The sequence below is a fragment of the Amia ocellicauda genome, chromosome 7 (genome assembly GCF_036373705.1).
Source record: "Amia ocellicauda isolate fAmiCal2 chromosome 7, fAmiCal2.hap1, whole genome shotgun sequence".
NCBI classification, from domain to species: Eukaryota; Metazoa; Chordata; class Actinopteri; order Amiiformes; family Amiidae; genus Amia; species Amia ocellicauda.
In genome coordinates, this window is record NC_089856.1 from 29,944,490 (window position 1) to 30,016,578 (window position 72,089).

Sequence of the window (72,089 nt, forward strand, 5' to 3'; positions counted from 1 at the left end):
AAGCTCCATCCCTGTGCGTTCTTCTCTAGGAAATTATCACCTGCGGAGAGGAATTATGACATCGGTAACAGGGAACTCTTGGCAGTAAAGTTGGCCTTTGAGGAGTGGAGGCATTGGCTGGAAGGATCCAAACACCCATTTCTGGTACTTACGGATCATTGAAATCTGGAATACATTCGAGCAGCAAAACGTCTCAACCCCCATCAAGCGCGCTGGGCATTATTTTTCACTCGTTTCCAATTCACCATGACTTATCGCCCAGGATCGAAAAACATCAAAGCAGACGCTCTCTCTCGTCAGTTTGACTCGGTTCATGAACCCCTATCTGATGATCCAATTCTACCCTCTACCTGTATTGTCGCCCCAATCAAATGGGATTTCTTGGATCAACTTCAAAGGGAACTTTCCTCTAATCCTGCCCCTTCCACATGTCCTTCCAATAAGATCTATGTACCTACATCCAAACGTCCTACACTTCTTCAATGGATTCATTCTAATCCTGCTTCTGGACATCCAGGAATCCATCGCACCATTGCCTTGATCAAACAGAAATTCTGGTGGCCCACTCTGGCACAAGATACTACCCAGTTTGTTAATGCCTGCTCCATCTGTGCCCAGTCTAAATCTTCACGACATCCCCTCTCTGGTCTCCTGGAACCTCTTCCAATTCCATGGCGTCCCTGGTCTCATATTTCTATTGATTTTGTTACTGACCTTCCCAGCTCTCAGAGTTATACTACCATTCTAGTAGCAATAGATCATTTTTCTAAATCATGTCGGCTTTTACCCTTACAGAAGCTTCCCACTGCTCTTGAAACTGCAGAAGTTCTGTTCCATCACGTGTTCCGCATTTATGGGATTCCTGAAGACATTGTTTCCGACCGAGGCCCTCAATTCACCTCCCGCGTCTGGACTGCTTTCTTCAAGGCTCTGAATATTAAGGTCAGTCTCACCTCCGGTTACCATCCACAATCTAATGGTCAAACAGAACGTCTTAATCAAGAGATCATATGCTTTCTTCGTTCATACTGTAGTACCTCCCAAGATGATTGGAGTCATTTTTTGCCATGGGCTGAGTACGCCCAGAATTCCCTGACCAGTACTTCCACAGGCCTCACCCCCTTTCAGTGTGTCTTAGGATACCAACTGCCTCTGTTTCCTTGGAATGAGGAGTCTACCGACATCCCAGCAGTCGATGATTGGTTCCGTCGCAGTGCAGATGTCTGGAATGCTACACATGTCCGTCTCCAAAGAGCTATCCGCCGTCAAAAGACCTTGGCTGACCGACATCGACAACTTGCTCCGCAATACCACCCAGGACAGTTGGTTTGGCTATCTACTAAAGATATTAAACTTAAACTCCCATCCAAGAAATTGAGCCCTCGCTTTATCGGTCCCTTTCCTAGCCTCTGCCAAATCAATCCAGTTACCTATCGTCTCCAGTTACCTCCTCACTACAAGATAGCTTCATCATTTCATGTTTCTTTGTTAAAACCTGTATGCCCCGATCCCTCCTCTCCTTCTGATTCTCCTCAGGACTCCTTCTTCTTCTTCTTCTTCTTCTTCTGCTTCTTCTTCTCCTCTGCCTCCTCCTCCCTTGGATCTAGACGACGGTCCGGCATATGCTGTCAGAACCCTGTTACGGTCTCGTCGCCACAGAGGACGCCTGCAGTACTTGGTCGACTGGGAGGAGTATGGTCCAGAGGAACGTTCTTGGGTTCTAGCCTCGGATATCCTGGATCCGTCTCTCATTGCGGACTTTCACAGGGCTCATCCCACTGCTCCTGCTCCTCGGCCTCGTGGCCGTCCTCGCCGCCGTCTTCAGTGCCCTGGTCCGGCCGAGGCTGATTCTGGGCAGGGGGGTACTGTCACGGTCTCCCCTGTTTCCACCTTAGTTCACAACCAAAGGTCTCCCTCTCCCGAATACTAGTCTAGTGCTTCTCCTTTCCTTTGTCCAGTCAAACCAGTCTTTCCACATTCTTTCCTATCAGGTGCACCTGTTCTGTCCTCCTCTCCTATCATTGGTCAATCTTTCATTCACCTCATTCAAACCCTCTCTCCTTCACAGTACTTAAACCCCTCTGTTTCATAGATTCATCGCAAAGTCTTGCTTTCTTACTAGAATCAATTCTGAGCCTTGTTTCGTGTTTGCTTCTCTGTGTTTTTTTACCTCTTGCTATCGTCTCTCGTTTACCCCTTCTGGATCTCCCCACTAGCCTGTTCGCCTGATCGATCGACCTTGGACTGTCTCTGTTTTCTCTCTCTCATTTTGCCCTTATTGGATTATCTGTTTCAACTTCTAGCCTGCACTTGGATCCCTTCCTTTGGTCCTTGTGGATGTGACACACATACTTAATGAATGATACATATTTAATATGTCTAAAGTTACTTTAGTATTTTTTAATGTATTTTATTTAATTTATTTTTAACATCATGGGGTGCATTCTTTATTTCTGTAAGAAAGTTACTACTATAAGGCTTCTGTTTGACCTTGGAGAGTTATCTAACTAGCAAAGAGAGCTGTGCTCAGTTAAATGTCAGTTATATACTGTATTTCTTAAGTTAAATAAGTGTGGTTTAGTTTCATTTACTTACTGTCGTTATTAAAATTGTGTTTTCATTCTTTATGTCTGTAAGAATGTTACTAGTTAGTTCTACTGAAGGCTGTTCAAATGTCTTACTGTCAGTACAACCAAGACCATTAAGGTCTTCAGACTGCACCTCCAAGCTATTGTATTGTATGTGTACATTTTATAAATATACATACACACATAGGTTTGTGCTTAGATTGTATTGAGTGTATTTACTTAATCTTAATGCATGAATGGATTATATTACATATTTATTTAAAATAATTTGATGTTTTGTTACTAATATTATTACAAATGCTGATTTTATTGAGTTTTAATGAAATGTCCCAGTTTCTATATATATAGTGTATGCGTCTTATATAATATATATTCTATAATTCTTCTATATTTAAGGATTTCTTAACTTAGTAACGTTACATTTCATTTACATCGCACGGTGTTGTGAATACACACACACACACACCTTTAAAACTTAATAATTGTATTTATTCGATCTTTATCTGTATCTGTACTTTAAATAATAAGTTTGGTATATTCTGAAATGCAAGAAAATATTGGTATTGGGTAGGTGTAGTATTTTCTGTATTATATTTATTTTAATTTTGCGCATATTCAGGATTTTCTAAAGAACAGTCCATCTTGTGCCTCTCAAACTACCCACAGCCCCACCGCTTCTACAGAATGCTATCTCTCGCCACATTCCGTTATCCGGGTATTAGGGGGGCTGGTCACATCGCCTCAAATGTAAACAGAGCCTGTTCTCAAATTGTAAACAGACCCCCCTGTCTTCAGTGCCCTGTCAACTCTGCCCACAAATATACTAATTCTTCAAACCAAACTCTAACCTGATGGGCTATTTCTTCTTCAGTGCCCTGTCAACTCCGCCCACAAATATACTAATTCTTCACTGATCCGAGGTTACTAAAGATGTAGACATCTCCTCGCCACCCCCACTAGCTCAAAAAGCTCCAGACCGATATAACCCTTGTCCATTTGAAAGAGGAAAATATCTGTGTTTACTAAATAATCGGGAGGGCTTAAATACAGCTCTTTTGGAGGGTTTGAAAAAGAGTTGAAGACCCCCACCACCCTGTACATTCCTTCGGTGCCCTGTCAACTCCACCCATAAATATGGTAATTATTCAGTGATGCGGTACATGAACCCCCCGCCCCCCCTAGGAAGGGGCCCGAGTTCAACTCAAGTTCAGGTCAAAGGTCAAATCCCCTGCAGCCTCCATTCCAAAAAAGTGCCCTATATAACTACTTCCAATGCATGTCTGTATTCATTCAAACTGATCTTAGAGCTTTAGGTGGATAAAGTTGCATCAGCCTCTTGTGTAATAGTTTTTTCTCGGTTCTTGTCCTCTGAATCACCATCTATGTAAAACTACCTGATGGGGAGAGAGAAAGTGACAGTATTTAGATTTTTATATATGGCAGCCACACCTGTATCTGTGATTGAGGCCTTTATAAAGGACAGTTAAAAATCCAATAAAGATTATGTTTATAGAGGCTATAGAAAGAAAATGTAGTCAAGCGCAGCGATTAGACATTCATTTCTGCGTTTAATGATGGTGTTTGACAGTACTGAAGGCTTTACTGCTCAGCCTTCAGGATTGATGAGAGGAGTGGGAGGCCAGAGGCAAAGGGTGGCCAGGCTCTGTCGATACAGCTTGGTTATTGGTGACAAAGCAAACAGTCAGCAGGGCTTGTAAACCTCTAAAATAGGTTAGTAAAAGACTTCTGCTTTTCCTGCTCTTGCCCCTCCACACCAATCAATTGTATGTATGGGCAGGCATGCTTTGAAGATGAAAGTCCTGGTAACGGGATACAATTGTAAAAATGAACAGTCCTGTTTGTCTGTACCTGAAACACAGCCTAGCCAAATTAAACTCCCTATTTAAAGGCCCAGGTAAACCTGGTCAAACTCTCATCTAAGAAAATAAGTGAGTGATCAAAAAAGGAGAACACATTTTCAAAAATGAATGTTTTTGTTTTGTAGGAGTGGGTGTGCACTGGTCATCCATGCAGATAACAATGCTGCAGAGAGGCAGGGTGGCTGTTGGGGAGAATTAGAGATATGATTAAGTGACACAATCGCAGAAGATCTGGAATACTCACCTCACAGGCAGGTCTTACACTGTTGTGTTAACGATTATGTGTTTTGTGCCACTGGCACTGTGTGTCCTGACTATAAATGCTCCCTTTTAGTGTTGCTTTTTGATATAGCTATTCTTGTTGTTGTGGTGGTTCTTGTTCCCCTTCCTCTCGTATCTCTGAGGGCTTGAGTTGAGCTAGGCCGAGGACGCTGTATGGAGCGCCCCAATGTTCGCTCCAGCCCTACTGCTTTACAACCTAGTCTGTGCACCAGTTAAAGAGCGAGTACGCCATAAATCTCAATTACACACTAACTGCTCTCTGCTGGAGCACTGGCTCTGTGGATCCCCAAGCGATAACTGGGCGAGTACTGTGGGTGAAACATGGATGGGGAAGTCTATTAGCCTAAAATCTAAATTTCACAGCGATTTACTGAAGTTGAATGGTTACGAGAATTGCTTGTGAATAATTCTCATTATTGTATTCAGGCTTGTTCAGACTCCCCTCTTGTGACAGTGATGGTGTTCATCTCATACAAGCTAGGAGTCTGACCTCCCACAGCATACGAGAATGATAAAGCCTAATCTGGTTTTGCTATAGGTGATATTGAACATGTTCTGCTTATGTGAAGTGGACATGTTCCCTGTTAAGAAAAGGATATGCGGTGCTGCCTATGAGGACTTGGTCTTGTTGTAGAATCTCTTTTCTCTTATATTGTGGTGGACCATGTGTCAGTGTTAGCCATTTAAGAACAAGAGGAGCAATTGTCAAAAAAACATTTATTGGAACTCAGGAACAAAAATGGTGATAATTTAAGTGCCAGCACTCAAAACAAAAGAACCAAAATCATGAAATAACCTAATCCTCGTAGCAGGATCAAAAAGTTGAGGGTTTCCAGCCTTCAACCCAGCTCTCTCTACTGACCTCCTTGATTTTTTTTAATTATATTTTTCTTACCTTGAAAACCCTTTTGTCGTTCTTGTCCCTCCCCTTAGGCCCAACCATTATCCCATAGGAGCAACAGAAAATAACATTCAAAACATACACCAAAATCCCCAAACATATTTACTCCCAAAATATAGTCTTTACATGGAAATAACAAATCTATAATCCTATATCACCTCTACATGAAAAGATCCAAACTATAAATAACAATAAATAAACCACCCCCTAACATTGTAATACAGAAACCCTTCTTCATAGCAGGCTTAAGGTCTATAAAACCCCTCCATAAGATGGCCTCTGTAACTGCCTTACCTTCACCAATATGGCTGCTCTTCAACCACACCCAAAGTAAGTCACCGTTGTTGTTTTTTTCCTTATTAACCTACTTAACCCCTTCTGAAAAATGCATTGTAATAAATCTCAATAAGGTTTGCCTTCCATGCTTATAGTCTACAATTGCAGTATTATAATACCTAGAATGATGATATCAAACATGTTAAACAAACAAACAAACAAACAAACATGTCTAGGGATGTGATATGTCTAGACATACATAGTATTTATTTTATCCTGCAAACCCGAAAATAATATTTATTTTGAAAAATTTCAAAAGTATTTTTTTACAACACCCATGCCTGTTTGCCATTGTGAAGAAGTCTGTGTTGAGCTCTTCTCAACCAGAGATAAATGCAATCTTCCTGTTTTGGCGTCTCTCCCTCCTGGACTGCTATTCTAATTTTAAGCACCAATAATTTGTACAAAATAATAAAAACAAAAAAGATAAAAAACTGAATATATACACTACTGATAAGCAAGGAGCTTTAACTGCTAAAGCCAAGCAGAAATTGTGAATTTTGTTGCTAGGAGATTGCATGAAGCTGCAGGTGGGTGAGATGGCCTGCTCACAGAGAGTTAATCCTTAGGTTCTGAATTTAATGGGAAATCTACCACTTATCCCTCCAAACCACATTCCTCTACCCCCTCCAAAATCAAATGCACATTTAAGAAATAAACAGCAGGATTCTGAAAGAGGTAGCATTACAAAATACATCCATTACCACATATTGCTATAGCTGTTGTAGTAATGTGCCTGTCTGTTTTCCTTTTCATTGTTCAAGTCTGGGCAGATTTAAAAGCTGAGAGTTATAAATCCATGACATATGCTTCTTGAGTTTGCATTTTGGTGTTTCTCTCAAAACTGCCTTGGAAAATCCTTTCTCCAAAGCACATCGTGTGATGGCCTTCCAACAGTGACTTTGTCCCTGGGATAGAGTACTGATCTCTATAGTGAGTACAGTTGGATATCTGACTCAATGATGAAGTTATAAACTTGTGACAAGAGCAATGAAAGCAGTAGCAAAGCTTGGTGATGTAAGAGTTACAGCTATATTGTCTGGCTCCTTAAGAAGTTTTTGTTTTCAGCCACTGTTGTGAAAGTAAATCAGGGTCCAGAGTGCCTGTGGCACAGAGTGGATTCACACCTCTGTGGGGTGACTTTAAGAGCAGACACTGGAAATCTGCTCTAACAGCTTTGGAGGGGAGATCAGGACAGCAGACTTTATTGTTTTTGGCTCTGCTGCTCAGAAGTGGAGGTGGTTCTTGGCTCCCCTGTCTACAGATAAAGATTAGTGGCAACCTATGCAAAACATCAACAGTAAATGAGGAACTGCATTGCCTGTCAGTGGGTTAGAATGTGTACTTTAAACAGTGAGCAAGAAATGGTTGTGAAAAAACCCTTGGAGTAACTGGAAAGCTTTAGTATCTGATTACTTTGACCTAAACTTTGGCCTCCGAAGTCTAGCTGCTTATCACCCTTGAGAAGTTCTTAACCCTGTGTTTATTAGAGGGCCTGTCTTGTGCAGGAGAAGGTATTTAAAGTCTGAGTCTGACAAGAGGGAGGGCAGAGCGAGCATATCTGATTGTGTAGTCCTGTTAGTCACACCTGCAGTGCAATCAGCCCCTGCATAAATATACACACAAACCCACGCAAGCAAATACACACAGACATGATTATGCACTTATTGCCACTGCTGTAGCCGCTGTGCAGCTTGATTGTCAGCTCAGTGCTGTTCCGCGCACCAGAATTGATTTTTTAAAACTCTTCTCTGCATCTGACTGCATTATAAGTCCCATTATAGTTGAATTGCTGATTTTCCAAATATGGTACTGCATACCATGTACTTCAGTGCACTCTCTCTGTTCAGCACATGGATTTCTTGCATTGGGTGAGGCTGGACTCACATTTACTCCAGTCACTTCAATCTAAACCAGTCCACTGCTCCCTCTGCTCTCTATTTCCCTTAAAGGCATTTTGGCACTCTTTCAATTATTATATATAATTGCCAGTGCCAGGATAGTGCCAGGAGAGAGCAGTACTTGACATTGAATAAAGGCATAATAAGGTGGTGTGCCCTACATGTTTAGAACTTTAAGTATACAAATACTGTATACCTTCCACAGAGAAATGAAATCTCATTGTAGTAAAGCATCACAATAACTACAGTAAAAGCAATGTCCTTATTCAGCAATGCATTGACCTTATTGTTCCACTACATTTTCTCTAGGGTTTTGCTTATTATTATTATTATTATTATTTCTATTTCTTGGCAGATACCCTTATCCAGGGCAACTTACAACTTATTCACATTAGTGTACAGTAAGAAAGATTGTACTCAAAACAGTGTGATAATTCTCCTCGAAGAAAGTCAGAACTAAAAATCTCCATCTTCCACCTGCTGTAGTAGGTTGTGCTTTAGTGCCACCTTCTGATGAGACTGTGCCTTGCCTCAGCAATTTACTGTTTGATCTCCTAATATGAGCTCATTTCTCTGATTGTTGTGCATAACTGAACTTAACAGCCCCCCTTTTTTATTCAGTGTGCTTTCATAATACCATGAAATGTTTGTCTCATAGTTAACACTTGAATGCAAAATTTGACTGCATTCCAGTGATTCAGAGTCTTGTTGTCTGGAATCTGCTTGCAATTTCTTAGCTGTATCTGTCAGTTCCTGAATTCCTGGCTGGGTCTGTAGAGAGAGACAGAGAGAGATAGCAGAATGTAAATCATGATGCATACATTCCTCATGCATAAATGTAAATGCTAAGCAAAGGTTCATGTTAATGATTCCATGAAATCTCTACTGAGATAAAAGCCACGACGTACAGGATAATACATGAATAATACATTTTACAAAGAATTAAAACTGGGGTCTATTTATAACAGCAGCATTTGACAGAAAATGTGCGAAAAGTGTCACTCAGACCATGTATAATTCAGTTGATCGAAGTGGATCTGGTAACCAGAACTGTTATTTTGCATATTATTATTATTATTATTATTATTATTATTATTATTATTATTATTAATGAACCATTGAGTGGTTGCTGTCCCTCACACCTACAACAGGGAATTAATTGTTGGAAGCCAAGTTCATGCCTGTATGATATCAAGGGACTGAGACATGTTTTTGTATGCTGCATTTCTTGTATTTAATAATATAAAAGAGAAGCATAAGTTAAGAGAAAGTATTTCTTATATACACTAGGTGGCACTACCTTTACACTAAACCTGCATCTATGCTTTCCACAGAGCAAGTGTGTGTGGCATGTGTGTCGAGTAGCCTCAAGATAAACAGGCAGTGACCTCTGCAGAAATTGGGAAATTGGATTATTCCCTGTCCTTGTTTTGTGAGTGCAGGTGAATGGTGTGTGTCTGTTGGCCGCATGGACAGCAGCTGCAAAAGAAAGAAAGAGAACTGTGTCTAATTGTCAGCCATTTCAAACAGCATCTATATTTGTATTAGTTCCTTGCTGGTTTTGTGAAGCACTTTGATGTATATTACAGTACAAATGTGAATTACAGTACATAAATGCAAGTAGCGACGCTTGATGAATGACAAAGAAGAACGAATGGAAGGAAGATAAACAAAGAAGGAACAAAATGCAAATGTGGACCATGCACATTTTTTGCATAGCTGACAGGAACGATTGAGGCGAGAGTGCAGTAGAGAGATGATCGAGGCTCATTTCCATTCTCCCTGTCCCTGGATTTGACAGGGCGTGAGGGTGGCTTCTCTTGCTGACTTTTTAAATCAGTCTGCTGTGTGCTTTTCTTTTTCTTTTTTTTTTTCTGCACCAGCTCCAGCAAAGGTTAAAGCTCTTAACATTGACATCCCATTGTTTTCTGTGTGCACTGGGGCTGCGGAGACCAGGCCCAACACAAGATGGCACTGTGAACTCGCAAAGTGCGGCAGGCAGGGCGGCTACATTTCAAAAGGGCGCTCCTGTCATTTTATTCTGATATATTTCAAAAGAAGAAGAAGAAAAGAAAACAAACATCAGTTGAGCATGTCTTAAACTTTTACCCTGTGAGCTGCATCCTTGATCAGAAGATACCGAATCAGTCAAAGCAACTTCACAGCGCCAGCCTTCGTGTTCAGAGGAGCAGCTGTGTTTCTGAATTGTATGTGTTTCTAAATTGGATACCCAAGACCCACAATGCAGCTGATGAGATGGAGATGTTACTCGCTTACCCAATTAATCTGCAGGAGACATTTCAGGTGCACCACGTTTAGAAAGCCTGAATAATCACAGTAAAGACTTCAGGATTAGGATGGCATAGTGCCACACGATCTTTAGTGACCACAATCACCCTGGACCTTAATTTAATACCTCATCTACAACAAAAAAACACTGAACCCAGTGACAGACCCTGGGATCCCAGTACAGCGAGCAGGCGCCTCTGGAGCCCAAGTTCACTCTCTCTGCCCTTCACGGCCCCTGTGGCATACTGACATCTCTACCATCTGCCCCTGCCCCCTGGCACCCTGTTGTCATGGTGATACAGGGAACATGAAGTTTTTTCTGCGTGAACGGACTGTGTCACAGGAACATCCAGTCTCCCCAAGTTAAAGCAAACGTGGACAGATGCACCTCTGTGTGTGTTTTTGTGTACAATAGAGATGGTCTTCAATCTGTTTAGGATGCAGTACTCAGCTAACAATGTTCCAACTAATTTCTCCCAGCTCAGATTTATTTTTATGCTCCCTGCACCCCATCATACAAAAAAAACAATACATTGAAAATGTGTTTTTCTATTTCTTAATAGCAAGTCGCAAAAACTGTGCACAGTGCTTTCAAGGTCTGCACTCCCCACTGTATACTTTCCAATAATCACTTTTTAATTTTAGTGTACAGATCCTTGCAATTGATTACACATAAATTAACTGACTGCAACATTTAATGTGAACTCCAAAGATATGAAATCAAAGCCGCGCATCATGAAAAGGGCACATGAGCCGTTTGTTTTTCAGTGCTACACCAGTCCACAGCAGTACCTACATAAGAGACAGAGATGGAGATGGAGAGAAAGTAACAGAGAGAGAGTGAGAGTGAAAGGCAGATATCTGTAATAATAAAAGAAGGTAAAGGATTCTATCTGCAGGCCAAGTTTCATCTGTGCTCATAGTAGAGAGTAACAATATAGAAAATACTCCACAAGGCGCAGGCCACATCTCACTGCCAACAGTAACCACAGATAACTCACCGACCAAAACGGTAGTATGGCATCCGTTGCCCACAAGTGGATATGTAACAAAAAATGTATCAGATGTATAGAACTCCAAAATTGGAACATGCATTTACAATAGAGTGTGTGGTTAGTTTTGTTGTGTATACATTTCAGCATAAATTACATTGTGGTTAAGGTCAGTAGCAAGTTGTGTTATATGGGTGAAAATGTTATACATGGGGGGGAAAGGTTGTATAAAGCATTCTGATGTCAGAACCATGTATTAGAGACATCGGATTTGAAAGCCCCTAATGCTCTCCAGACACAGGCTGACACTCACACTGACTGATCGGATCTCCCCACAGAAAGATAAAACCCAACTAACGCAAGCCCTCTGAATACCAAAGACGCTGCGAAAAAAAACCTGTCTAATTAAAATGCTTAAATGGGAAACCGCTTTGTGTTTTGCGTCACATTGTTGGTTTAGGATTCTGTTTATTGTATATTGCCTTAACATATTAAAGATGGCATCCCAAAGAGTAGCTGAGGCACCATCTAAAGACGTGGAGCCAGAAGACCTATGTTTAGCTCTCTGTTTCTCTCTCCTGGCCTCTATAGATGGAATAGAAAATCATTATGGATTTTTACCTATCACATTTTGTATGCATTTAATAACCTATAACATTTATGTACTTATAGTCTGCAATGAAAAGAGATGTGGATATAACTGTAGAGCTGCAGGAACAGTGTAGTGCTGTGCCGACAGCAGTGACAGACTATTGTGCCCAGATTCGGAGAGAAATATCTGCCAGGGACACCGAGTCCTCATGCAAGAAGCAATTATGTTGTACGGCTGTGAGCAGCCCCTGAATGGAACTTTTCAGAGACAATAGGACAGCAACTTTGAAATGCATGTGTTAAAGAAGGAATTCCTCCAGCGTATAGTGACTTATCAGAGTCTAGGGAAAGGCGTTTGTAAGTTTAATGTTAAACTCATAATTTGAAACTGATAGGCATGTTGTTGTCTTGGCATCTCAGTAATAAAGTGAGGATTTTTCAAATAACTTGTAACCATTTATTTTTCATTTTAATTAGTCAGGAATTCATGTTTAATGCATCCTTGGTAGTCTGTTATCGGCAAGTTATTTTGTTGCTGAATTCTAATGAGCGGTTGACCCTGATGCATACTTTTCATGGAATGCAACACTCTGATAGGCTAAGGATGACGGGAGAATAAATTAATGTTCACGCCGTCCTCACTAATCAGGGAAAACCATACCCTTTTCCTGGCTTACCTTTTTTTCTTTGAAATCCTCCTAGATTATGCCTGGTGTCTGTCATTAACAGGTGGATAAAGTACTGGAGTTTATCTTCTATTAGCAGTACCGCTAGCTGTAGCCCTGCTCAGCACATTTCGCGGCACCAGAGACTTAAAGGGAACAGGAGGAATTTTGTGGGACAGTCTGAGTCCTGCTATCTCAGCTCTCACATTCATCTCTCCCTTGGCTCTCCAGACATGTCCACCTAATCTTGCTTTCCTGACACCCATGCTAAATTCGTGATTGAAATGAGCTCTGTGCCAATCGTAACTGTCCAGGTATAGGGCATGGCGAGTGAAGAAGACTCTGCTGATCAGATTACAGACCTCATTCCAGGCTTCCTTACCGGGAGGAGGTTCCTGCACTCACGGAGATCAAACACGGCCACACTGCAGCGAATGGAAATATTTCTTGAAAAATCTGATTGTTGATGAATACAACAAAAAGAAGCAGATTGGTTCTTTAGTATTATAAAGGGGGTGCAGGTAGGCATATAATTTTGAAATCCATTTCTAATTAGTAACTCCTCAAAAACTCTTTGCCTTACCCCTGAGCCCTTTGAGATGAGAGAATCAAGTTAATCCTGATCTTGCCAGTTTCTGAGAACTTTCATCAGTTCTTCAAAACTCAAGCGAATAAGGAATGAGCAGTGTGTTAATTTGCGCTATCGGTCCAACCAGGCAATCTTTTATGAATGTAGTAATTTAAGCATGAAAGTGATGTTTTAGTAATAGACAAGTTTTTTCTTTTATTCCCCAAAAGATTTAAAATGATATGCCAGCGCGTAATATAAGTATTTGCTAATGATGTTTCCTCAAAAGGAACCTGTGATGCTTTGGCCTGTTTCTTTCATTACTTGTGGGTGTGCACCGTTTCCTGGTGCATCGATTTCCATTGATCTCTGTGGTTTCTTTCTGATTCACCCCACTAGTCAGTCCCAGAGGTGCCCTATGAGACTCAGGTCAGGACTAGGAGCAGACCATGAAATGGTTGGATCTCTTTGAACCACTGTGTTGCCCTCCCAGCTCTGTAAAAAGTTGCATGATCATGTTAGCAGAGGTACTGTCTTTCCCTGTAAAAGTCTCTCAATGCTGCTAGTACACTGTTATGTGAAATATCTCGGTATGTCCCAGTGGTCATGATTTGCATAGAAAAAAAAATACAAACACAAACAAAAACTACCTTGCACATGGCCTCTGGTGTAATTGATTGCTGGTGGAGGGAGCCTTATTAAATTACGTCTGGTAACATATTGTAAATTCTCAGCTTGAAGTGTCTGTTCATTTCGACAGCAGAATATTTCTCACCCTAGACTGTATGTGTCAGTGTGTGTTGCCCCAGGCTGTAGGAATCTGTCCTGGGACTGGGCAGAGCAGCAGGAGTAAGGGCGAAGGATTCGGATGCCTTTAACTGTTGCAGTGAATAGACATAATACATTGTTAATAAACCATTAGACACAGATAAGCCCTGCTGTTCTGGGGGAAATCACGCTGTTTACATCTCTAAATCTCTCTATCTTCTGTTAAACCTACTTCAGGACACTGCCTTTGACATGGAGGGCTGTGCTGTAAAAGAGCTGGGAGATTTAAACTGTTTTATTTTTTCCTTTTTATTTTTTATATGGTTATATAAAACAAGCTGTAAAATGAATCAAGGTTCTAAGGCAAGAAAGAGAAACATTCCTATTCAATTAAAATATTTGAAATAAGTGCTTAAAAGAAAGGAAAGAGGGATGTAAAGATTGTTTAATTGGCTTCAAAAAACAACAAACACACAAGCTGCTGCAGTTTCGTCGCTGGTGGGGGAGGAAATGAGGCTGCAGAAGCAGTGAAGCTGGAGACATTTAAACCTACAAGGTGCGAGAAGGAAAGTGATGACAGGAAGGGAAACTTTTCTTGTTTAGACATTGATTTAACTGAAAATCTCAAAACTGATCTTTTGCACAAATGTCCCGTGGTCTCAGTGTGCAGAGGGGAAAGTCGATGCAGTTTATTGCCCGTACTGCTCCTGCTGCACGCTTCATAAACCAAGGGCAGCCGGAGTCTGCGAAAAGCATGTGGAACTGGAAAGTCTGTGGCAGCCCTATCACGGCAAAATACAAACCTTTCTGGATTTTGATTTATTTCATCCTTCATTGACTGTCAGCTCTCCTACTTCCCACCCATAGACCTCTCACCCTGATGATGACATCAGGCAACCAGCTGAGCCAAGATCATTGTCAGCCCTCTCTGGAGCCCGTTGATGGGAGAGGGTGAGCCCATGTGATCAGGACGGATATTTCTATGGTTGGACAGGTGCCTGTTTTTAACACCATTGCCTGCCAGACAGACAGGCCTGAGCGCTTGGCAGAAGGGAGCTGTGTAATAGAGAAGAAGAAATAAAACTATTGCAGAGTTTTTCCTTTTTTTCCAATTAGCCCCTATAAGGGTTGCCTGGGGAAGGAGACGGAGGCTCACATCTTTAGTGAGTGCCCCTCCGCCCACAGGGTCTGGCTCCTGTTTTCTCCGTTCCTCCACAGGTTCGCCGTTCCTGCGCGGGCGACCGCCCAGCAGATCCTATACGGTCCAGCCAAGGGAATCTCTTCATCTACCTTGAGGTGCTGGTGGCGTGTCGTCTGCGCAGTGAAGCAGGCACTGTGGGAGGGACGGAACATCTGTTTGTTCAATAAGCAGGAGCTGGACCCGATCGTCATCGCGCGGAGGGGCATGGTGTTTGTAAAAGACTACGTCAATCTGGAGGTCCATCAGAGGGGCAAGGAGGAAGCCTATAAGAACTGGCGCATACAAGATCTGGGGGAGCTCAGGATCCCATGATGGGACCCACCTCCGGGGACGGTTAGTTCCCCCTGCTGGAGCCCGAGTCCAAGATCTTTTAAAGATTTTACGGATGACTGTTTTAAAAAGATTAAAAAAAAAACGAATCTTAATTGTTTTTAAAGATTTAGTTGATTTTAAATCACATTGTTTAGGGCTTTTTTGGTATAGTTTTGTTATATTTTGTTGTCAAATACATTGACCGTTTTGGGTTTAATTTAAAATGCATTAGACTTTTTTTGTTTGTTTTTTATTTTTACTTTTTAATTATTTCTTTAATTTGTTTAATACATTTTCAGTTATTTTCAATGTATTTGACTCTTTTTTTGGTGTGCAGTTTTTGCTTTTATCACGTTTGTTTTGTTGATTTGAGCACATTTATTTTAAAAGTTAATTGTTTTAGTTTTGTTAAAATCACAAAGATTTTAAAATTTTTAAGTGATTTTAAGCATTGGTATTTTAATGTTTTTAATCATAAGTATTAAAAATTGAATTGTTTTTATTCATGCAATGTAAAATACTCAACCCAATAAACAGTATTTTTTTCCAATTATTTTTTGAAAACGTGAATTTCGGTTCCAAGAGTGGGATAGTATGTTTATTTCTCCCATTTAATAAATGAGAGCTATTTAAGAAAGAAAGTTAAAAAAGAAAAGAAAAGTGAAATCACAAAGGGTTGTACAAGAAGCAGGCTGCTGCCAACTTTTCATTTCTTCATTTCTGTAATTCCAAAGATTTAGTTTCAGACTTTGATTTGAAAATTTGAGATGATGGGGGGGAGTCTTGGCCTTTCCTTGATGATTCACATAAATAAGAATAAAGACCATTGTCAGCATTTTCATTTGGCTCTGATTAAACCATTCCACAGATTATTTCCAGTCCTCCACTCCTGTGACGGTGACGGGGACTTCCCTGTGGTAGTGCGTGATAGTCTTCCAATAGAAAATTCTGGCCTGAATACTCCACACATGTAAAAAAAAAAAAAATTGTTACATTATTCTTGAAACAAATCCATCCGGAATCATGCCGAAATCCTGAAGGATTTTGGAGTACAAACCCTCAGGAATTCAGAAATCTCTCATTTTAAGTGTAAATAAGGAGAGCTGCAGGATATTTGCAGAAATACCCAAGGATTATGGTCCTGCAGTTCTGGAGAAATATCTATAGGTATATATATATATATATATATATATATATATATATATATATATATATATATATATATATATATATTTTTTTCCATAAGTTGTTCCTTCTTCCCTGTCTCCCTTGTTTTCTGACAAATATGCCTTGTTCAGTGTTTGGGCTGTGAGTTAGCAGGAAGGTGCTGATGTGAAGGGAGACAGTAACATTTTGAGCATTGCATAAATGTCTAATAAATCAACATTTGTGAATGAAAAGTAAAGCCTAACAAGTAAGTATCAAGACTCACCTCACCATCTGCCGTTGAAGGTTATTGAGGAAGGTTTATGTAGCTATTGACCTATTAGGCTTTCATTTATGATTCCAAATGAAGCATTTCTAAATCTTCTTTGGAAGGATGAAAGAATATATTGTAGCACAAATCAGACAGATGTTGCTTTTTGTATGTGAATCCACTGCAGTGCTTTACATGCAATGTGTGCTGTCATTTTATATGCAGGCAAGAGAGGCCCTCTCACACATGAAGTGCACAGTGACAGGATGCTAGTTAGCAGACAGCATCACCTGTTCAAGGGAAGCAACACTGTAAAGGAGGAGATGGGTAAGTATTGTAATTGACTACACAACTGTAGGGACATTGAATATCAATATGATATGAATTTTATGCTTCTCATTTATAGAAAAGCAACCATCTAAATTGTTAGCAGAAGACACTAACATTGCTTAGTTAGGGAATGGCAGTGCAACAAATATAGACTGTGTTCTTGTGCCAAAGTCATATATGCTCTCAGTTTCCTGTTAACATGGAAAACTCTTAAATCAAGGGCAGCGTTGAGTGAACACAACCTCGTCTACATGTCAAAAATTGGGAAGCCAAAAATGGACCTGGCTGGGCTCTCCACTGTTTGACAGCGGTAGTGTTGGGCCAATGCAGGCTGGTCTTTTGACCCAGGGAGTGGTGCTGAGGTGCTCTCACAGTGGTTGTGCTTCAGGGGCCGGCGGGGTCCACGGGGGCCTAGATAGATGCTGATAGGGTTGCTTTCCATCCTTTTGAATTACACTCCTTCCTCCCTCCTTGGAAAGAACAACATGTGCCCCCCTGGGTGGACCGCCCAACATGGACAAAGCGCCCTCTCCTCCTGACACCGTCCCCCTATCACAAGCTGCAGCTTGATCCCAGCTGACCCCAGGAAGCACTCTTTCTTCTGCAACTTTCCACCATCTCGTAAAACATCATCATTCGGTGTCCAGGACAAGAGTTGTCAACTTTACACCATCTCCAGTTTCATTTTGGTCGCTCTCTGTGTCTCATTCTTCTCCACCAGAGAGAATGAAGCTCTGACTTATGAGAGGCCATATTTAACAAGGAGAAGGCTCATTTATGCACCACAGTTTAAAATCAGTAGGAATTCAAGCTTACATTTAGCAGAACCTGTATTTGTTATATACATATATATATGTAAATTTTCAAAAACATTAATACAATACTTTATATGTATTAAATGTTAATTGGAAAATATGGAATTGTAGTTTAATTGAATAATGTCTTGTTTAATTATCACAATATTGCCATTAATTTACTCTCCATGAAAAGTGTTTTTTCCCCCAAAAAAGTTTATATATACAGTGTATGGAACATTCAATATGCGTCCCAATGAAACTTCAGCCCTGATCTATTTATGACCGGAACACTGGCTTAATTACACACTGACCGAGGATTCTTTCAGAATGGAATATTCCACATGAGCGCGAATGGAAAATCCAGGATGCGTATAAATAAAATACAGATAATCTGAGGGACCCTGCATTGAGAATGTGAATGGTTGTGATAACTGTTTGAGAAACATATAATTTGAGCACAGTAAAGATGCGAGTCAGTAAGCATCACCTTAATGGATTTCAGTTTTTCATATTCCTAGTGGTTTTTGTTCTGACAGTGCGCGCAGCAGCATATTTTACTGTTCAATTGGAGAACTCAATAAATCCGATACATGAAAGGCAGTGTTAGTAATTGTTAAGTTAAGGGTTTTGACAGGGTTCTCCCAAGCCAAAGTACATCTCTTCCTTTTCCTAACCTCTTCCACATTTAATTTACAATCTGGTGAGTGTGCTGTGATTCCATTCACCGTGGCCAAACCCACCTCCTCTGTCTGCTTTCCAGCACTGCTAGCAAAAAATCTTTATTTGGAGAATGTCAAGACTTACATATCTTTGTTGTGTGTGTGTGTGCATCTCTCCCTTTGTGTGTGTTTGTGTTTAGCTGCCATGTAAAAACAGTTCCTTCTGATGTGATCTAGGCAGAGGTTACAGCCAATCAAAATAAGGACGAACTATGCCTTGATCTGCAGAATCACAACAGTACTACTTTGTCAATTCATCTTTTTCCCCCCTTTTGTTTTCCATTACTCAAGGACATTGAACTTTTTGCAACAGTAAATCTATACTTCATTATAGGCAATGTATGCCACGGTCTTCTGTGCACGTGTGCTAGTGCAATGTGGAAAGTGTAACAGACTGACAGCATTAGACACTGAAGATCAAACACTATGTAGACATATGGTGTACAGTGCCGAGCAGCATGCAGCTCTATCAGATTTTAAGGCAGCATTGGGTCTGACCTCAGAGGGAATAACGCCTGCTGTTGGAGCAGACCTTGCAATTTACATAATACTACTTTTGCAGAGCCTTGATGGAATCTGAATGTACTGATACCGCTGACATCAACAGTGACACAGAACCCCCAGAACTGGGTGATTACAGTGGCCTGGCAGGCTACAGCAATGAACAGATGAGCAAGACAAAGGAGAGAGAGATGCAGGAAAAAATAATAGAGAGCAGGAAGAAAAAAGTACAGTATGTTCTGGTTTCAGAATGCAGGGGGAAAAAAGCCCCATGATCTCCCCTTGCATATTGGACATCTATCCAAGTGTGCTTTGAAAAGGCAGGCTGATTTTTTTTTTTTTTTTTTTTTTTTTTTTTCTTCAAGGTCTGGGACTGGACTTGAAATGCAAATTGAAGCAGCCTTGCACTGCACTGGTCAGGGTTTCAGAGAGCCTTGTTCCATATGATGTCTGCCATGTACCATGCACATGAGGTTTCTCACAACACAACATGTGCGATTCCCTCAACTGACAAGGCGCATTAGTCTTAACTGGAAACACAAGCAGGGAGCAACTACCTGAGGGTACTGACAATTAACCTCTGCCTCTGGTTCTCTGAGCTGTAATCTGCTGGCACTGAGGATGACTGGAGCAAGGTGGTGTTCTGCAGTGGGGGATGCAGTTGGCATAGACATCAATAGAGGACTGCGAGTATTTGGCCAGAGCCTCAATAGGAGCGATGTGCTTAGTTGGCACAGACCTCAGTGCTGATAATGAAATGATCTCTTTGCAATTGCCTCAATGATACAATCAGGGGAAATTGTTATAGGAAAAATACTAGTCAGTGCTTGGGGATATTTCATTGATGATATAATAATAATAGTAGCATAATAATAATAATAATAATAATAATAATAATAATAATAATAATAATATCCTTCTCAACCACAGACAAAAGCAGTTTTTCTCCAGTATCACCAAAGAGACTTGGCACAAAGCACGAATGTCTCGACTTTCTTTTTCTTTGTTCCTGTAAAGCCGTTGTTGGAGGGAGAAACTGCCTCGGTGAACCACACTTTCTTGAACTAATAAGTATTATCCGAAAATGTGGATATTGAGGCCATAATATCAGTGTCCCAGCATCGTCCTAAATGAAAAGTAATTATATTGCTCTCATCTTTCACATGTGAAAAGCAATACAAAAAGTGTTTTTCCTCCTTTTTCCCAATGTCTAGGACATAAGAAAATCTGTATTACCAAAAGTATTGGGACAAGAGACAGCTGTTCTGCCTTGAATTGGGTTTAGGCCCTCTCTTGGCCTAAATGCCTGCTACAATACCCCTCAGCAGGGCAGTTTTCTTATGTACAAAGTAGAGGAAAATCTCTGAAACCTCTCTCTGATTCACCATTGCAGTAAATACCTGAGGTGTTCTATGGGATAAAGCTGGCAGTTATTGAAAAATATCAATTTACTTTGTCTACCGTGTATACACCGATCAGCCATAACATTATGAACACTGACAGGAGAAGTGAATAACACTGATAATCTTGTTATCATGGCACCTGTCAGTGGGTGGGATATATTAGGCAGCAAGTGAACATTTTGCCCTCAAAGTTGATGTGTTAGAAGCAGGAAAAATAGGCAAGCGTAAAGATCTGAGTGACTTTGACAAGGGCCAAATTGTGATGGCTAGACAACTGGGTCAGGGCATCTCCAAAACTGCAGCTCTTGTGGGGTGTTCCCGGTCTGCAGTGGTCAGTACCTATCAAAAGTGGTCCAAGGAAGGAAAAGCGCTGAACCGGCGACAGGGTCATGGGCGGCCAAGGCTCATTGATGCACGAGGGGAGCGAAGGTTGGCCCGTGTGGTCCGATCCAACAGACGAGCTACTGTAGCTCAAATTGCTGAAAAAGTTAATGCTGGTTCTGATAGAAAGGTGTCAGAACACACAGTGCATCGCAGTTTGTTGTGTATGGGGCTGCGTAGCTGCAGACCAGTCAGGATGCCCATGCTGACTCCTGTCCACTGATGAAAGCGCCTACAATGGGCACGTGAGCATCAGAACTTGACCACGGAGCAATGGAAGAAGGTGGCCTGGTCTGATGAATCACGAGTTCAAGGTGTTGGCCTCCAAATTCCACACATCTCAATCCAATCGAGCATCTGTGGGATGTGCTGGACAAACAAGTCTGATCCATGGAGGCCCCACCTCGCAACTTACAGGACTTAAAGGATCTGCTGCTAACGTCTTGGTGCCAGATACCACAGCTCACCTTACTCTAGTGGAGTCCATGCCTCGATGGGTCAGGGCTGTTTTGGCGGCAAAAGGGGGACCTACACAATATTAGGCAGGTGGTCATAATGTTATGGCTGATTGGTGTAATTTTAAAAACATTTCAAACAAACAAAATACGTTTTTCTCCGAGGCATCCAGGCATCGCCTCTGCATACGTCTTAAAACTGGGCACTAACCAAAAAAAATTGTCACGATAAACAATACTGCAAAAAAACTGAAAATGTTTTAATGCCCAAATGAGCGAGTTCAGTTTTATGTGATGGTATCTCACATGCTTGGGAATGACTGCCTTCTCTGAAGCAGCAAAGCAAATCTCCGAGCAGCCCTGCTCGACCGATAAGGAAAGCCAATGTGCACGTCCCTCTGTGAGAGTATATTTATGAACAGAAACGGAGAGGACACTGCATGCGAATAATTGAGAACCTCCATTAAGATGGTGAAATTGCCTATTTATCTCAAGGCAATATACATCTTCCCCGCAAAGAAAAACAACCATAAAATGTTCATCCAGGGCAGAACTTTATTTGTGCCATAAAGTTGTCTGCAGGCACAGCAATGAAGCAATTACATTTCTTGTAGGAGAGGCTCTGGGTGACAGTGATTATGAATTAATTTTGCGATTCTAATGAAACCAAAAACCGACTCCAGTGTCCTGGGAGCCTTGGGTAGCGACGGCCTCCCCGGAGCTACGTGGTGGGAGCTGGAGTCTGGTTTTTCTGAGGGTCTCCTGTTACTCCCCCTGCCAACCAGCCAGTCAGGACAGCATCCAAGTCTCCACACGGAGGGCTGCTGCTTTCAAACTCTGCTCCTTTTTCTCATTTGTTAGACTAATTATTGTTATGGTTAGTTTGCTTTTTGGCAGTCGGGGGTTCAGTGACATTCTAGCTATTATGTCTAAAGCACTTGTCAAAACAGAGGTGGAAGCCCAATGGCTCAAGAGGGGCCTGTTAGCACGGGTGGGCAGCGGCTGGTGCTCTGACAGCGTCTGACAGCTCCGGTTGTCAGAGAACGGCCACATCAGGAAACAGCATTTTCTCAGAAAGCCCTCCCTGCCAAGCTAATGCACGGTCAGGTCTTTTGATCTGGCCGACCGCTCTCTCTATCGCTGCTCTCTGTAGCCACGGTCTCTCTGTGTTTGTTGGAGATCTTGTGTTTTTTCAAGTGTCTTCCATTGAAATTGTGACAGAAATTAAAATCTGATGTTAATTGTTTCGCTGCAGATAAGGCTTTTATTAAGTTTTGAAAAATGTCTACCCCTGTGATTGAGCGAGAGGGAGTCGGCTGTTGTAGGACAGTTTGCTGGGCTATCTGCCAGACAGTCATAAGTTCAGATCCAGTCTGGAGATAGCAGAGTTTGAATCAAGGCTTGCAGTTACTTTTCCAGAGACTGGAGCTGGCCCCGTGCTTCTCTCACTGGCATGCTGTTCTTGTCCAAATTAAAGGCCTGTCATTGCTACAGCACGCAGTGCACTTGGAGGAGAATCAAAGTACTTGAAGAAAAAAAAAAGTGTGAATTTCTTCAATTTTAAGTTGTATGTTTTCAATATTTTAAAAAGGAAAGGTTTAGATGGTGTGACAGAGTGTTTGCAGTTAAGGGATGATGTCACAACCGCAAAAAGCAGTCCTTCAGCCCTGTTCGATTCAACTAATGTATTTTTCCTCTTTGTTGTTTTTCTGTATTTATTTTTCTCTGTATTTTTCTTATTGATTTATGAAGTGTAACACTGTGCAGGGCGTGGGATTTGTGAGCCCGGGGATTGAGGTTAAAAGTAGCAGACAGATCCAACAATCTCCGCAACAGGCGGAGGGTAGGATGCAGGAGTGAAGTCTTGACAAAGCCTGTAGGAAAAATAAACACCTAGAGTCTGTAGCACAATCAAAAAGATATTGCTTTTGTAATGTAAATCCACTAAACTGCTTTTCTTCAACTCAACTCAACTTCAGTTAGAGTTGAGCTCTTGGGCCTTGGGCCACCAATCGCCATACCAAGTAGAACAGTGCAGTCAAACACATTCGGCAGGCGGTCTGATAGTTGGGTGGAAGTAGTGGTCAGTTGTGATTTTGTTGTCAGGGTCCAGTCTAGGGTCAGTATTCAAAAGTGTGTTCTCAGTAGGAAGTAGGTCACAACCAGGTAATCGCAAGATACAGCAATTTCTTTGTTCTCCTAACTCCCTCTGCGCATTTCCCCTCAGGTACACTGCCCTAGGCATTGTGGGTGTTGGTCTTTTATAAGGAACCTATCATTAGCGCCCACAGGTGTGTGACTTGGCTGGGCTGTCAGGTGTCTGTGGGGATTCCATATCCTGGCCTTGGCAGTGGGATTGCACCACTAGGGGGTGTGTATGTAGTAGCCTTCATGTATTATGCCACGCAGAGTGTCAGAGCTGCCCCGCGCAGTGTCACAGAAGTCAAAGGGGTTTGTAGTGTTGCTGCCAGTTCAAATCCTTTCAAAGGAAAAGTTCAAAGAAGTTTTTTTTTGTACCCTGTAAAATCTCTCTTATAGGGAAACAGATTACTGAACATCTTTCCACTCTGTAATGTTACTTACCCCTGCATTTTAATAGTCTTCTTTCTGCTTTTGTATTTTTTAAAGCCCTGCCATAGTTCAATTCTCTTCACCAAATACAAAGTGGAATTACACAATTTTTTCCACAATTTCCATGCCTATGGTATAAACTTATACCACATGCATAAGTGTTTGTCTGCTCTTTCTTATGCTTAGGATTGTGTCCAGGCTGCTCATTGTAATGAATGCCAAGGCCTTGTAAAGGCAATGCACTTTTCATTAACAAGAGGATGTTAAAAATAGAGCATGGATTATGCAAGTTGGGCAGGGTGCTGTGCGGTGCAGGGGGTCAGTGTTGCCTGGGGCCACTCACTAGAGACCCAGGAAGTGAGTCAAACTGCCTGAGGGCATTACAGTGAAACTGCACTCAAGGTAACTTCACAAGCCCTGGTTTGAATGGGATCAATGTCTGCTCCATTAAACCCTGTAATCTCTGCTCTGAAGCGTATGGCAGACATGCATCCTCATGGTGGACGACTGTGGAGCAGGGAAACGTTGCTTTGAGTTTCTCAGACTGCAGAGCTTGCCTCTGGCTATACACACTGCATTGGCCCCTCATCCACCCCTAACTGTGGAACATCTATAGTGGTCAGGGCCTGCAGGCTGTTTATGTATAAACATTGAGAGTTTTACAATAACTGCTAACTAGACTCCTGAGAGAGAAATAAGCCATTTCCCATTATTAACTATCTGTCATGTCATGTGTCAGTCTGATTTAACCACCCGCCCCCCCACAGCAAGATTCCCAGCAACCTCCTTGAGTGACAGGCATCAATCTACAATAATTGTGTCATTGTGGCACCACTGTAGCCCATATGGATTCCAAGCAGGTGCACCTCATCACAGCACCAAATAACCAACACATCAACACAAGGAATCCTGTTGACAAAAAAAGCATGTCTCTAGAAACACATTGGCTGCCCACCCCAGACCGTGTATTTGTCTCACTCTCTTCTTTCTGAGGAGCTCTTGGAAACTGAGTAAAGTTGAAGAAACAAACAAACAAAAATCCCAATTTCTGAACTGATGCCAACTAGAAGACACAGCATTAATGAAATCTATATATTGTCTAGAGCCCACTGTGTCTCAGAGTCCAGTCACACACTAACAACATAATTACACTGCTTCTCTCCAACAAACAGTCCTCTTTACGACCCTTAAGAGCAAGGGAAAATAATTAAATTCCTACCCGTACCAAATTATTGCTGGTCCTATCATTATTACAACTTTACTACAGTAAATAGTAGAGTGTGGTAAAGTCCAGTACAAGCACAACAAGGTTCATTCAGTCAAACAAAAGCTTGGTAGAATGGAGTGCAGTGAATCAAAGCATCATGAAACCCCTGTAAATATGTTGTTAAACTGGATTGATAATACTTTCCCATAAAACTCTCCAACACAGATTTACCCGGCTATAAATGTGCCTTCAGAGTATTCTATGCTAATGAAAGTTTTAGAGTAAAAGATACTTAAGGAATATTAACAGATACATTTGTGTCTATATCTGTATATCTAGCTCTTACCTATTTGTCTGTGTATAAAGAATACTTAGTATAGTAAGCACTGTCTTCACAAATCCTCTCTGATTCTCTCGGTAAACTCCTCTCCCATTGACGTTGACTTTGGGGATGCTTCTCTGCAGACGGGGTGGGGGTATGCTTTACAAAAGGCACCTGTGATTCTTGAGCTGCAGTTGGGAGTTTCCTGTGAGAGAAAAGAAGGATTTTCTTTGCTTGTGAAGAAACTGCAAACACCTCTGTGATGTTTTTTTTTTATTTTCTGAATTGGAAAGCAGACTGCTAAGTTCGAAGGAACTGAAAAAAAAACTAAAAAACTTTAAGTGCAAGAATGTTTGGCCCAGAGGAGAGCCTGGCTGTGGGTTTAATGGATATTTATACATCTATATTCCGAACGGGATCCCTTACCTTCTCTAACCACCCTCCCCTCTCCACTCTCCTCTCATAAGGGATTGATAAAGCTGGGAGTGCTTTATTTTACCCTTTTATCGTTCTGAGCTATTTATTTTAAGCTGTTTATAGTGCCATGTGTCAGACACTCGGTTAAAGTGCCTTTAAACATGTTGATTTAGCGGAACATTTACATGAAACCGGGGAAAATCTTTATCCTGCCCCCCTGTCCTCTGTCTCTCGATTTCTCTTTTTAACCAATTCCATATTGTGAATTTAAAATTGATGTATAAAGCAACAAAAGCAAGCTCTCCCATGTTAACCCGGAGTGAGGAGCCCACGAAGAGGTTTTGGCCAGTTGCCAGTCCATTAACAGCTGGTAATTGGCTGTGCAATGTTGTCTTGCAGAATATATTTGATTCTTCGTTTTTTTCTCCTTTTCCCATTTAAATCCTGCTAAGATGTGCTGTATAATATATATGGAACTTGACTTGAGTACAGATATTGGCAATCCGTGCAGCCTGCCGCAGAATGCTAATTGCAAATGTTTACAGTGTGGTTAAGATATTGGACGCGCTTCCTCTGACAACGAGGGACACACATTTAAATTCTTATGATGTTTATTCCAATTTTTGGTTTCTCCCCCCCCGACGCTTTCATTTCACATTTTCATTTTTATCGAGTAACAACAAAAGAAACCAAACAAAAACAGACATAAAAAAAAGTTAATGGAAATAATTAGGAAAGTTTATTTATTTATTTTAGCTGTGTACATTCCTCTGTGTCTGTCCTTGTATGTGTCTGCATGTTTTCTTTTAATAATATTTTTTTTAAGTATTAAATATGATTCTAAAACAAGGGGGGCATTACTCAGCCTGGCAGAGGTATTTATTGCTTCTCAATAGAGAATCAGCAAAGCCAGTGTTGGTGTAGGGGGGGGGGCAAGGCCAGACAATGGCTCATTGAGAGTTGCCATGTCACCTTTCCCTTCACACTCCCCATGCGCAGCGAGGTGTTGATAGGAGTGATGTGTAGCCATTGTTGTGCCATGAATGAGAGGAAAGCATGGAGTCGCTCTCTCTCTATCCTCCTTGCCCAGCTCTCACTGGCCCAGACAATATGTCAGCCTGATCAAAGCTTGGCTTCCCTATCTGTTATTGTGAATATTATTACTCTCATGTTTTTATTTCCATTTCTGCCAGTGCCAGTCTCACGCCAGAGCCTGGGCAGTATAATAAGGTGACCCGTGTTCACACTAACCTCTGGACTTGTGAACCGGACTGACTCACTGACTGCCTGCCACTTTTCCTCCCCTTGGGGGTTGTGTAATAATGCACTGTCAGGGGTGTTGAGGAGTACGGCACTGGTCAGGGCTCCTTCTCCTACTTAAAGGACTGATGATATGAGTGTGACTACAATTAGTGTTTAGGTAGGAGAGGATCATGTAGAATCATTATAGTATTTAAACATGCAAAAGGCAATCTGAGTTTTTGTTTAATGTGGGCCAGACAACTATGACTTGGGCCTCAAGGAAAATGCTGTGAATGCATTCTGCATAATGAATTTGTTTTGCAAATGCACTTAATTCTGAGTTGCTTTGATGACAGCTCTATTGGAAGACACAGGTCTTTACTCAGATGTACGGAAGCAATGTCCTCACCATCTCTACCTCAGCCCCCGCCCCTCCGACCCTCCCTTCACTTTCCACAGACACACATGGCTCTGTCTTCTTCCTGTCACACTCTCCTCCTCTGTAACTCTTTCCACATGTCCGCTGCTCTTACTATGAAATAGTTATGTCTCTCTCTCTCTCTCTCTCTCTCTCTCTCTCTCTATCTCTATCTCTTCCTTCCCCCACAGGCTTCTTAGTTCCCAAATATTTGATTTGCTCACTCTTGGAACTCTCAGTGTACTTATCATTCTTTGGTATTTTTGCATAAACAATAACAAATTAAAAAGAGACCCAAAAAAAAAAAAAAAAAAACAAGGAATAGTGAATATATGCTAAACTAGAGATTCCCTTCAAGTAGTGGAATGATTCCAATGCTCCCCAGTACATCGATGCCTATGTTATAAATATTCTGCACCACCCTGCTGATGCACAAGGTTGAGCAACAAGATACGTATGTGTTGGTGTCTGTTCTATTTTGCGGTTGGTTTTGAGTAACAACTGTATGATTATATATTTATACATAAGACATACAGGAAAATATAAAAGCAGTGACCGCTTTCTTTGCTGAGGTGAAGCTCTGTTCTCACTTGCCGAATCCTCTGTTCCTTCCGAACACACGATTAAGACCGATTGGTTTCCCATGATTGCTGTGATTGCCTCACCGCAGAGGCATCATTACAACAATTGTGGGCCAGAGACTACCGATGATCCTACTATTGCAGTATATTAGAGCTGCCAGAGTCAGGAGCGAAGGGGGCCTCCAGATGTGTGCCTGGGCAGCAAGCCCATCCGGACTGGTGTGCAGGAACTGCCCTGACAGGGGAGATTAATCAGAGCTGGAGGCTGCATGACAGGGGGATCTCTGTGGAAGCCTGAACACAAGGAACTTGAGAGGAATATTACCAATCCCTCCCTTTAATAACACAGACTCCATGGCAAGGGTGCACAATCCGTTTTATGCTCCCCCACTTCTCTGTGCTGTTATAACAAATGCATTGGGCTTTCCCAGAGGTTATCGGAGTTCTGACATGCTGCGTTACCATTCTTGCTATCATTTAATCATGTGTATCAAGAGTGGAGAGAGGGCTCATTATTAATACTGCTATCTCCATCAGTACCTTCTGCAAGCGTCTTTCTCTGTTGCTGCTGATGTGACATTCGTGTCCATCATCATTCTGTTTGAATTCATCAGTTACTTAGAAGGAAAATGTTTGGTTCCTTTATGCAAGTAACATTGTGCCATATTTGTATGCAATTTCAAGGTATGTTATACATTAATACAATGTAACTACACATCTAATTACATGTACTATCAATAACTGCATGATTAATTTATCAAGTGTTTTATAGCAAATGTGTACATTTTGCAGTGGCGGGTATGTCAGCTAAAGGGTTAATCGTTAAGTACATGTGAGGAGGTGAGTAGAATAACACAACAGCCTGTTGTAATTTGGATTTTAATACACTGCAATTAGGGGCACAGTGTAATGTATTACCAAAGACACTTATAATGTGTTATTTACTGTTCTTCCTGAAGGACAAGCGGCTGAACTTAACTACGCACAGCCTGGAGCAGCCGCCATCCTCTGATTAAAATAAATAAATAAATAAATAAAGTTCAAAGCCAATAGAAAACAATGTCTGAATAAAACTGCTCCAAGTGTGGAATAGACAGGCCTTTACTTCACTGTCTAAAGCTGTAAATTGGTCTTTAATTAATTGATAATGTAATTGAAATATTTTCTTGTTTTCACTCCCGTAGCCCTCTGAAATACTTTTCTTCTTGTCTTACAGTTTTCCATTTCCTTTTGCAGTGGTGGATATTATTCCTTATGGTTTTGAAGTCTGGATGCGATAACACTTTTTATCTTTTTTTAAGCCGAAACATCCCATTTTATCTATTGCTTTTTCTTGCAGCAATCCTATTCTCTCTTCCACTCTTAAAGCTCCCTTATGAGAAATTTCCACAGTGAAACTACGGGAATCTGTGCTCAACCACTGATCATTACAGATAAGTGCAGGGGGATAGAAGTGAGCTGAAATGCAGTCGTTTATGTGTAGCGAGGCCGCGTTTTTAAGCTGCCTAGTCTGGCAATCATGCATAATCATACACTGAGTGAGTTCTTGTTTTTATTTTTTTTTCTCCTGCATGTTGAAATGGCGCATTAATTCTTGACCACCTTGTCACCGAACATAACAGTTCTGGTAAGGCAGGGAGCTGTCAGCTCTGTCTTGTTTACATTCTCTAGATCAACTGAAAACAGCTCCTCAACTGCCCTCACACAGAACACTAAGGGGAAAGAAGAAAAGTTATTTTTTTAAAAATGCCTTAAAACCCCAGCAGCTGCTTTTGGCAGATTAGAGAGACTGAAAACAGTGGGATGTTATGGCTTAATTAGCAGTGTTTTAAAGGGGTTATTAATTAGCATGACTTGTTTCTTCTTTTTTTAATTTAATAATGGGTTTCAGCTTCTTTTGAGAAGGAATGTATTTTATTTACTTGTATCTCTCTCTCTCTCTCTCTCTCTCTATATATATATATATATATATATATATATATATATATATATATATAATATATATACAGTGGGGGAAAAGTATTTGATCCCCTGCTGATTTTGTATGTTTGCCCACTGACAAATAAATGATCAGTCTATAATTTTAATGGTAGGTGTATTTTAACAGTGAGAGACAGAATAACAACAGACAAATCCAGAAAAACGCATTTCAAAAAAGTTATAAATTGATTTGCATGTTAATGAGTGAAATAAGTATTTGACCCCTTCGACTTAGTACTTGGTGGCAAAACCCTTGTTGGCAATCACAGAGGTCAGACGTTTCTTGTAGTTGGCCACCAGGTTTGCACACATCTCAGGAGGGATTTTGTCCCACTCCTCTTTGCAGATCCTCTCCAAGTCATTAAGGTTTCGAGGCTGACGTTTGGCAACTCGAACCTTCAGCTCCCTCCACAGATTTTCTATGGGATTAAGGTCTGGAGACTGGCTAGGCCACTCCAGGACCTTAATGAGCTTCTTCTTGAGCCACTCCTTTGTTGCCTTGGCTGTGTGTTTTGGGTCATTGTCATGCTGGAATACCCACCCACGACCCATTTTCAATGCCCTGGCTGAGGGAAGGAGGTTCTCACCCAATATTTGACGGTACATGGCCCCGTCCATCGTCCCTTTGATGCGGTGCAGTTGTCCTGTCCCCTTAGCAGAAAAACACCCCCAAAGCATAATGTTTCCACCTCTGTGTTTGACGGCGGGGATGGTGTTCTTGGGGTCATTCCTCCTCCTCCAAACACGGCGAGTTGAGTTGATGCCAAAGAGCTCGATTTTGGTCTCATCTGACCACAACACTTTCACCCAGTTCTCCTCTGAATCATTCAGATGTTCATTGGTAAACTTCAGACGGGCCTGTACATGTGCTTTCTTGAGCAGGGGGACCTTGCGGGTGCTGCAGGATTTCAGTCCTTCACAGCGTAGTGTGTAACCAATTGTTTTCTTGGTGACTATGGTCCCAGCTGCCTTGAGATCATTAACAAGATCCTCCCGTGTAGTTCTGGGCTGATTCCTCACCGTTCTCATGATCATTGAAACTCCACAAGGTGAGATCTTGCATGGAGCCCCAGACCGAGGGAGACTGACAGTTATTTTGTGTTTCTTCCATTTGCGAATAATCGCACCAACTGTTGTCACCTTCTCACCAAGCTGCTTGGCGATGGTCTTGTAGCCCATTCCAGCCTTGTGTAGGTCTACAATCTTGTCCCTGACATCCTTGGACAGCTCTTTGGTCTTGGCCATGGTGGAGAGTTTGGAATCTGATTGATTGATTGCTTCTGTGGACAGGTGTCTTTTATACAGGTAACGAGCTGAGATTAGGAGCACTCCCTTTAAGAGAGTGCTCCTAATCTCAGCTCGTTACCTGTATAAAAGACACCTGGGAGCCAGAAATCTTGCTGATTGATAGGGGATCAAATACTTATTTCCCTCATTAACATGCAAATCAATTTATAACTTTTTTGAAATGAGTTTTTCTGGATTTTTTTGTTGTTATTCTGTCTCTCACTGTTAAAATACACCTACCATTAAAGTTATACACTGATCATTTCTTTGTCAGTGGGCAAACGTACAAAATACTTTTTTCCCTCACAATATATATACATATATATATACATATATATATATATATATACATATATACATAAATAGACATAACTGGACAATTTTCTAAATTGAAGTACAGTATGTGCATCTTAAAGAAAACACAAAGGTACAAATTCCAAATTAAAGTGAACTTTCAGTTTTATTCAGGAAAAAAAGACTTCAGACTTCAAGACATACTAAGGAGAGCATGAGACGAGGGTTTTGGTAGGGTATGGCACACCCCCTGGTCTTCTGCAGTGCTGCAGGGAGAGGAATACAGTGGGAGACAGGTCCTTTCATGGGAACACAAAGTGGAAATAACTTTTTAAATTGCGACTGAACTCCAGCAACCTGCCTGTAGTCATAGGTGTGATTCTCACCGCACACCTCCAATCAACAGCAACCGCACCGCTGAATTGTTTCCTCCAATACCTGTGTAGTAGCTGTTTGTATTACCAATTTTACTCTTTGACTGTATTTTTTACCATTAACTAGGCAGTATTTCAATAAACCATCCAAGTGAAGTGCCACCCACTGCAATTTCAAAAGACTATTTGTGACTCTTTTGATGGTACATAGTTAAAACAATAAAAAGGTACATTGTATTTTACTGGAATTTGATGTAATAGTACGAATGGTGTAAGATGTCACATCTCAAATGTGAAATATTCTTGGATTCAGTGGTGCTAATCCTGCTTAGTAGTGCATATTGGTCAGTGGTGAATATTAGCATTGATGCAGGTGACACTGAGAAAAGCTGCTTTTGTAACTGCTGAAATTTTCATTCCTTCCAAAATACAGAAAGACACATTCATTGAAAGGCACTTTTCTACTCTTTTGTCAAACCTTGCAAATGCATCTGTCACACAGGACTTCCTCTGGGCCCTGCAGACCTGTGACTGAGTGCTGTGAACATCTGTCCTTGTGTGTGATGAGAACCTTTGCTGTGAATGGAGTTTTCCGCAGTTTATTTTTAATATGCTGTCATCCCTAAGGGGCCCTCTGTCTGCGCACCACAAATCCCCAACCAAGGCAGGAGAAAGGGCCTCTGAGACATTACCAACCAGGTTTCTTACAACTGGTTTAGCTGTATGTTTAGAAGTATTACCAGCTGCCAGTGAAGTGCAGTGTTATCAGGCTGTCACCACAGTGTGGAAAACAGCCAGAGGATTGATCTCTGGGGCGAAATGGTGGCCGATAATGTTGAAGCAATGAGACACCCCAGAGTGACATCTGCCTTGCTAAAAATACTGCCTTCAATCATGTTTACTGTAAAGCGAGATGCTCTGACTTTTTATTTTATTAACACACAGCGGTGTAGAAAGTTGACAGTGTTGACGCGGCACAGGAAAGCACTCGCACAATTCTCGAGCTCAGGACCAATTTAGAGAAAACTCCCTGCTTTTTTTTTTTTAACGCCAGGAACATAGAAACAATGAAAATAACATTTAAAATTCCTCCATCCAACTCACCCTCAAATTAAATGGTGTATTAGGAATAGCGAACAAAGGAAGCAGAAGGACAAAAACTTATGAACAGCTCCAACAATGTAAATCAATTGAAAGCCCTTGTCCCTGCATCGGATGTCTCAATCTGGCAGTGATGAATAGCTCAGTCTCAAACGTACATTTCTGCACAGTCCAGCTGAGCACAAAATGCTTCACAGAAACAGATAAAAGATGGAGATCTTAATCAGGAAATTATTTTTTTCCCCCTCTTATTTGTGTGTGTGTGTGTGTGTGTGTGTGACGGATCTTCTCAGATTGTTTAACGCAGTTCGTGCAGCTTGTTTCGATCACAAAGGGTCGTTGCCTCTCCGGAGTGTGGGATTAGATTACAGGGAAACCGGAGCTGTGTTAATGTGCGGCGTTCCTCAATCCCAGCGAGGCTCTGCATGGTTGTTATGGTTTCCATCAGCCAGCACAGCTCAAAGGAAGCAGGGCAGGTCCTTTCACTGTTACAATACCACTTCTTTCAAATCCTTTTTATTTTTTATTTTGGTTCGGTGCAAAAAAACCAAAAAAAAACAATGCTACACTTATTCACATTGTGAATAAACTTCAGTTCAATTAAAATGACTGTGCTTAGGAGAAAATAGGCTATTAATAACTTTCTCCTGCTCCCTACATGTTATCTCTTACTCTTGCTGGATTTCACTCTTTCAGCATTTACAGTAAGTTTTGTTCTTGAACAAAAAGCTTTGAGAAATTATCTTTTTTTTCCCTCTGTCTCTTCTCATTGCCTATCCTGCCCTATTTTAATCCCCAACCCCCGCCCCCCCCCCCCCCAATCTCCACATCACTCATACTTTCTGCTCGGCATAGCAATGACTTCTAAGACACCACCTTAAAAACCTGTATTCCTGTTCAAAAGACTGGAGCATAATGTGAAATGTATGGTGGTTTGGTGTACAAGAGCCCCTTAAAAAACGTTAAGGTTAAACTCTACATCCATGAGATAAATATGGGAAAAAATTACCTTCAGAGCCATTGTTTATTCAGGGATTTACCAGGAAAGAAGCCGGTGAATTTTACAGCTCATTTGCAGGGGAGTCTTTGGAGACCAGTCATGCAAGCTTAGAAATACTCCTCTGTTCATTGTCTGAGCCTAGTGTAAATGAAAATAGACCAGTAGTACAGTGAATACTTAGAAAAATAAAGCTACTATGTATACTGCACAATACCATTGGCAGGTTGGGTTTGTCAACAGTGGATGTGATCATGTGGAACCGGTATGGATATGATTTCCTGTATCACAGGTTTATTTGACACGTTACAATGCTTGAGTTTTCTTGTAATTCTGAATTCACCATTAGAAAAGAGGATGCAATGGCCTAACTTCTGTGATTGGGTGGTCACATTGTAAAGGTCATAGCTTAAACTCTGGCCAATTACCTGCTGCCTCAATAATTTAGTGGACTTCACACACACTCCAGATAAAATTAGACTCACTGTGAAGAATGAACAGAAACACAATATCAATACCAGCAAGTAATTACTAAGCTGTACGGGTCAGGTGACTTCACTATACAATTCAAATTCAAAATCCAGTTATCGAAATGGAAAAATCAAACAACAAAACAAAGCCAACGAGAGCACATTTTTCAAATTGGTCTTAAAATCACTTATGGTAGGGTAGAATTGGTTGTCAGTCACACTTCTGAAGTGTTTAGAGGACCTCAAGTGTTGTGTCTCATAATACGTTTACTTTGTAATGCTAAATCAGGACTCCTATTTCAAGATGGTTAATGCTGAGAGAAACACTCGTATCGACTGTTACATTGTGACATGATAGTGGTTGTTCTCTCACAACAGTCATAAGCAAAATATGCAGAGAAAGGACAAGAGGTTGCCATCACTTTTGTTTCAGCAGGCGGATGCTCATTGAATCCAGAAGCTAATCAAGTTGTTTCTCAGAAGATCTCAGTTTTTCCAGCTCCTACAACATAGCTGGAAAATTTGATCCATACAGAAGAAAAGGGCCCCCAATCTTGAGTGGGCTGAAATGGGTCCATTTCTCCTCAAAGTTCTTGAGAAAATCCAGAGACAGGTCCAATTAAAATCCAGCTGGGAAAGACCAGGCACTTTCTCCCTTTCTCTGTTCTCTGGGCTGTTTGGAGAGGGTGGAGGGGGGTAGAACAGTTTATTTTCCTTTGAGCTCAGACGTTCTCTCGACGGCCTTGATTTCTGTTCTACAAGTGTGACTCTAATTTGCGTTTTGTCTGTCAGTTTCAAATTTACAACCCATTTAGCACATAACTTACAGAAGAACAAAAGAGGGGTTTGATCGAAAAGGAAGACATTTGGCCCATCAAGGCTCGTCCTTGTACACATTCCTAATTGATGCCAGATCTTCATATAGACAGCACTTGAATTATCCAAGTGAATCATTGCTAAATAACGCATTCCATACGCCTACATACTGTATAATAATTCTGTAATAAATAAATCTGTCCCTATTCACAATCCCAATGATATTCTCCAGTCTGGGCCTGTTTTATGAGTCTGCGGATAGGATTTGGATTCCGTCTGTCACCACGAGTCAGAGGATTAACAAACACAGGTTAGATTCCTTAAAAGAAACATTTATACTTCTACTATGTACAGTAATAATAACAACAATAATTCCAACATCAAAATTGTATCTAATCTTAAAATAATATAGTATTTATTCACTGTTTCTCTGAAATCAATAGTTGCTTGAATATATATGCTAACTCTAACTTCCAGAAACAGAATGATGGACAGCAGATCTCCATAATGTAAGTAAATCAATAACATACTAATAAGGTCCAGCCTTGACCTCAGAGTCCCACCCCTCCACCCCTTCCATCTTTCCCTCCTTCTCTCCTTCCCCACCGTCTCTCTGTGACTTTTCTCAGAGCTCCCACACTACAGTCTGCTTCGACTCAACCTTGGCCCTCTGATGTGCAGGGGCATGTTGTTAAAATAACATCTTGCTCATTTATTGCACTTTGGGCCCGGAAGTATTTCAAAGTTATTTCCAGGTAGGATGGGGGTTAACTTTATTCAGCACTCATAGGACAGTACCCTCGGAGTCAGCATTTCACTACACAGCAGATAAGATAAGGAAGCAAGGTATTATTATTTCACTGAACAAGATAGGGAAATATTTACCAGGATTCCAGGGTGAGAACCCATAGTCATGTGCATAGCGGCATGCAATCTTTAACAACCACTGACTCTTCATTGTGTTTTTCTTTTAGCAATTATAGTGAGAAAAAAAAGCAGGAGGAGGAATTGCGAGCCTTCGCCAACGAAAAAGCAGCCACTTTGGGGCAAAGTTAGGATGACAGAGACTACAGTGCTGCAGTTGTGCTGTTTTGACACTGTGGCTGCCGCTCAGTGAACCATCAGACAGGTACATCTCCTCTCCTGTCCCCCGAGCTGCCTCTCACCCCGTTGGCATGGTGACAGGCCGGCTCTCTGTGCACATCTGGGTCAGCTGTGGACTGTGCCGAACAGCAGCAGCTGTCACAGGATGCAGAGAGCTGGGCAGAGGACCACAGGGTACTGCAGAAGGAGACGCTCAGAGCTCATAGCAATGTAAGAAGTAATGTCATCAAGTTTAGTAAGAGGAGGAATATCACAACACTGGAGTCAGCAGCTCAGGCACCGTAATGGATTAACATTTTAGTCCGAATCATTTGTATTGATACAAACTTCTCAACATCTTTACTTCCACATCAATATAACCTTGCTTCACTTTTATGTGGTTTCACCAGTTGGTAGACTGTTAATTTTGATGAAAGGGAGTTCTTGGTGAAGTACCCCTTTGGTGAAGTGCCCTAGAGCTGTTCAAGACTCTCGTGCTCATTCTGCTTGCTGGTGCTCTGGAAGACAAGTGTGTCAGAGGCGCTGTTCTCCACTTCCCCGCTGTCCTTATAGCAGCACTCATGTTTTCTGTTAATCCTGTCACCAAAACTAATCCTCCTCAAACGTCAGGGGAATAACTCATCCTCAGTAAACAGTAATTATTCAGCTGACTTCAAAGTGAAGGCAAAACTTATTTTACAACATCAGGAAAATATAAAATGGATTGTCATCAGAAAAATCCCTCAAGCAGATGGCTGGAGTGTCTTGGTCAGATGTTGTGAACTAGAGGCTTCTGATTACAGCTCTGTCCAGAGGATATTTCGTTTTTTTTGTGCTAAATAACTAAGGTATAAACAGAATAAAAAAGGCCACATCAGTATTCAGTCTGCCGCTTTCTCCACCTTATCAAAAGACCAGAATAAACAACCATTGAGGTTATTAAAGCTCCTGCAACAACTAGTAAACAAGCTCTAAAGAACTCTTTAATATTCCCAATGAGTCTTTTTAGTTTTGAAACATTTTAAAAGCATTTTTTAGACTTTAAACTTTTAGACTTTTTAACTTTATTTATGGATTTGTTTCACATTTGGGAGATGTTAAGAGGTTGTTTTAAAAGCACAGATGTTGCTAGTCCCCTCAAATACATAGTATTGTCTTTAGACACTGGGAAGCTTTCGAATCTTAAAAATGACAGATCATTCAACACAGAAATCATGTGCTTGTGTTTGTGGTTATATTGTAGTATTATTGTTTTGTAGTTATATAGTTATTCATGTTTAAATGATGCTTTGATTCTTAACTCCCTCTATATATCAGGTATTCCAGCAAATATTTCACAGTGAACCCAAATTAGATTTTCTGAAACCATTTTAATCTGCAGTGCATTGTGAGCAGGATCTATTGTCATTCGCAGCACAGCTACCTCAGATACATTAATTTTCTCTGATAAACATCACTCCACATTGACTCCATTAGCTGCAATTACCTCCCCACTGGCATTTCCAAACTAAAAGTTTATTGACTTTGGCTGTTAATTTGTACATTTCAGTTTGGGACCTTTGTGTAAAAAGCAATGTTTTATTTATTTGATGGGCAGAATAATCACTAGTGAGATACCTTAATTAGAAATCAAATGTAACTGGAAGAAAGCTGTGCACCACTGCCGTATATAAATTCTGGAGTCTAGTCACATATCTTAACAGATTTTGTTCTCTCTCTTTGTGTGCTGGCTGCTGGATTGATATTGGGGGTTACAATCTTATTGAAGTCTCCCATCCACAGCCGTGTGTACTGATTATGCTATTGAGGTCCTGATCAGAAGGGAGTCTGACCTGGATATCAATGTGACAAAAAATCTAGCTCAGCGATGAGTCAGCTCCTATATTTAAAGTGCATGCAGAGAAGATGTTTACATTTCCATATACTTAAATCATCCCCCTGAAAATAAATGTGAACAATCATCTATTGGTGGTGCTATTAGTGCAGTCTCACGGTACATCTTAAAAATGGATGACTGCAAATTTGTTTTCAGTTTTATGCCCCAATTGTTAAGCAATCTGACTTCCTACTGTAACTCTGCTTTGGACCAGGAGAACTCAGACACTTTAAATTAGATGGACTTGTTGAACTCAGTCAGGTGGTGGCACAGCCAGAACTCAAACCAAGTCAATTTGCAGACTGTATCTAAACTGCTTGGCCTCCCAGGAAATGATGTAGTTGTTGTAGACGGATCCTTTTATTTTTAAACCTAATTGACAGAGAAAACACACTGCTATATTTAGAAACTGCACCGCATGCTAGGAGAGTAGGACTTGGATGCAGTGAACACCCCCTGCAGGAAATGGGATGTCCTGTTTACTCTTGAACGTGAGTGGAGTTCGACACAGCACAATTCCCTGCCAGCTTTTCTTGGGAGCTGAGGACTGATGCTCTCCAGGCTGAATTAGAAGAGCCTGGGCTCATGTCATGAAAGGCAATCATGACCTGAGCTCTTTCTGGAGGTTTCATGCTGGCGAGCGCTCCAGCTTGTTTTTGGGATATTCCCATTTAAGAATCTGTCAAGGAAATCAATGATGCTAATTGCAGCCTACCAAGCCAGGGTTTGCTGAGAATGCAGCACTGATTCTGCCAAGCTGTTGGGGGATTAAGTGTGCTGTTCTTGAGCCAAGAGACCAGTGGGGAGAGAGAGATAAAAAGAGAGAGTACATTAATTACTGTGTGCAAAACATATTGTGACCAAGCATTTGTGTGCATGTATTTGTTTGTGTGTGTGTGTGTGTCCTTTGGTACGTGTATTTGCCCTGCCAAAGCCAATTAGCAGACTGGAAGAAGAAATGCAGTGTGCAAAAAGAACAATAAAACATAATCAAATCACAAGAATGATCTGTGCAAGTCTCAAAACCTTCATAAATATAATTTAAAACATAAATAGATTTAACATGTCCTTATTTAGATACAAAGTCTGACAAATCCCCCTGCTCCCATCCTATTCTACACTGTTGTCTCCACACAGCTGCCCTGGAGTAGCCACTTGCCCCTGCACCATAGCTGGGGAAGCTGAAGTTGAGAGAGCCATGACTGGTAAGCTCTGGGACTCTTGCAAACATGAGTCAGGAGGGGGAGACGTTTATACTTCTGATTATCACTCCGACCTTTCACCTCCTTCAAAGCCATTTATTACACAAACAGTGGGAAATCCCAGCCCCCCATCAGCCCTGCTCTTCACAGAGCTCCACTGATACGCAGATCAGAGGTTCGAGGCTCTCAGGTCACATGTTTCCATTCAGCACAGTTTACTTGTATTAAGGAATATTTCCCTTAAGCTTTTGATTTAAACCAGAAACAAAAGCAAAATAGTTTTTTTAGTTTGTGTGTGGGTGTGTCTTTGTGTGTTTTTACCCATCCAGCAGTGATCTAGTGCATGAGGAATTCTTCTCTTTTCATTCTGTATGACATTAAAGGTGTATTGAAGGTTACTTTACACTTCATTATTTTCAATTGACCTTGAAAGTATTAAATATGGCACAGAATAAATCTGATGAATCTAATGAATGAGGCATGTTGATAGTGTGCAAAGGCAAACCTAAAATAAAACCTAACTTACTTACACACATTACCATGCAGTGTATATACAGTTTACACACACACACACACACTATATATATATATATATATATATATATATATATATAGATTGTGTTTTGTTCTTTCACACAATTAATTTGATGGGTAAATAAGGTTCTAATGTTGCAGGATTGTCCTCTGATATAATCCCAACTGAATGCTTGTTTTCTCTTTTGAGCTGCCTATCTCAATTAAAGAAGCAGTAATCAGCAAAATGTTTGACAAATTTGATAATGGCTTCATGCACCACTACAAAATACCACTATTGGACTTCAAAGATATCGTCTTCCTGCTCCAAGTCAAATAATTTTGCAATTGTCTCATGTAATTGTCATTCTAATCATAACAAGAAGCTAGGTCCATGAGAAGTCTCTTAACCACTGCCTGACTCTGGTGTTTCACTGCATTCTCAGTATTTAAGGGTTTAATCAACCCTGCAAACTTCCTCCAAGCAATCACAGCCACAAGTTGGTTTAAAAAAGTTCACCTAATAATGACCCCATCGTTTTCTTTTCTCTTCTCTGGAATCTTTCTGGAAAAGGAGATTCCTTCCCTTATATGTTCAAGACACTGTTGTTTTAATTTTCCCCTTTCAGTCTGAGACACTCGTCATGAAATAGTAAATCTCTGAATAAACGTTTTCAAATTGACTAACAGAAGAATTACACAATCGGAGCAGACAAGAAACACACGGGACGGTGCTGATGTTACAGGAACAAATAATTGGGCACCACTGACTACTGAATTAGTCTGGACAATATTACTGTATATTTTGACGGCATGCAAGGAACAAGAAGTGTCTGAATTATAGTGTGTCCATTTTTTTTATTTGTTTCTGGAAAGGCATGCTTTTAAATGGCTGTTACTGTACAGTGCTGCAGAACCTTCATCTATATAGTTCCCTGCCTATTCTACACACTGTATTGCTGTCTCAATTAAAAAACAGATCCCTTAAGATTTTACTTTCCCCTACTCCTGCTCCCTACTGATAGAGTCCTGGGGCTTCATGGCACCCCTCCTAGTTAAACAATGTCACATGGAGCATAAAAAATCATCCAGGAAAATAGAGACAAATATGAATAACAATCTTGCTTGAATTCTGCGACAGGCGTTAATAATCTAGTTCTTCAGAAGTGATGCATCTCAGCGGACTGTGGTCATTCTGACATTTCTGATCTTCCAGGCTCCTCTGGTATGTTTTTATCTCTCGGTGGGAACAGCCTGCATTTTGGACTGTGGCTTATATTGCCTATAATTGAATTATTTATTTTCTCCAGCTCACTCCCATAAAATGCTCTTTAATCCAGATTGTGTCACCCCATCTTTATTCCCCCCCCTGCAGGAAAAAAAAAGCTTATGCATAACAAGGACTGTGGGCTTTATTGAAGCCAGGGAACTATCACAGACTAATGATTCTCACCCTGCTTTAATAAAGGCAGCAATAGAGGAAAATAAATATCTCAGAGCAAACATTTTAACAAAGATAAGAAGGTGGAGATAGTTTTGTTTCTGAGAGATTACAAAGAGGGCCATTGCAGTGCGGACACGCCTGAAGTCAGATTCTTTTGCATTTGGAGAGCCCCCAAAAACATTGCAGTCTTCCCAACGCAACACAATAGGAACAATATGCCAAACCTTTAATTCTTAACTAAATATCACCTTTCAGAGGGGGAGAAATGACCCAGATGTAAATTATACTGCACATATGCATACTGTAATGATTATGGTTTGGGAAATCAGGACCTTATCTTCCTATGTTGCGCTGACAACTCAACACAGCATGTTACCTCCAGATTCTTATCTTCTGTATCTGTTCAGTATGAATGCTTTTTTCACACTTCTCTTCTATTTGCATCGGTGCCGTTTTTTTTTTTTGTCACAAAACACTTCCACACATCTCACACTGCTTTGCGTGAGAACCGCAAATAAAGCCATTTACAACTCGAAGGTGGATGTAGTCAAAACAAAATGCGGCTGTTGTTTCTCCCTGGTGGGCCTGTGCGCCTGAGATGCTGCATGTGAAGGGCTAATAAACGAGGGATTGATTGCGTTCCGGGGGTCCGAGTCTGGCAGACACAACGGTTTCACGCGTCTCCAAAAGAAAACCCCTCGCTGCTCGGACCTCTGCAGAGTCAGGGGAGCTGGAAGCAGGGGCCAGCGGTATTGAACACAAGGGGATAAAGAGAGAGAGAGAGCAAGTTAATGTGTGAGAAGGAGATGAAAAAACAACCAAAAAAGTGTTTTGCAGATTGTTTATTTAAACGTGATGTATGTGAGAGAGAGGTCGGCCAGGCCCAGAGGCGCAGGATAATGCAGGCCAGCTGAGGAGCAGCCGCCCAGCCCAATCCAGGCTTAATTTAATATCCACACAGGCCTGCCAGCCAGCCTGGGGTCCGGAGGTCAGGGCTGGACAGCCGTAGTGTGGCTGGGAGGCCTGTCTAAAGCACTTGGACCATACTAGACTGCTCGACACCATCCCTGTACCCTGACCTTGAGGTTAGCTGCTGCAATGACAAAACACAGTCAGTGATTTCACTCTGAAGACAGCAGGAAACCAAACTAGGATCTTTCTATTTCTAATGTGGATGTGTTGCCTGGACTTCTGTGACATACTACGTGACACAGGGCTTTTTCAAGTTTTGTACTCCAGAGTGAAATTTGCTCCTTAGGGTACTTAGGCAATCGACAAGTTCTAGTGAAATACAATGTAGGTAATAATAGAAATTGTACATATAAAGGTGCACATTATTTTTCACTTCCACATTTGAATTGCTGTTGACTTTTACCAGTGGTGTGTTATAGATTTATACTTGAGGAGCGAGTTTGCAGGGAATGCCACTGGGACTCCTATTTCTGGACTAGCAGTCAAACTTCAACCATTTCATAGAGAGCGTACCATAGTTTGCATTGTTATTTTCCACTTTTTCCAACACCCCCTTATATATGGTCCCCCTGTTAATAAGTTGATATATTTTGCCACTTTTTTTCTCCATTAAATACCCTTCAATCTGCTTTCTATGTGCTGCACTAAACTACACCCCCAAACTACCATGCTTTCCCATAGTAAAGGGGCAGCAGTGCAGCACCTGACCTCCCCCCCCTCACAGATCTCTATTGTAGGAGCTGAGCTGGTGTAAAAGCTGGGCTGCAGTAACTCGACCTCACTGGCAGATCAAACCCTTTAAATCTGCAGAAACACAGGCCTCCCAGAGAGCTCCCTGCTTGGCGGGTCATTAACAGCACTCCCCGCATTTTTGATGTGGGGTTTGTGTCGAGCTGTATTGCATGTCTGCGCGTTATATCCATCGTTACGGTGGTAATCCCGTGTAATACCGTGGCACCTGCTCCGACCAGAACAGCTGCCCCCCAACCCCCTCTTCCCATATCTCTGCCAGCTGCCTCTCGCTGCCTGCGTTCCAGAAAGGACCATCAGAAAGTTTACAGACCAGAGGTTTTCCATTTGGCACTCATTGCCCCTTTCTGGACTGAGCATCTCATCATATTGCTTTTTGTTGATCCCAGTGAATCAGCGCTGTGCAGGTGTGCACAGCGTAACATACATGTATAAATCCAACTTTTGTTGTCTCTTGTGTAAGCTGGCCTTGTTTCACACAGCTTTGTAGTTGTTTGATGTATATCTGGGGGTAGGAAAGATGACCTCACTAATCGGTTACTATTCAATTATAGCAGTGCCGTTGTTTTTGAAAAAAAGGGAAGAAAATCTGCCACATTTTTTGATTTCTGTTTTGATTCATAACAGAACTTGTCACTTATGTCATTTGTAACAAGAGTGCGGCTGTTTAGTTACATCAAAGTCAGGGAACAGATGAAGTGGAATGGGTTCCTATAGCTGTTTAAAGTAAAAATAGACAAAAACTGAATGATAAACATCTGCGTCTATGCAGTCTTCAGAACTCAACATTATAGAAATGTTGCGTGTCGGGACACCTGGCTCTGAATAGAGAGTGTTAAGAGATTCAAAACATCATTCCCACCATTGATATAATAATATGGGCGATTCTTTCAAAAACATGTCTTTGATATACTGTATAGTATATTAACATGTAATAGATACTATGATATTAATAAACAAAAATATAAATGCATATAAAAGAATGGAAAACAAAACATCTTTCATGTAACCGAATATTTAATTATCATATATTGGAACTTTATCATAGAAAAGTTGTTATGACTATGAATAATACATTATAAAGAAGATATTCATCCACCCATGCATTCATATTCAATAACTGCGTCATCCAGTACAGGGTCACGGTGTAAAAAAGATCTGTTAATATAATAATTTAATAAAGCCTTGTATTTATCAGGCATGTTTTGGGTCTCCCATTACTCTCTGCATTGGGTTTTTATGTCATAATACATAAACAATGTAGCAATCTCATTCATATTATTTTCAATAATATTGAACCTGTAGAATCCACTCATATAGGTCTCTTACAAATTTAAATAAATGTAATCTATTCTTAAAAATACTGAAATGCCAAGAAATACTGCGTGATTGTAAAAAAAAAAAAAAAAGTTTTACGTTTCAGTATTTGTTTGTTTATTGAAGATTGAAATAACCTTCTCAATTTAAAAAAGTAATAACAATATATATATATATATATATATATATATATATATATATATATATATATTAAAGGTTTTTCCCTAAGAAAATTGTGTTCTTATGTGAAAGTATTATAAGGATTTAATATTTGACTAAGGTTAATATAGGGTGTTTCCCTAACACTTTTTTTCAACTTTAAACTTAATTTAAATTGTGGAATCAACGTTTGTGAAACTGAAATTATTTGCATGTGTGCTCGTTTAGTTTTAATACATATCGCACATGCTGTTATGTACATTGCATTGTTTTTAACTTTTAAATTAAAGGCCTAAGCAATCATATTTCATTGATAACATTACCAGTGTGGCTGTGGGTGCAGAAATAAGCAATGTAACATTTTGAGTGTATTTTGTAGGATTTGTATTACAGTTGCCTGGTATGTTTATTTTATTATTTAATATGTATTTAGTTGCGGTCATACTACAAAGACAAAATCTGATTCAAATTACTTGAATTGTGAATATTGTAATTTTGGTAGGTTTTTGTATGACTGCTGAATTGTCTCAGTTACAGATTTTGGTGAAAATCTGAGACCGTACTGATTTTGTGATCTATGCTGTAGCTATTGTCACAGTGTGATTTGTCCCACTACATTTAAGAAGGTGATTGGCGACCCTCTGTAAAATTGCATCTCACGGTTTCCAATCAAAATGTTGTTGATTGCGTGGAGCAATAATGGTGCTTTGAAGATGGTGTCACTGAAGGGAAGGGACAATGTTATATGCTCTTAATTCATTTTCTTCTTTGTGCTACATTAGTCAAGTTTCCATCAAGGATTTTTTTGTGATAAAAGTCCTGTCGAATTAAAAAAATAACTTTAAGACAGGCTTGATTGATAAAATGTCCAATGAATTTTGGAAACATCAAGCACATTTTTTTATGTTCGACAGTCGGCTATGCAACAAATGCCAGTAGAAAAAGGTTTTATTGATTACTAATGCCTTGTCGAATAAGTTTGCCGTCATGTGATATGCTATTGCAGGAAATTGTCAACATTTCAATATTTTTACATATATTGTTTGCTACAAGTCAGTTGGATGGAAACACCTTGGTTTGGAAAATGCGCGTATACTTTTTATGCAAACTAAATAATTTTTGCCCAAAACATGTTCTAGAGAACAGCAGATATTTATTTTCAGTACGTTTGTCGCAAGAGTTGTGAATTGGTGCCAGTGCAATCCTGTGGACTAAATGTCCTTATCACATTGGACAGAGATGGCTGTGTGCTCTGTGGCCTCCTGCTGCACCTCTCCTGCTCTGGTTCACTGCACACTTTTGAACTGTGTCTGATCTTGTAACACACTTGTTTCATGTTCACCCTGCTACGGCAGCCAATTACTGGTTTTACAACATGTTGATCCTGTTTTGCTGCTAATGCATACAGACAGTTGATACTGCCTTCAAAGCTTGCTTTCAGCCCTTTGAAACAGATAAAAAAAAAAAAAACTTCAGACTTTTCTGTGTATAGAGAATACCTAATGGGGAATGGGAGTTCAAATAAAGTAGCACATCAGCAGAAAAAGCCTCATCATCCTTACCAAACAAAGCCCATGAGATATCCTCTCCTCCTGCCTCCACACTGCCTCCCTGTCTGCTATCGCATCAGGTTGCTCCCACAGTGCTTCACTCCTATGGCATCAGCCCTGTCTCCTGAGCTAAACTGTCAGGCTCTCACCACTCTGCGTCACAGTCCCTTGCATTCAAACGGTGTCCTCTGGGCCTCCCTCCTTTTCACTCGGCTGTCTGAGTTGGAAGTACCGCTATCCAGTTCTTCCTGTAATGAAGACATCAGAACCACGAGTAGAAGACCACACTGCTGTAGGAGAGCAGGGCTGAGGTAAATATGTAGAGACAGCCAGCACTTCTCTATTAACAAAACGGGCACAGAATATTTAGAACGGAAAGTGTGATGTGTTTTTAAAGCGAAATGCGGGGTGCCTCTCAGGTTTCATGCTGCAATCTGAGAAATTTGCATTTGGTGTTTTATTTTTTGTTGTCTTTTCCCGTCCTCTGCCGCTCTCTCTTTTAAAAAAATATTCCCTGGCCATGATTAAAGGCAGTGTAATTGTGTGGACAATAACCTCTGTGAGTGTTTCAGAAATCAATGCCAGCCCTGCCAGAGCTGCTTCAGGAACCCTTTGATAAGCTGCCAGGTCGGCCGCATGTTTGAAATGGTTATAACAGGCCCCCTGGGACACAAAGTGCACTGATAGTTTTCCTGATTAAAGTACAGTGTGATCCCAACCTCACCTTTACAGCACGGCCTCTGCAGGGCCAACAAGCTGGCCCTTTACAGGACACACTCAGGGGGCGTTAGAGAGGGCAGCCTATGTGTGTGTGTTTGTTTACTTGAGCATGGGTATGGGGTTACTTACGTTCATGGTTTTATCTGAGTGTGTGTTGTGCCTGTAAGGCTGAGAGATGATTGTAGGGGAAATAGATATAAATGCATGACAGTTGGCATTAGATTCATACAGTGACATCCTGGATGAATTAATGAGACATTTCTTCTTGTTTCGGTTTGGTTTGGCAGGAGGAAAAAACAAAAAAGTATAAGAAAAAGACATATTTGCAGTTATAAATTAAATTGTGGTTCACTTCTACCTGCAGGGAAAGGCTTGTTTAACACAGTGAGATTCAATGCAGCCATTTTAACCATTGATTTACTCAGTTACTGTAATGGATCATTGTTTTATGGCACCAACTAGAGTTACAATTATCTCAAGTGAGCAGCACAAAGTACGGGCAGAGTCAAACACTTCATGATTCATTTTGTCTGTACACCGCAAACCCTGAAAAAGAAAACAAACACACTCGAAACAGCCAGGCCTGTTAACTGTACATTGCATAATCATATCATCTACAATTACAATCGTTTAAATATGAACTACAAACTTAAAAAGAGAAATGAGTAGAGGAACAACAAAAGCTGCCTTCTCATTTCATCAGTGTTGCAAATTGATAGTACAACTATATTTTCTGTGTTTCCTAGTTCCTAAAATTAATAGATAACTAAAAATACCCGAAAAATTAATGACTGACGATGTAGGTAAACAAAAACCAGGTGTTCCAGATGGTTGTTTTCAGCCAAATGAAACAATGCATTCTAATGTATTTTGACACAGAAATGGGATAGCGATCTGTTTCTCGCTGCACATATTATATAAAGATGATTAACTCCAGGTGAGATATAATGATTTTAACAATATTGACATAACTTGGCGATGATTTTACCCGTTCCGAAAACCTTTTGTCGAGGCATTCATCTTTCTTATTTATGTCGAAAAATCAAGACCTGCTGTAATTAGTAGGTAGGTAGAATAATTTGCCTACTGCTGTGCACTACTGTGCCTGCCAGGCATAGTTATGTCCTTGAATATGTAGCCACAAATGACTCGTTATAGGAACAATCACCATACCTTCATCACTACAACGCTATTAGAGAATCCGGTAGATGTGAGATTTGGATTGAGTCAGCCCACCTTCCTGTGTTGAAAGCCCGTTCAATAACACATTCAGCAGAGAAAAAGTATATACAAAATCAACAACTGCAGGGAGAGCCAACAGCTGCATGGCTCCCCAGTCAGCAGGGACCTGCGATTAGCAGGCTGTGAAAGCGCGGTAGCACGTGTGGCCGACCTGTGTGTACAGGTGCTAATTAATCAAGGGCGCATTGACACTTTTAAAGAAGTGCTGATGCGGTGATGAAGACTGGTCTAATGCATCCTTGGCGACGGAAGCCATCCCACGTTAACTACCGCACATGATTGTGTCCTAATATTGTAATTACATGGAATCGCCCTTGAATTTGCATTTTAAACTCCTCCTTATCAGTTACTTCATTAATAAGCAAGCCTCATCCCACTGCGGGGATGCCGCCGTGAGCACACATGGGAAAGTCGAACAAGAGGAGGCATATCATTGTGGAAAACTGTGCATTTTCCCTTGTCTATGCAATGGAATGCTTTGTGAAATATTATGCAATATATTTCTGCCACTACCCCCTCTGACCACCACCACCACCATTTTTATTGCAACCAGACTGGTTGGTATCACTGTAAGAATTATTTTTTATTTATTTTACATACTTTATCTTCCGACACAGTGCCTTTTCACATTTGATGTTTGAGTAAGCTTAAGAATATTACTGCAGTCTGGAATGAGAACAGATGCTTGAGCCCAATGAAGCTCTAGTCTGAATCCTTTAATACAGGACTTCCCAATCCCTGTCTTCAGTATGCCAGTGTCTTCTGGTTTCCTTCCCAGCTGTACGCTCGGTTACATAGTTAAGCCTTTAATTGAACTTATTTTTTGCTTAATTAGATCAATTTAATGGTTTGCTTTATGCTTTAATGTTTTTATACATCCCAGCAGTTTTCTGTTTGTTTCAAGGACGCAGAGTTTCGGATCCAGAAACGAACCATCCATAGGCATTAACCATCTTTCTCCCTCTCTGAGCGTCTCCCGTTCTTTAAAGCAAAGTGTGCCCTTGTATCTGTTCTTAATATACTTTGACATCCCACCACTGTGTTCTTCTACCCCGCACTGAGTTTGAAGTAACTGGCGGAGCATGACGGCATCCGTTCATTTTTCTGTTGGGCAAAAACCCGTTTCACGGTTGTTTCCAGTCATACGAAAATGTTTGCCCCACCCACAGAGGAGAGGTCGACCCTTTCTGGTGGGGAAGACTAAGGCATTTGGAGGAAAAAATAATATACCTTACTCAGCTCTGACACCATCATCCTGGCATGTCCTTAAGAGATCAGTGTGAGGGAGGCCCGGCGGGCTGCTGGTAACAGTTATAATACATCTCTCCTAATTAAACCACAAGAAAGGGAGCAGGACTGCACTGGTGATTTATCTCCTGCTATTTTGCCTGTCAAAGATGTTTAACTTCCCTGGCCATAATCGCCGCTGCGCCGAGAGTAAACAGCCATTACCGCCCTGTTTATTTGGAAGGAGGAGGCGAGCGGCGCACTAATGTGACACCAGGGCCCAGGGAGAGAGGAGGCCGATGCAACAGCTCAGACAGGGAAGGGAGGGAGAGAGGGAGGCAGGATGGGAAAAGAGGAAAACCCAATTGCTTTTCGAGGTAATTGGCTACATCTGAGCAAACAGCCTCTGGACTTGGTGCGGCCACACGTTTCTGTCACTCACTGTGTCAGGACTTTGGTTACTTTTTGTGTTTAGGAATGGTTACAAGATTGAAATATTGGTTTCAGTCTTCATGCCTGGAGACTATAAAGGATCCACTGATGTGACATTAATCAGAAAACTAAAAGGGCGACACTTGTTGGAATCATTTATTTTGCAGCAATGTTATTTCCAGTATTGTAACATATATGACTAATGATAACACTTTACAATAGGTCTCCATAGTTACAGTGTAGGTAGGTGTAGGTGTACATAGTAGGTACTCAGTAACTATAGTTGTAGTTACTCATAAGTACAGTGTAATTATGCATTAGTACTTAATGCGTAAAAAGTTGGTCATGTCCAGTATAGCTCAAATGGTAGCCTCCTGGTGGGAATCCATACCAGACAATTGTGTACTTACATATACCGTTAATAATTTGTACACATTAAGTACAATGTAATAATGCATAATTACACTGTTCTTATTAGTAATTAAGATGTAGTTACTGAGTACCTACTATGTAAATACATTGTAACTAGAGAGTTTGTAGGTGCAGAATTTGGATTTAAAAGTGGATTTAAAACATGAAATCTTATGAGCAGGAAATTGGCAGATCAATCAATTTAATCAATCACTGACTCAAGCAACCAAATCAGTATATTTGGGGTTCTGAATCATTGCAAAACTGAACAAGGCTCAACCAGTGAGACCTTCTGGATACAGACCAATGACCTCCTGATTCCAGCATGTGCAGGAGCTCCTCCCTTGGAGCAGAGACACCGTTCCTCTCTCAGAGCGGAGACATGGTTTTCATCACCTACTCAATTCTCATTATCCTGTGCCCTTCTTTCCATTCTATTGTAGTCCAGGAGCACTCGTGCTCCGGAAAGAGGAAACGCACAGAGACAATGGAAGTGCTTTCTGGGGTCGCTCCATGCTCGATAACCGACATCACTGACATCGCTGGGGTTTGACAGATAGAAGCAGGCCAGCCAGTGGGGCACACTGCCTGTGACCTGTGCTGCATGGGAGTTAATGGAGGGGTGGCGAGGGGGCACTCGGATTCCCAGAAGTGGTGTCAAAACTCGGTCACAGGCCAAGGGAGGGCAGGGCTATGAATAGGGGCGTGGAGCCGTTGGGCTGTGAGGAGGAGAGCTAGTGTCCTGCTTAGTTAGTGTGCCAGGCCAGTCGCAGTTCATTGTAATGATATACTGCTGTCATAGAGATATTGTTTGCATGCTGTTATACAGTATGTGTTTACCCCGCCACCCCCAGACATAGACATACAGACAGCCACATGCAAACATAAACACATTCACTGTAGGAGGTCTGCCTTGCTGACCTATTCTGTCTCCCATCAGAGCAGAAATAAACGAGAAGAGGAAAAGATGATTTCTCTGCCTGCAAATGGAATTCCAGGGTCAGCAGATGATCCCTCGGGCATGTTTAACATTTAAAGTGAAATGGTGACAAACTGTTGTTGCTAATTGTTGCCGGAAACGTTCTTCAGTGATAAAGTGACTCGGACTGGAGCTCACAAATCACCTAGTTCTGCCACATCCCTGACCCCACTGCCGGACGCCTGGAGCCTGGTTGCATAGAGAGATTGCACCGTGATTTGTGTTTGACTGTACAGGCTACAAACTGAGACTGACACTACTATGCAGTAACTGGGATTTTGTTTAGATTTTGCCGAGAGATTTTTAGGGCTCCTGCGCAGAGAGGAATGGGATTAAGGGTACAGTGATGGGGTTGTGACTGCATAGTGTGAGACGAGACATAGAATGGCCTGTTGTCAAGATCATTATCAAAATGACAGCTTTAAGGAGTTGAGAACGTCAAAGCACTGGTTTAGAATTTCTATAATTCTGGAAATTTGACAAAGGGGTTTTTCATTGCCTGTTACAAAGGTCGCAGTTCTGTGCAGCAGAGTGTTTAGGGGCTTTTCATTAAGGTGACAGTAATTGTAAACTGAACCTGGGGAGCTTTTGGTGCTGAAGAACTGCAAATGGAGTGTTTTAGTGCATGCGATTAAAGTGAGGGAAAGCGACAAACAACACAGTGCAAAGCTAGTTGAGTGAAATTTCAAGATGATCTCTAGCCTCCAGTTGTGGCAGAAACCATACTTTTATAAGGGTTAAGATGTTCAGGTTAATTTATCATATGATCTTACACTTTCTGCTTGTTTCTCTTATCCACATTTGTTTTCCAAGGTTTGTAATATTTCTTGTGAGTCTCAATGAAAATTAATATAATAGTATTATTCTCATACAGAGCAGAAATTGTTTCATATTTAAAAATTGACTTGCATTCCCAGCTGCTGAATAATAAAACGATAGGTTTGCGAATGAGAGAGAGAATGCCTCCCAAAGGCTGCGAGATTCTGAGTATTTGCAAAAAGAGGTGGAGCGTCCAAGAACTTTAGTAGATAAAGCAGGCAACAGGGGTAGGGTCTTCCTGTATGACGCTCATGACGGCCTACAGGCAGCTTTGTTGACAATCGTGTTTGAGTTCCTGTGGAAATGACAATGCCCCACCGCCCATTTGGTAGTGTTCTTGACTTATGAGATCATTTAATGTAGCTAAAATTGAAAAATACAATAAAACCAATGAGCCAGTTTACATTACTTGATTTAAGACAGCGCTCTGAATAACACTCTGATCACACTGTCTCCCTCTCCCCTCTCAGCACTCACTACATCCAAACTGTAGCTTTAAAGCAATTCGGCCTCAGCCTTTAAAGCTTGTTATATGATTATAATGGTGTGGTTTATAGTTCTATCAGGATACATAGGCATGGTGTGACCAGATGGCTTGGAGTTCACAAGGACAATATGACGCAATTCACATTTTAAAAGGCACATCCTACCATAGATCTGAAGATGGCGCGGCTTTTTTATTTAAACTTCCTGCTGCCAGTCAAAGATTCCCTCCAAGTGGGGACCCATAACAGCATGCATCCCTCCTAGATTTACTTGCCCAGTTCTTCCATTTCATACATATTTTTTTTTTTCAACGGGGTTGTTATTCAAGTTAATAGGCCCATTGAGAACAGGGCTGAAATTTCCACATTTTTAATGGCGCTTCAACAATGCAGCACAGTTCACCGGCATCAAATGTGCTTGACCCAGAAAGTATTTCTGTGTTTGTCTTGGACATTGGCAAACCAGTCTGTTTTAATTCTGTGCAGCCTTAAAAACAGATCTGAATGAAAACCGCACTTCCAGTGTTCCTGCCGGGACGTCTACTGAAAAGGTCAGACAGGTCCATTATGAAGCCATTACAGAGGAATCTGGATCTGCTCGGTCCTCAGGAAAAGAACGAACTATGGTGCTGCAAGTACAGAGCCTTGCCATGTTAAAATAAATAATCAGAGTATAAATATCAGCCTCCTGCATTGCTGTCTGCAACAGACTGTTACAAGTGTATTTGCTTCAGGCTTGAACATAACTGGTATATAGTCACTTTTTAACCATATCCCACTAAAACAAATCTAAAGGAAGTTAAACAATTTTATGGTATAAAACAGATATACGCTCTCTCTCTGTATATAATTAATAAGTTGTATCCTGCTGGGAAATTTAACATGAAAACCACATTTTGTGCTCCTGGCAGCTGTATTATTTGGGAAAAAAGCTTTCAGATTTCATGAACAATGTCCCTGATCCTCTGCACATCAGACGTGCTTGTCTTGCAGTAGTAATTGAGATGTTACATGCACCACAGCGCATTCTAAAAAGTATACTCAAAAACATCTGAGCATGACTAAATGTCAACTGAAAAACATCAAAGTTAATACAAAGTCTTACAAAAGACTTGCATTGCTCTGAATTTCAATCTACCTTGATCCTACTTTTGGGCTAGAGGCTGTGTAAATGGAAAAAAAAGATGTGCCCTGCCAAGATGAAATTTTGAAGTTATTAAAATTGTTCTGCTTGACTTGAAACCATATTAGATGTATTCTTCTGGATTTCACATCTTTCCTTGTGCACTTACAAGAAAAAGAAAAAAAAAAATCTAATTATTTCCTTAATTAGAGTTACAGCATCTGCAGAAATATAAAGCCTAATCATAAATGATGTCAGGTGTTGAGTGTTAAATATAGAATAGAAAGAAAAACAGGTTTATCATTGCAGGCACCAAAACTTGAACATATATATTTGGAATATTTGTATAACTACTCTATGATTGATATCCTATTGTCCCATTGGATCACAAATCTTCTACAACAGTGACATCAGTGCATTCCTCTGCTTGTGTCTAGGGGTGCTTGTGTTGTATTGACTCAGGATGGCTGCCAACACACAGCTGACACAGGGTGCTTGACCGAGATGAATGTAAAACCTCCAAACTCACAGCAGTGTCACTACATCATAGGAACCAACTGTGCAGCATCCCTGACTGCGGCACAGAACAGTGCGAGGAGAGCCGTTTCCTGTAGGCAAACTTTCTGGCACACTCGTCTCTTTCTCCTTGTTGAATGTGTTTCTTTTCATGGTGAGAAAAGAGGTAACTATACTCAAACTGCCTCAAAATGCATATTTTTCAGGTAATGGCTGAAGAATGCGACTCTGGTAGATGTGCATTTGTTTCTATAAAAGGTGTCTCTTCACTTGACTCCAGTTTGAAAGAAGTTGTGTGTGGGTTGGCATTGTAAGCCTGTTCTTGTTTCTCTAACTGTGGGATTATGAGAGCAGAGTGGCTTGTATTGTACAGGAGCACTGGAAGGCTCAGACAGACTTCACAGTCTGGGTATTTCATGGAGAAAGGAAAGGTGGAAGGATAAGAGAGACTAAGAAACAACATTTCTAGTCCCATAATGCACCATATTTTCTTTTCTAGCTTGATCTTCTGGTTTTCATCCAAACCAATATCATTGTGGAATACCGTGTACATTTCTTGAGAGAGATTGTGTCAGGTAAGAAGTGCAAGTCATGGATTTTTCTGCTCTGAGGGTCTCTGGACCTTTGTAGTCTGGTATCTGGTAAAAAAAAAAAAAAAAAAAGTAAAAGGGGGTGCATGTTGTGCCCTGCCTGAGGTTCACACACTTTCCCCTGCCCTCCAGCTTCCCACGGACTACTCAATAGCGCTGCACTGGGACCATCACAGAGTTAAATACGGTTTTAGTGTAACGAAATCTACAATCGGCTTGGTCCCCCCGACCCCTCCCCCCAAGCGTCAAGCTCTCTAATATTTTTTAGAGTGGATGGAAAATGTTCAGCATTCCTAGATGCTTATCTTTCCCCCAAAATACGAAAAATGAAAAGCTTTACTTTGGACGCGACCCAGCGTGATACTAGTCAAGCCCAATGATTTTAGAGTCCCCCTTTTTTCAGGATGAATTCTCCACTCACTGATGAGAGGCCTGCCGATATGTAATTTCCACATTCGAATGCATTTTCTATGAGATTTCCGAGAGTGTATGACTGTGGAGTGGGAGTAATACTCCTTGCGGGGCAGAGTTATACTCATATTCACTTTCCTGCTGTTTTACTCAATCTGCGCCTGGCTTCCTCGAAGGGCTGCTTTACACACTTCCTGACAAGGAATCAAAGACCGACACTTCAGTCACCTTTCCAGTCCCAGACTCATGTTTTTGGAGCCATGCACCTCCTGCTGAGAGCTAATCTGTATGATATAGGGCTTGAATTCCTCTTTAGGTTTCAACACTATTCACATACTGTACTGGATCAAACATTCTGCACTTTTTTTTTTTACATTTTCAACAGACTTAAAAGACAGGATCATGTTTATACTTTATCGGCTGACACTGCTTTCTTAAGAGCTCTGAATACACACAGTTAAATTTTGATTTGATGCAACACTGCTTTGATTTGACAATTTGCTGAAATGCTTAATCATTTCAACACAATGTGGTTCATCAAAGATACTGTTGACTTCTTGTCGGGAGGAGGAGGAAGGTTCTAAAGTGTTCTCCAACTCAATCAGAAGAGCTCAGTCTGAACACTGAGGGCTCAGTTTTCAAAAAGTACATGCACATGAAAGAGTCTTGGAAGTCACTGGGATTTGATCCACGCATCTATTTAAATTCCAGCCATGAGTCAGCTGTACAGCTACAAAAGTTAGGAGAAAAGTGCCTCTAGTAATGAGTTCTAATTAAAAATGTACATATAGCACAATGTTGCATAGTAGAAGTTGCATAGGTCTAGTCAGAGAAAGTGTCCAGTGTCATTGTCCTAGCAGTCACTCCTTTCGTGTGCTTTGCATGTCTCTGTTTCAGAGAGGTCCTGGACCAGCTCCACGTCTTTAGTCTTCTGAAATCCATGGTTCGTTAATGAAGGGACCCATCATGCATGCAGTACTGTCTGTCTTCTCCAGAACAAAGGGTGAAAATCTGAGACAAATGGGTGATGTCAGTTGGCGCAAGAGTTTTACAATTTGTGGAATTAAAAACTCAAATAATAGACCTGCAATAAAAGAGCAAGGGTCTGGAATGCCTTTTGTTTTGATATCTCCTAATAAAACAGTAATGATATACTCTCTCACATCTGCTTTGAGTTGCTAGTCTGTACTAAAGCTTTTTTATTTTAGCTTTCTTGTTTGAAAGATTGTGCAGATGATGTGCAGATGATGTGCAACCTACTGTCCTATCCCTTGCTCTAATCGCCAATGTGAAAGGAACCCTTTGACCATCAGGTCCAAACTGGAGGCCTGCAATGACTGAAACATACAGAGGGCAACTCCTTCAGTTTAATGGAATCTCTTTTTGTGAAATGTAGATATGTCCTGTTTGCTGTGCTAATCTCTAGAGCATGGTTAGATTTAAATGTTTTATTGGTTGGTTGCATAACAGAGAGATACATTGAAGGATCTGCAGGTGAAGTCAGAATACATGAGTTTTGAAAAGACTTCTCCGTTATCATAGTTAAAACATTAGGTTAATAACAAGACTTTTCTGATGTTCAACAGGAGCATCAGTATGAAATATTTTATGGTTTGAAATGGTAGAAACCTTGGCATTTTTAAAGCTGGAAGTACAGGAGTGCATTAGTGATGCTCTGGTGTTGACATTAGAGCTCTCTGCCCCAGCAAGGGGAACATGCACAATTCTTAAAATTATGGTTGGTCTTCCCCACTGCAACTCGAGTCATTAATATTAAGTGGACCCAATGTTAGCATTTCACGGTCTTACTGCTTGATATTAATTATAGTTTCCGTAGACGTCATAAACTCCTGCGGTATCCATGGCTATGGGAAAACACTGAAGATGGAGTTATTCTTTCCCACTTTCCAACAACAGTGGAGATAATTTCTGCAATTAAACAATCCCACATTCTAAGAAGGGAACAAAAATCGTCAATCTACCGCAATCACACGAATATGCAAAGTAATGTATGTTTCAGTGTGTGATTTGTGTTCACAAGGTAAATGGTAACCTTCTCACTACTGTGAACAATCTGCACAAAGTAATTTGTTTGATCTTTTTTATAACAGTTTATTTAAAGATTAATGCCATCCTGACACTTCAGCCTGAGGTGACTGTGCCTGCTACAACAAAAAAGAAGGAACATTTTGAATGACCATAATGATACAAATTATTGCTTATTGCTTATTATTGCTTATCAATTAGGAAAAGAAAAGTTGTTTATCTAAAATCTATCTGCAGTGTAATGAATCTTATTTATATAGTATAGCAACAAGTAAAGACGCATAAATCTATAATATTAAATGTGCGTGTTACACTTCAAGTCTTCAGCTTGTCTTTAGTTGTGGCAGCTAATGGAACCAAGCTGACTTCCCCTCACCCAGCTGGGGGGTTGGGGAGTGACACTGGACCGGGGTCTGTGAGACAAGGAGCTTTTCTCTCCCTAACGTCTGCGGTGATGGTCTCCCAAGGAGCATGTTCCCCGGCGAAAACCAGGAGAACTGACAAATCTGTTAAAGAAATGGGACTTAATCTCCAGAGAAGCTGAGATTTCCCAATTACACAGACTATTCAGCGCAAAATCCAACTGGGATCCTAGAGTCCGAGGAATTCTGCGGACGACACAGCTCACCACACTTGTCATCTGTCAAAGTAACGGAGGTCTGTTTGCCAAATGCTCCAGACCGGATTGCATTTAATAAAGGGGTTGGGGGGGAGAAAATAAATGGCGATGAAATGGAAACAGATGGTATTGTCTGCCCAGAGCGAAACCAAGAACAAGGAAAAAGAAATGAGATGAAATAAATAAATAACAATGCTTCTCTTACACTGGTACATATTTCAGTTGTGGTGGTGCAGGGAGCCAAAGTAAAACATTGTGTCTGACAGACGTGTATTGTGAGTCTCCTTTTATTCTTTTCGGGAAGAATGCACAACATAAACAATTTTGGATCCCTCACATTCCAACGCACAGCAGGGCATCAGTGCCCTCCACACTCATGGCAGCAGATAAGAACATAAGAAAGTTTACAAACGAGAGGAGGCCATTCGACCCACCGTACTCGTTTGTTGTCCATTAATAACTAAGTGATCCAAGCATCCTATCCAATCTATTTTTAAATGTTCCCAAATTTTCAGCTTCAACCACATCACTGGAGAGTTTGCTCCAGATTGTGACAACTCTCTGTGTGAAGAAGTGTCTCCTGTTTTCTGTCTTGAATGCCCTGAACCCCAATTTCCAGTGGTGTCCCCAGGTGTGTGTGTCCTTGCTGATCTGGAAAAACTCCTCTGGTTTGATGTGGTGAATCAAATCCCCACGTAGTCTCCTCTGTTCCAGGGTGAAAAGGTTCAGTTCCTCAGTCTCTCAGTAGGACATTCCCTTCAGACCTGGAATAAGTCTGGTTGCTCTCCTCTGAACTGCCTCTAGAGCAGCGATATCTTTCTTGAAGTGTGGAGCCCAGAACTGTACACAGTATCCAGATGAGGTCTAACTAGTGCATTGTATAGTCTGAACATTACTGCCCTTGTTTTAAATTCTACACTTTTGACAATATACCCTAGCATTGTTTGCCTTTTTTATTGCTTCCCCCCATTGTTTGGATGGAGAAAGTGAGGAGTCCACATAGACTCCTAGGTCTTTCTCATGTGTTACTTCATCTAGTTCTATTCCTCCCATAAGTATAGTGGATATTTTTGTTACCTGCATGTAACACCTTGCACTTGTCAACATTGAATTTCATCTGCCAGGTGAATATTACCCACAACTGAATATTATCTAAGTCCCTTTGAATAGCCTTTGCTGCCAAGATTGTATCTGCTGAGCCACCTATTTTAGTATCATCTGCAAATTTGACAAGTTTGCTAACTATCCCAGAGTCCAGATCATTAATATAGATTAGAAAAAGCAAAGGCCCTAATACTGATCCCTGTGGAACTCCACTAACAACCTCACTCCAGTTAGAAGCAACTCCTCTAATCGACACCCTCTGTTTCCTAGACATCAACCAGTTCATAATCCATCTACTTACATTACCCTGAGTACCTACAGCTTCAAATTTGAGGATCAGTCTTTGGTGTGGAACCTTATCAAAAGCTTTTTGAAAATCTAAGTATATCATATCATATGCTTTCATGTGATCTACAGCTGCAGTTGCATGTTAAAAAAACTAAAAATAAATTAGTAAGACATGATCTGCCTCGTCTAAACCCATGTTGACTATCTCCAAGAATATGGTTTTCATTAAGATGCTCCTCTATTTTCTGTCTAATCATTTTTTCCAACATTTTGCAAGTAATGCAGGTGAGACAGATTGGTCTGTAATTTCCTGGCACAGTTTTGTCCCCTTTCTTGTGGATTTGCTGTCTTCCAGTCAGTTGGCACATCCCCTGTTTTAAGTGTCATTTGGAATATTTGAGTTAGCGGCCTATAAATATTTTCCCTAATTTCTTTAAGTACTGTTGGAAATATACCATCTGGCCAGGGTGATTTGTTTGTTTTTAATTCTGCTAGTCCATTTAGTACCTCCTCCTCGTTTATCCTGATCTCTCAGGGTTTGACTGGATTGGTTGTTAACCTGTGGCATGTTATGCATTTTTTCTTTTGTAATAACCTCTGTGAAATACTCATTTAGAACATTTGCCACATCTTGTTTGTTTTCCAAGATATGTCCATTTTTGGCCTTTATCTGTTTCACTTCCTCCTTTATTGACCTCTTGGTGTTGTAGTATTGAAAAAAAATATTTGCATTAGTTTTAGCTCCAAGAGCTATGTTTCTTTCTATTTCCCTCTTTGCTTTCCTGATCCCTCTCTTAACATCTCTTTGCAGTTCAGCATATTCTTTGCATTTTAATTAATCTCTATCCTTTTTGTATGTGCTATACAACATTTTCTTTCCCTTGATATTTTTTTGCATACTTCTATTAAACCATTTTGGATAGTGTTTATTGGTCCTCAATTTGCTAGTACTGCTTTTTTTTTCTGCTTCTGCTTTTGGTACACATTTCTCCTGAGCCTTAAATCATATACACTCACCTAAAGGATTATTAGGAACACCATACTAATACTGTGTTTGACCCCCTTTCGCCTTCAGAACTGCCTTAATTCATTGATTCAACAAGGTGCTGAAAGCATTCTTTAGAAATGTTGGCCCATATTGATAGGATAGCATCTTGCAGTTGATGGAGATTTGTGGGATGCACATCCAGGGCACGAAGCTCCCGTTCCACCACATCCCAAAGATGCTCTATTGGGTTGAGATCTGGTGACTGTGGGGGCCAGTTTAGTACAGTGAACTCATTGTCATGTTCAAGAAACCAATTTGAAATGATTCGACCTTTGTGACATGGTGCATTATCCTGCTGGAAGTAGCCATCAGAGGATGGGTACATGGTGGTCATAAAGGGATGGACATGGTCAGAAACAATGCTCAGGTAGGCCGTGGCATTTAAACGATGCCCAATTGGCACTAAGGGGCCTAAAGTGTGCCAAGAAAACATCCCCCACACCATTACACCACCACCAGCAGCCTGCACAGTGGTAACAAGGCATGATGGATCCATGTTCTCATTCTGTTTACGCCAAATTCTGACTCTACCATCTGAATGTCTCAACAGAAATCGAGACTCATCAGACCAGGCAACATTTTTCCAGTCTTCAACTGTCCAATTTTGGTGAGCTTGTGCAAATTGTAGCCTCTTTTTCCTATTTGTAATGGAGATGAGTGGTACCCGGTGGGGTCTCCTGCTGTTGTAGCCCATCCGCCTCAAGGTTGTACGTGTTGTGGCTTCACAAATGCTTTGCTGCATACCTCGGTTGTAACGAGTGGTTATTTCAGTCAAAGTTGCTCTTCTATCAGCTTGAATCAGTCGGCCCATTCTCCTCTGACCTCTAGCATCAACAAGGCATTTTCGCCCACAGGACTGCCGCATACTGGATGTTTTTCCCTTTTCACACCATTCTTTGTAAACCCTAGAAATGGTTGTGCGTGAAAATCCCAGTAACTGAGCAGATTGTGAAATACTCAGACCGGCCCGTCTGGCACCAACAACCATGCCACGCTCAAAATTGCTTAATTTCTTTCCCATTCAGACATTCAGTTTGGAGTTCAGGAGATTGTCTTGACCAGGACCACACCCCTAAATGCATTGAAGAAACTGCCATGTGATTGGTTGGTTAGATAATTGCATTAATGAGAAATTGAACAGGTGTTCCTAATAATCCTTTAGGTGAGTGTACACCGATCAGCCATAACATTATGACCACTGAGAGGTGAAGTGAATAACACTGATAATCTCATTATCATGGCACCTGTCAGTGGGTGGGATATATTAGGCAGCAAGTGAACATTTTGTCCTCAAAGTTGATGTGTTAGAAGCAGGAAAAATGGGCAAGCGTAAGGATCTGAGCGACTTTGACAAGGGCCAAATTGTGATGGCTAGATGACTGGGTCAGAGCATCTCCAAAACTGCAGCTCTTGTGGGGTGTTCCCGGTCTGCAGTGGTCAGTACCTATCAAAAGTGGTCCAAGGAAGGAAAAGCGGTGAACCGGTGACAGGGTCATGGGCGGCCAAGGCTCACTGATGCACGTGGGGAGCGAAGGCTGGCCCATGTGGTCCGATCCAACAGACGAGCTACTGTAGCTCAAATTGCTGAAAAAGTTAATGCTGGTTCTGATAGAAAGGTGTCAGAACACACAGTGCATCGCAGTTTGTTGTGTATGGGGCTGCGTAGCTGCAGACCAGTCAGGATGCCCATGCTGACGACCCATGTCCACTGCTGAAAGCACCTACAATGGGCACATGAGCATCAGAACTGGACCATGGAGCAATGGAAGAAGGTGGCCTGGTCTGATGAATCATGAGTTCAAGGTGTTGACTTGGCCTCCAAATTCCCCACATCTCAATCCAATCGAGCATCTGTGGGATGTGCTGGACAAACAAGTCCGATCCATGGAGGTCCCACCTCGCAACTTCCAGGACTTAAAGGATCTGCTGCTAACGTCTTGGTGCCAGATACCACAGCACACCTTCAGAGGTCTAGTGGAGTCCATGCCTCGATGGGTCAGGGCTGTTTTGGCGGCAAAAGTGGACCTACACAATATTAGGCAGGTGGTCATAATGTTATGGCTGATCGGTGTATTCTTAAAATATAACCACCAATTTTCAACTGAATCTGTTTGTATCCAGTGTGCTCCAGTCTAACTCTTCTAAGTGCTGCCTCATACCTTCAATGTTTGCTTTTCTAAAATTGTAGACCATTGTTTTAGACTTGGTCCTTGTTTTTTGAAAGAATGCCTCAAAGCTAACCATATTGTGATCACAGTTTGCCATTGGTTCTCCAACTACTGTCCCTCTGACTCTATCTTGGTCATTTGAAAAGATCAAGTCAATGCATGCTCTCTATCTGGTTGGTTCCCTGACAAATTGAGTTAGAAAGCAATCATTTACCATCTCAACCATTTCTATTTCTGCTTCTGTAGTCCCAACTGGGCTTTCCCAGTCTATATTTGGGAAATTGAAATCCCCCATTATAACAGCCACATCCTTGATACATGATTACATTGTACAATGCAACATCTTTCTGAATATCTGAGTTGGGTGGTCTGTAACACTCCTACCATTAATCCTCCGGATCTGTTGTTCAAAAGTTAAACCCACAAAGATTCTGTTTCGTTACTAGGATCTAATTTGAGTTCTTCTGCCTCAATGACATTTTTGACAAATAATGCTACTCCACTGCCTCTTCAATTTTGCCTGTCCCTCCTAAACTGTGTGTATATTTTCAATTTGTATTAATTCCCATCATTTTCTGTAGAGTGCCTTGTGAAAGTATTCACCCCCCTTGGCATTTTTCCTATTTTGTTGCATTACAACCTGTAATTTAAATAGATTTTTATTTGGATTTCATGTAATGGACATAAACAAAATAGTCCAAACTGTTGAAGTGAAATGAAAAAAATAACTTGTTTTAACAAATTCTAAAACAAAAAAACTGAAAAGTGGTGGGTGCATATGTATTTACCCCCTTTGCAATGAAGCCCCTAAATAAGATCTGGTACAACCAGCTACCTACAGAAGTCACATAATTAGTTAAATAAAGTCCACCTGTGTGCAATCTAAGTGTCATGTGATCTGTCACATGATCTCAGTATATATACACCTGTTCTGAAGCCCCAGAGTCTGCAACACCACTGAACAAGGGGCACCACCAAGCAAGCAGCACCATGAAGACCAAGGAGCTCTCCAAACAGGGCAGGGACAAAGTTGTGGAGAAGTACAGATCAGGGTTGGGTTATAAAAATATATCCGAAACTTTGAACATCCCATGGAGCACCATTAAATCCATTATTAAAAAATTGAAAGAATATGGCACCACAACAAACCTGCCAAGAGAGGGCCGCCCACCAAAACTCATGGACCAGGCAAGGAGGGCATTAATCAGAGAGGCAACAAAGACACCAAAGATAACCATGAAGGAGCTGCAAAGCTCCACAGCGGAGATTGGAGTATCTGTCCATGGGACCACTTTAAGCTGTACACTCCACAGAACTGAGCTTTATGGAAGAGTGGCCAGAAAAAGCCATTGCTTAAAGAAAAAAATAAGCAAACACGTTTGCTGTTCACCAAAAGGCATGTGAGAGACCCCCCAAACATGGAAGAAGGTTGTTACGTGCGTGCATACGTTCTGGCCACTGGCGGGGTGCTCTGTGTCTGTTATCCCTATTGTACGCAGGTGTCCCACTTTGATTGGTTCTTGTCCCCGTCACTCAACTCCGCTGTTCCATGCTGTTCCTGTCCAATCAGATGTCTCCAACTACTGCTTAAATACCCCGTCATTCCTCCATTTCGGGAGACTATCGATTGCAATGCCATTTCGTGTTGCTACCCTGTCTGTTTGTGAAAAATACCTTTGTGATTGATTGTTTTTCCTTGTGTAAATACCCACTGTTTTCTTCTCTGTTTTGTTTTCTGTTTACATTGTTTACGGGTAGATAGCCATGGGTTTACATGGTTACAGGTAGGGATATATGTTGTCTAGCACATTAGGTATTTAGGTAGGGGCGGTGATCACCCCTCTCTACTAGTTGTTAGGTTTAGATAGTTTAGTTAGCGTAGCTAGTTAGGGTCATCCTACAAATCCAAGTCAGGTAGTGGTGTACTCTTTTAGACTAGCTTAGATAGGTTTTGTTTTGTTTTGTTTCAGTGTTAGCCGTTTGTATCATTATCATCACGTGTTTTTGTATACTGTACATACTTGTATATACTCCCCTCCCCATTGTAAATAAACCCTTCTTATATATATATATATATATATATATATATATACACTCACCTAAAGGATTATTAGGAACACCTGTTCAATTTCTCATTAATGCAATTTTCTAATCAACCAATCACATGGCAGTTGCTTCAATGCATTTAGGGGTGTGGTCCTTGTCAAGACAATCTCCTGAACTCCAAACTGAATGTCTGAATGGGAAAGAAAGGTGATTTAAGCAATTTTGAGCGTGGCATGGTTGTTGGTGGCAGACGGGCCGGTCTGAGTATTTCACATTTTGCTCAGTTACTGGGATGTTTTCTTGGCACACTTTAGGCCCCTTAGTGCCAATTGGGCATCGTTTAAATGCCACGGCCTACCTGAGCATTGTTTCTGACCATGTCCATCCCTTTATGACCACCATGTACCCATCCTCTGATGGCTACTTCCAGCAGGATAATGCACCATGTCACAAAGGTCGAATCATTTCAAATTGGTTTCTTGAACATGACAATGAGTTCACTGTACTAAACTGGCCCCCACAGTCACCAGATCTCAACCCAATAGAGCATCTTTGGGATGTGGTGGAACGGGAGCTTCGTGCCCTGGATGTGCATCCCACAAATCTCCATCAACTGCAAGATGCTATCCTATCAATATGGGCCAACATTTCTAAAGAATGCTTTCAGCACCTTGTTGAATCAATGCCACGTAGAATTAAGGCAGTTCTGAAGGCGAAAGGGGGTCAAACACAGTATTAGTATGGTGTTCCTAATAATCCTTTAGGTGAGTGTATATATATATATATATATATATATATATATTGATATTGTGTTGGTTTTTGCACTCCCTTCACTCTCCCACTACTGCATTTGTGTGTTTTATTTTACGTTCCCCTTATCCCCTTACATCAGCCACTTGGGGTCATAACAAAGGTACTCTGGTCAGATGAGACTAAAATTGAGCTTTCTGGCCATCAAGGAAAACGCCATGTTTGGCGCAATCCCAACACCTCTCATCACCCTGAGAACCCCATCCCCCTTTTTCATTGGCAGGGACTGGGAAACTGGTCAGAATTGAAGGAATGATGGATGGCATTAAATACAGAGAAATTCTTGAGGGAAACCTGTGTCAGTCTTCCAGAGATTTGAGACTGGGACGGAGGTTCACCTTCCAGTAGGACAATGACCCTAAGTATACTGCAAAAGCAACACTCGAGTGGTTTAAGGAGAAACATTTAAATGTCTTGGAATGGAATAGGCAAAGCCCAGATCTCAGTCCAATTGAGAATCTGTGGTATGACTTAAAGATTGCTGCACATCAGCGGAACCCATCCAAATTGAAGGAGCAGGAGCAGTTTTACCTTGAAGAATGGGCAAAAATCCCAGTGGCTAGATGTGCCAAGTTTATAGATGTGGCTCTACAAAGTACTGACTTTTGGGGGGGTGAATAGTTATGCACGCTCAAGTTTTCTGTTTTTTTTGTCTTATTTCTTTTTTGTTTCACAATAAAACATATTTTGCATCTTCAAAGTGGTAAGCATGTTTTATAAATCAAATGATACAAACCCCCTAAAAAATCTATTTTAATTCCAGGTTTTAAGGCAACAAAATAGGAAAAATGTCAAGGGGGGTCAATTAATAATTTTAGTTGTGCTAAAATCATGCAAAAGATTGATGGATTGAAAGGTGTAGTCCCTATACAACTTGAGGCACACCTATCCAAACATGTATTGCTGAGGCAAGAGCAGTTCCTCAGCATAAGGAATTATAAAGCTAAGGATAACATAAGGATGTTCTTGGGAGCCGCAGTGGAAACAGACGACAGCATTGTTAACTGCAACTCATCCAAGCAGGGCAGTTCCACTTTCTGCTAGTGGCAGAGGATTACTGGATCCCCTGCTGATTAACTGTTGCAGAGAAGGTCCCATCACTGGAACACAGAGCAGCAGAGCTTCCATGACCTGTGGGTGAACTGAACTCTCTCTGTGCTAAAGGAGGAAAAGAAAAGAAATGGCCAATTGCTCTACTCAGTGGGCACAGCATGTTGAAAGCAAATTCTATCCCTTTCAAGAAGGTTTTTCTTTCCCCCATTTCAAGATTTTTGTAAAATCACTCCACCAGCCAGGATGCTGCAGGCTGATTGCTTCCCCAATCACTTCTTTCGAGGTTGGGGAGGTGTGTTAATATTAATTAGTCACATGAGCCAGGGCTCCACAGGTAGCTCTGAAACACAGAGGGTAGAACAGCTTATCTGGGCCTAAGGCCAGCAAAGAAATGATAGAGGGACAGAAAGAAAGATAGAAAGGGAGACTGAGAGAAGAACTTAAAAAACAGACTTGGAATGAAGTCTCTACCTACCTTTTCCCAAAAGCCAGAACATGTGAGACCACAGCAGAAAGCAGGTGATGATCTGTTGCAGCGTATTTTGTCTCTGTCTTTGTCTCAGTCTCTTCCGCTGAATTATTTGGAGTTAATCTCCAGCAGACTGATGAGCTTCGGGGAGGTTGGCTGTGAAGTGGAGGAAATGACTGGAGAGCATTCAGTGGAGGGGAGCAAACTTTTCTGCACCCCTTGAGCTCCTTTGTGTAGACCCCAAGGACAATTTGTCTTGTTGACAGAAAACCAATAGAGTGTCAACACAAGGGCTTCCATTACCCCATCTGTGTAAAGCAAGCTGTAATTACACAGTAGGTATCTAGGAACAATGTAACAAGGCTTCATATGTCTTTTTTTCAAGGGTTTGATGGGCTTTAATTATCTCTTTCAAAGACTAGAATACTTTTAAAAAAAGTACACCTGCATTTCATAAATGCATTAAGCCTCCCCTGCATGTTTTATCTCAGATTAAAACAACTAGTATACAATAAATCAGTTTTTTGAATTGTTGAGTGTATCCAATAATCAAAACAATGTTTTTGTTGTTGTTTCTTCTAAACACAGAACAAAGCTGTCTCTGTTTTCTTCTATGTAATCTGCCAAATACAAAGCAGTGTGATTTCACCAGGAACCTATTCGTTTTCCCTCTGTCACTCATTGAAGTGTGTGTGTGTGCGTGTGTGGGGGGATTTCTGCCCCCCAGGAACACTGATTATGCCTCTTCAATTGAAAGTAGCTAGAAGTGAAACAAGGCGTGCATTAACGCTGTAAATCGGCAGAGTAACCAGAGACTCATTTTTCTTTCATTCACGATGATTGCTTGCATCATATATATATATATATATATATATACATATATATATATATATATATAAAATTAAGGGCAGAGTAAAGACGAAACACTTTGAAGTCAAAGAATCTTTACAATAAATCACTGTTTAGCAGCAGGAGAAGTGGAAAGGCATTGTGTGCATGTCTTATGAGAGCTGAAAACTATTTATAGCCTCCATCAGCTCAACAGAGGGAGTAAAGTACCTGACGTTAACCTGTCAGGCCACTGGCAGCCTGAGCTGGCATTCTCCATTATTGGAAACAGCCACTGCCCCTAAATGTCCCCCACCTCCATCTGAACTGAATACAGGTGAGCAAGTTTTCCCCCAGACAAGTGGATTGGATTAAGATCGATGATTTATAGTTGGATAATAAAAAACAGCTTTGGTCTTATTTTGAATCGTTTAGCCCGTCAGCATGGTTAAAGGCAGAGGGTTTGATTGATGTACCTGTACAGCACAGAGAGTGTACGGTTACACACGGCTGAGCTCTGACTGGGCTTCTTGCATATTTAATGTTGCATAAAACACATTTCTTCCTCGCTGTGGATGAGGTGGTGTAACTAATTCTCTCTCGTAAAAAAAAAAAAAAATGAAATTAAAAAACGGCACTAACAAGACCGTGTTGGAAACTCAGTTTGCTTGACAAGCCGCTGCTCATTGCATTGTGCAAGTAGTTGGCTGTTTATGGGTCTCTGGTGTCCTGTTAAACAGATCTCAGCTCAGCTCCACCTCACCATTTCCCAGCATATAGAGAAGAAAGAGAAGCACCTATGTCTCTATTGAATTTCATCAAGAAAGTATCCTTCTCCAAATGCAGATTTACAAACTCAGAGCAAACCAGAGGTGCCATATAAGATGTATGTTCTCCTTCAGAATAAACTGTCACACAATCACACCTACCTTAGATTGATTTGGGGTTTATCTCACATTTAATGAAGCAGCAGGTTTTCTTGTTTGTTTTGTTTCTCATTTTAAAACAACTCAGTACTCCGAGGAACTGAGAATATAGCATGTGTGTAAACACATCAACTCTGGATAAAAAAATATATAAATCTGACAATGTTGTGTCTGGTTGATAAAAAGGTGACTGACACTGGTTTCTGAATCGTTTAATTCAAAGAGGCATGGACGGATAACTATGCTATCCAGAGTATGTGATCTGGAAAACCATTTCAGCAGCTACATGAGCTCACATTTTCCAATTACTGTATTAAGACTTTGGTACGTTTTGACCTACTGTAATGCGAGACATGGATGCCACTGTTCAAAGGTCACACTAAGTTCCTAGGTTCTCATTTTGGGGATGAAAATGGGATTTGTAAGTGTGTATTAGCAGTAAATAATCAATTGAAACAAATAACCATTTGTGTAAGGGAAATACATACTCAATCAGGCTCCGTTTAAATATATATGAGAATCATTCAAGCTATGGAAAACTGTAGATTTGCTCAAGTGTTCACAAGTGGCTGAACCGCTAAAAGACTTTGCTTGAAGCACAAGGAGCAATGGAGAATTGGCTAAGAGCTGCTGGGGTTGGGTGAGCCTAAAGTCGGGCAGGGTTTCCCCAGCTTTCTGTGAAAAAATGCACCTTGTGGTTTAATGGAAGTGAGCTTGAAGTTTGCAAGTGTACAGTGACAACGGCATCAGTCCTTTCGGTAGATCTAATTTCTTGTTTGCACCATGGTCTCACGGTGGCAAACCATGGACAAGTACATGTTTTCCACATAACTTCCTGTATTGGTATGAGCGTGGTCATGGTGAGACCAAATTAGTTACCACAAATAGGAGATTAAACATTTTCTTAAGAACATAGAATGGGGGGATGGCAGAACATGGTACCAAACCCTTACAAAAACGGAATACAATAATAGGCTACACTAAGAATAATACATTATTCAATAATAAAGATTTTGCAATCTAACATTAAACTTGCTGTTTAGCGTTGACGAGTAATCAATAGATACTTTAATGATTGTGTATTGAGGTCTTCTCTTTCAAGTTGTTCACAACTATTAACTTAAAATATTATTGAGAAGCTGGTAGCAAGAATAAGATAAATGTCTTCATAAAAATAACAAAGCTGCAGAGAGTGCTGATAAGAAAAGAAATACAGATGCGCCAAGAAAGATAGGGATAAGATCATGCTGTATAGAAGAAATTATTATATATTACACTAACACATCCATTTTACAATTAAAGATGTCCTACAGTGTAAAAGGCAAGTTAATATGAAATGAAATATGTTTAGCCAGAGTTCTGATTAATATCACTTCAGCTGGGCACGTTTGATGAAATGTTTTCATTGGCAGCACAATTTATATACAGTCTTAGTTCAGAAGAAAAGGGGCACTTGCTATTCAATTAAAAGTGTCACTATAATTAGTGAATCTCTGCAAAGACTGTGGAAAGTCTTAAAATGAATGTAATTATCTTATTTCAAAATGGAAGGTTCACATCTGCAGTCAAAACTTCAAAGTATATAAGCGTGTGTGTGTGCGCTCACTCTGTAACCGTGGTGTGGTAAGCACACCACCTGGACCAGACAACCCTGACATCACCCACAGAAAGTAAGTTTGGATTTGCTCCAGTGCATTTACAGAATCAGTCAATCTGTGTCACACATCAACGTGATTGTTCCTCCTGTGAGACCAGTAATGCAACAGAAAGTCTAAGATTAAAAGAGACATTTAATTTGCTCATCTTTTTGGGTGGCTTTTGGGGAAGCAGGCAATTACAGACGAAACTGTTCCAAACTCGGAAAATATTTTGAGACCTGCCACAAAACCAGAAGAGCAATGGTTTCAGTTTAGATTGATTTATAAATGATACTGTGTTATGGGATCAAATTCTTAATGCATGTATTATGATTGGCGCTCTGCACGAATATGTTTTGGGGAAATGAGCTAAACAAAACCTGACGTTCGTTGTGTTATAAATGTGTTTAAGTGCATCAGACTTTGTCTCAAGATGGGATCTTTCTACTAAAAATAATTTAATCATTTCTAAAACTGGTAATTTAATAGTCTGAATCTACAATGGAAAATGATTTCAATTAATTCAATATATATACAAATCTTTGATATGTGTGTGTGTGTGTGTGTGTTGAGATAGAGAAGTAATAATAGAAGCTTGTGTTGCAGGTTTTGTCTTGCTAGGAAATGGTTTTCATTCATTATACATTTATTGATGAAGGACAAAGTGTTTCTTGATGTTATTGCTTTTATTTGCTTATTCTTTCTGTTTTTGGTAGTCCATTTCTTATTTTTGTCGGTGTGTGTGTAGCCATGTAAAAGGGATCTTTAGTTTGGTGTTTGGCCAGGAGAAGTAGAATAGAAATAGACTGTTTATTACTAATAACAATAGTAAGAAACACCACCACTATATAATACTGTGCCACACAACTTTTGAAAATATAATTGGGTTAGATTTACTAGATTTTCCATTTAATTTTTAATTCCGATTTTTTTCAGTAAATACAGCTATGGCAGTTAATTAGCCTGAGATAATCTTTATTCTGAAAAAGGGAACGATGTGACACTATAAATAATATCAATAATAACCTGAAGTAACCTACCCCCCATAACAGTCTGTACCATAACACTATGCAACACCACAATCTCAAGCTGAGCCCATGGAAATCTACACTTGATTTAATATTAACACATAATTTATCATATTACTCAAAATAAGGCTTTCCAAACAACCTACATTAAACTATTATACCATCTGTATGCATTGTTAAATCTTGCATCAAGTACATTTTCTGATTTTGGATTTTAACATTTTGTCAGATTTTCAAATACATTTTTGGTATAGTTAAAGATAATACAATTAATTAACCTCACACCTACATCATAATTTGTATCTTTGTGCTGAACCGTGATACAGTATTACAGCCCAGAAAGGAGATGTTTCACTATGGCCAATTTCATTACATCAGTAGGATACCTGCCCCTAATTAAAACTTACCGTGGTAAAATGTTCTAATTTGAGAGGTGCCTCAAAAATACACTATTGAAAACAAATCTAATGAAATATGAATAGAAATAGACTTTATTACTAATAACAATAGTAAGAAACACCACCACTATATAATACTAAAATAAATATCCACATCTTTATTCCATATTCTTTAATCTTTATTTGATCAAATGGATGTATATGGAAATACATTTCATTATGGGTTATGGGTTTGTTAATCTTTTTCTGGGGAACTCAAATTTAGACTTTAAGTAAATGTGTACCAAAAACAGGTCTATGATTAGTACATGGGATAGCTGTTATTAAACCCAGGCAGATGAAGCACCCCCAAAATGAATACATGAAGTGAGAAGATGGTAAGGAGCCTTATATTCCAAACAGACTGGGACTTCAAACTGAATTTTAAGCAACATTTTCTGTGTTAT

The 72,089-nt window shown here is 40.7% G+C and overlaps 1 long non-coding RNA gene across 1 annotated transcript; it reads left to right on the forward strand.

The window, feature by feature from the left end:
- Positions 1–5,911: 5,911 nt before the first annotated feature.
- On the forward strand, positions 5,912–56,306 carry LOC136754074 (uncharacterized). Its single transcript, XR_010817523.1, has 4 exons — positions 5,912–5,981; positions 16,917–17,018; positions 54,674–54,749; positions 56,073–56,306. It is a non-coding gene; the product is annotated as an uncharacterized LOC136754074 (long non-coding RNA).
- The last annotated feature ends 15,783 nt before the right edge of the window (positions 56,307–72,089 follow it).